The sequence below is a fragment of the Chenopodium quinoa genome, unplaced genomic scaffold (genome assembly GCF_001683475.1).
Source record: "Chenopodium quinoa cultivar QQ74 unplaced genomic scaffold, ASM168347v1, whole genome shotgun sequence".
In the NCBI taxonomy this organism is placed as follows: Eukaryota; Viridiplantae; Streptophyta; class Magnoliopsida; order Caryophyllales; family Amaranthaceae; genus Chenopodium; species Chenopodium quinoa.
In genome coordinates this window covers 2581216-2653304 of record NW_018745105.1, presented here as the reverse complement: position 1 = coordinate 2653304, position 72089 = coordinate 2581216, and the positions used below count along the sequence as shown (strand labels likewise).

Genomic DNA, 72089 nt, shown 5'->3' with positions numbered 1-72089 from the left:
CATGACGCAAGGTTCTCGATACACAGAGACTTACAATCTCATCATCAGTCGGCTTTCCTCAGGCTTGGAAAGCGTTATCCGGTGGATTTTTCTTCAAGAATAGAAAACCACCAAATCGGCTTTCCTCAAGCATGGAAGGCATTATCGGTGGAATTCTTCAAGCATAGAATGACACCATATTCATCAGTCGGCTTTCCTCGGGCTTGGAAAACGTTATCAGTGGATTTTTCTTCAAGTATAGAAAACCGCCAAGTCGGCTTTCCTCAGGCTTGGAAAGCGTTATCGGTGGATTTTTCTTCAAGTATAGAAAACCGCCAAGTCGGCTTTCCTCAGGCATGGAAAGCATCATTAGTGGATTTTTCTTCAAGTATAGAAAACCACAAAATTCCTTTGTCGGCTTTCCTCAAGCATGGAAGGCATTATCGGTGGAATTCTTCAAGCATAGAATGACACCATATTCATCAGTCGGCTTTCCTCAGGCTTGGAAAGCGTTATCGGTGGATTTTTCTTCAAGTATAGAAAACCGCCAAGTCGGCTTTCCTCAGGCATGGAAAGCATCATCAGTGGATTTTTCTTCACAAAATTCCTTTGTCGGCTTTCCTCAAGTATGGAAGGCATTATCGGTGGAATTCTTCAAGCATAGAATGACACCATATTCATCAGTCGGCTTTCCTCACGCATGGAAGGTATTATCCGGTAGCTTTCTTCAGGCTTAGAAAACTACAAAACTCTTCAGTCGACTTTCCTCAAGCATGGAAAGTGTTTCAACAAATGTCACTCCGTGGATTCCTTCAAGCTTAGGAAGCTGCCAAATTCATTTGTCACTGATACACTGGTGCCAAATATGTATTCTATCCCTTTACTCTTTTATCTGTGGAATTAACATTTTTCTGCAGGTATCGACGTAAACAGAATGATTTAGGATCGCAGAACGTCTTAAATCATTCTCCGTCCCTATCGACGTCTTTGACTATCGTTTTTGAAACTAACGTTTCTACAAACTCAGTCAAAGTGGGGGCTTCTGTAGACACCTAAAAATGTCTCCCCAAAACCAAACCCGATGATAAATAACCTTTCACCGCCTCTATTGGTCGGGTTTAATATTTAATCCCGAGAGTGCTTAAAAAATCGTATTTTATTAAATTCATACCTTTGAAAGGTCCATGGATTAGTCTTGATGTTTGGTAAAAGCATAGTTTTAATTTTAGCCCAAGCATATTAATTAATTTTAAGCCCAAACCTTTTTATTTTATTATTTTTATTATTTATTTTTAGCCCAAACATTTTATTTATTTTTATTTTATTATTTTCTTATTTTAGCCCGAATAATAAAAGTCAGAAAAAAGCCCGAAATTATCAATCGGCACTTAAAAAGCCGAAAGAAATTAGGGTTAGAAATGAATTTAGACGGAAAAATGGACTGGAGGTGACCGTGTCACGGTACAGTTTGACCGTGTCACGGAACCACTCCCGTCTGACGGTGGGACTTCCCGTGACACGGGAGGTCTGCCGTGACGCGGGATGTTCCGTGTCCTTTCCGCGTAAACCCTTAACGCGTTTTTCATTCCATTTTCTGAAAATTTCCCGCGTCACTCCAAAACTGTACCGTGTCACGAGAAAGTGTATCGTCTGACGGTACAGTCTGACCGTGTCACGGGATACTTTTTTAGGGTTTTTATCATTTTAGGGTTCCGTGTGCTCCTTCAGCACATTTCCCTATAAATACCCCCTCATTTCTGATGTACGGGGCAATCAGAATTTTATTGTTCTTATTTTCTCTCTTCTATGCTATTAACTTAAACACTAGCCTACCCTTTTCACTTCAAAATTCCCTCTTCAAGCACTCAAAGGAGTCCATATTTTACTCGAGGTTCTGTCCTTAAACCAAGGCGTAAAAGGTAGAATTGTTTGAGGGTTTGGCCCCAAAACTAACCTTATTTTATTTAATTTGATTTAGTTATTGTTTTATTATTTCCTTCAAGTTACTAACTCGTTTATTATTTTGTAGTTGCAAGCAAACAGATTCAAAGTAAGGATCATGCTCTTTTTATTATTATTATTATTTTTTCTAACGATTTTTATGTTGTTGGAATTATGATTAAATTGGTTTTAATGTTAATGTTATTCTATTATTTTTATGATCACCATATTGCATGTTTAAAGGGAATATGTAATTGAAAATCACGACTAATAAGATAATTTGGACAACCGGTTTAGGTTCCTTTTTAATCATGTTAATTAATTCAAGTGATCACAAATATTTTAGAATTATGTGTTGCATTAATATTAAACCAATTTAGCATAATAATAGTTTGGAGCAAATTGAATTTTTGTTTGTATGCCTTTGAGATCGCAGGAGTCACTTTTCACTATAAGAATCAAGTAGAGGCCAATACGGGCGAATGTGACTCCATGACTCACTTCGTACCATCATCCCCGATCCTCCTTTCGTGGTTCCGAACCATATGGAGTTAGTAATCTCATGGATTATGAATGGGGTGTAACCTTCACGGGTCAATCGTTGTTGCCTATCGTTTTCCCTTATTCGTGGTTGCCTTTTATGATCCGTGAACGGTTTACAAGTTCCTTAAAAACTTGTTGGCGGCTCCCTACTTTATTTGTCCCTAGTCGTAATGTCAATTCCCACTTCCTATGAGTGCCAAGCATATTCACACATGCTTTTAACGTAGGCGCACTTCGAGTGACGCCTACAGTTATATACAGGTTTATCACAGGTTTTTAAGAGAGAATTATTGGGGTGTTACAGAAAGTCTTATCTTAGATAATATTAGGGGAGACTCGTCAAGTCTAAAAGAGGACGTCCGAAAAATGCAAGATGTCGTTGCCATGCTCTTGAACGTGGTAGAAGGACTAGCAAATCGGGGGATGGTCATCGAACAAAATTCTCTCCAAGGGTTTAATGAAGAACTCAATGCTCCTAAGCCACGGGCAAAACGGACCATTGAAGAATACACACCAATAGGAAAGACTTACAATGAAGCTTTTGACTGTCTTCATGATCAAGGTCTTATTCACTCCATTGGTCCCAGTCAAGACTCTCCACCTGAAAAACATTTTCCCAATTGGGATCCAAATTCCTATTGTCGATACCATAGAGGTCGCGGTCACACTACCAAAAAGTGTCTCACTCTCAAGGATCGTGTTCGAGACTTCATTGATTCAAATCTCCTTCATGTTCCTCCGCGCGACAAGAAGGCCAAGATTAGTAACGATAGTAACAGTGGCTGTAAAGGGAAGAAGAACGACTATCCTTCTTCTTCCGAAAACACCTACTCTAGTAACAGTGTTGGTACTTTCAACCTTAATGAGAGCTTAGCCATGGATAATCGAGGATTTCAAAAGCAACAAAAAAAGGATTTTACCCCTATTGGAATTAGCTACGATGATGCTTTCAATCGACTCCATGCCAAGGGACTCATTAATTCTATTGGACCTCTTCAAGATCCCCCGCTTGAGAAGAGGTTGCCTAGTTGGAATCCAAATGTGCGCTGCAAGTACCATCAAGGTAGGGGGTCATGCTACTGAGAGCTATTGGAAGCTAAAGGAGGTTATCCAACATTTGATTGATAATAACAAGCTTCCCATACCTCCAGTTAACAATAAGAGCGAGTAATGATAAAGCAAACAACACAAGACAAGAGGCGAGCTTCAACGACGAGATTTCATGACATCTTTTTTCTTTTTCTTTATTTACCCTTTCCCCAATAAGTCTAGCATAGGCACCTTTCTTTTTCCATAGATTAATTTTGTAGATTCTTTCTTTTCACCTTTTTAATAAAATGAGCATTTATTTCCTTACATATGATTATTGCATTTAAAAAAAAAAGCCGAACTAAGCACGAGGTATACCAATGATTTGAGGCACCCCTTGTAGCCACATCATATTACCTTCACCTTTCTAATTTACAATCCTTTCTTCATAAAGCACTTTGAGCCTCGTCTAACGATAGACCTTTCATTTTTCAACCTACATCTACCTAACTTTGGGATGGGATAGTGTGAAACTTATGCAATTTTCAATATCATAAAAAGCTTGAGTGACTTCAAAAGATTAAAATAGAAAAAAAAAAAAAAAAAAAAAAAGTGTACAAAAGGGCAAGTGTTCCAATGTTTTTGACATGAAAATGTCTTTGATAAGAACACGTCTAAGATTGTGTCTCTTATCGAGTGCTCGGTACCGTGCCTGAGAAACGTGAATGCCAAGTGAGTGATAGACCGCATGATCGGGATTTCCCACACTCATAAAAATAAAAATAAATGCTAAAGCAAAAAAAAAAAAAAAAAAAAAAAAAGAGAGAAAAGAGAAGCAAGCCTCAAGCATAAAAATATAAAGATTCAAAAGCAAGGTTGCACACCTTGGGGGCTTATCGAGGGTCTTGAGCCTTTATCCCCTTCTTCTATAACCATTAGCCTAACCACGTTACAACCCTTAAAAATACCTTTTTGAGGTATACACACACTTGTGTGAGGTTCGGCTAGAGCTACGTTCGGCCTGATTCCTAACGGATACGTAGGCAACCTCACATCGAGGTGCGGCCGTAATAAACATGCCTTTATATTCACATTCACTCACTTACACCGTGATCATATCAAGGGATTCCCTGTGTTCATCACTATTCATTTAGAACTAGACTTGGAGACTTGATCCCTACATCATTAGCTTACCTAGCCTAAGAGTCACCACCATTTGACTCTTTTAACAAATAATATCTTTCCACACACTTAGCCCTTACGGCCTAACTTTAGTGTCACTTTCACACACCGCACAGATACATGACCAAATATACTTCCCTTAGGAACCCTTTGTCATGGAATCTTAACATAATGTGGAAGCATGCCTTGTCATATCAACATCACTCATCAATCATAATTGTCATTGCATCACAAAGTATGAAGTACTTAGCCTCCGTGCCTAAGTTACCCAAATACTTTCATCATTGAGTCAAACATTGAGATAGCCTAGGATGGATTAATCCTTGTACCTTGAGAGATAGTATCAAATGACATTTGACTAAGCTCATTCAACATGCACCTTTAAAAACTTCGCTTCTTTCTTTTTCGTGTCTTTCTTTTTCGGGAGAAAGTCGGTACCCTCCACAAAAATGACGGAAAATTTTTTCTTTTTTGCATTTTTGAGTCACATTGAATCAACACTATGCACACACGGGTCATGAGTCACACGTGTCATTTCACTTCGAGTCGAGTCAACCTCGAGTCAATCACAGCAAGTCAAGTTTATGCCTTGAGTCGTGTCGTGTCAATGAGTCAAGCGACACTAAGCCTTAGGTCAACCCTAAGATAATTAAAGAAATTAGCAAAGTTCTATAGCCAAAAATATATACAGGTGCAGCAGAATAGGGAAGACCCTACTCCAGCTCCAAACGGAAACATCTAGCGTCTGGCAATAGCTTTTAGCGCCTGGCGCTAGATCACAACGTCTGGCAACAGAGTCAATTCTTGGCGCCAGAGATATTTCAGTAGCGATAGAGCTCGAAGCCTCTCAGAAAGGTGATTTCGACCTCATGCAGCAATTTCAGGTTCCTTGGTACGCCAGTTAGCCCCTATAAGCAATTTGACATGATTAAGTAGTCGGTTTGATTACAGTCGTAATAAGTGATCGACCTGACGAAAGATCGTCTCACTTAGCTTAAAGAGCCTAAGAATTGGCTCATCACGGACATAATGGTTCACAAGCAGCAAACCGCCGACGTACTGGCATAGCGAAAGCAAAGTTCAAGCGAGCTTTAGAGATTGTCAAGCGTTGGTCTTCGAAAATTTTTCTTCGGAATATTATTGTAACAAACATTCAAGCATCGAAGCTCTTTTGTTCAGAGACGTGTGGACATTTCATTCAAGCTCTTTTGCTTAGAGACGCGTGGGCATATCATCAAAGCTCTTTTGTTCAGAGATGCATGAACATTTCATTCAAAGCTCTTTTGTTCAGAGACGCGTGGGCATCCTATTTTCAAGCTCTTTTGCTCAGAGACGCGTGGGCATCCTATTATCAAGCTCTTTGTTCAGAGACGCATGGACACATCATTCAGAAGTTCATATTAAAAAAAATAAGCTCTATTGTTTAGAGACGCGTGGACATATTAAAAAAAAGAAGCTCTTTGTTCAGAGGCGTGTGAACATATCCAAAAGAAGCTCTTTGTTCAGAGACGAGTGAACATCAAAACAACAGGATGGCGTTCCCTAGATTGTGGAGAGTTGTCACAAACAACTGCAGGTGATTTTAAGCGAAGTTATCTTCGATCATGTTCCCTTAGACGTGGAAGATGGTCATAAAAGCGGAAGAGGATCGTTTCAAGCGAAGCAATCTTCAATATTAAAAGCAGTTACAAGCGTAGCGGTTTTCAAGCGGGATGGCATTCTCTTGGCAGAAGGTCATCAAAACAACAGTAAAGCAGCAGCAAATCGGTTACTCTTTAGAAACGTGTACTCGACGGTGCAAGATACACATTTCTTAACTCTCTTATATGTTTAGCTAACGTTAGTTTTGCAGGTATCGGCGTTACAAGAGTGATTTAGGATCGCAAAACGTTCAGAATCATTCTCCTCCCTATCGATACTTTGACTTTTGTTTTCGAAACTTGCGTTTCTCCAAACTCAATCAAAGTGGGGGCTTCTGTAGACACCCATTTGTGTCTCCCAAAACCAAACCCAGTGATGAGTACCTTTCACGTCGAATCATAATCGAATGAAGTGAAAGTGTGGAAAGTTTAGTGTTGCGGAAAGTTTTAATTTCTTTTCTCCTCTCTGTTTTTGAAAACCTATTTTAAGAAAACAGAAAATCCAGTTTGTTTGGTCCATGATGTGCGTCCAATAATAGTGTAGTTGGATAGGGCTTGAAAAGAGCTTTCCAACGATATATTATAAGCCCAATTCCGATGAATATTGAGGAAGTTATGGCCAAAATACCAAATTGGGCCCGGTTTGAGCCTTATATGCGGCCCAATGATCTAGAGGAGGGCCTAATATGGATTTATCAATCCTAATGCAATTAGGAATGGTTTTAGTCTTCTAGATTCTTCTAGAAGGTTCTTTTCATTCCTAATTCAATTAACATTGATAAATTGACTTTTGTTGACTTTTTAGAGTTTTATTCAGAATCAAAGAATGTTTTTGAGGAAAATACGATTTTATCCTCCTATACGGTTAAATTATATCTGATTTTAGAAAACGCGTTAAAAATGGGATTAGCGCCTAACGCCAACATTAGTGCCTGGCGCTAGCGTTAGCGCCTGGCACTAATGTTAGCGTCTGGCGCCAATTGTCGGCGTCGGCGCTAATCAAATTTTATCTGCGTCAGAACTCTGTTTTGATGTTTTATTTTTTTTGGTTGATTTTCTTTATAAATAGCGTTCTAAAAACTCCGTTTTCAATCATCGGTTTTTCACCAATATTAGCCAACTCTTATCAAGATTTTCTTGATATCTCTCTCTCTCTCTTTTCTAAACTAGCCTTTTCTCAAATACAAAATTCCGCATTCATTAGATTTAGAAACACCTAGCCAAGTTCGAAGTTGCCTTCGCCCTAGACGTGAAAGGTTTAATTTCTGAGGATTTAGTCCCAAATCTATCTTTCAATTATTTAATTTAATTGTTTTAATTATTATTTTCCTTGAAGTTACTAACGTGTGTATTTTGTTATTAGAAAGAGGTACGAGGCATCCAAGTAAGTACTTTAATGGTTTAATTGATGTTATGATATAGAGTTCATGCTTAGGTTGTTATTATGATATTCCTAGTATCATGTCTAGGGTAACTTTAATACCAAGTATGATTAAAAGTATGATGCCTTTTATGTTCTTCCTAATATTTGTGATTGTTAGTATCATGTTAAGGCTAAATATATGATTTTTATTGTTTAGTGACATGCTAGTGTTTGTTATTAATCTTGTTAGTATCATGCCTAGGATATTGCTTATGCTTTATTATTAATATGTTTATGATAATTATTGTTATAATTATGATTATTATTATGTTGCTTGATGATATTTATTGTTGTTGCTTGATCACACCTTTTATGCATGTTTAAAGGGAATTTGTACTTGTAATCACGCTTAATAAGATAATTAATAATCTTGTTTAGGGTTAATTTGATTATAATTCAAGTGATCGCCAATAATAGATTTATTTGTGCATTAATATTAAACCAACATAGATAAACAGGTTTAGGGTTAATCCTATTGATTGCATGTTAGTCAGAAAGCGCACATGAATACTATCAGAATAAAGTAGAGGCCTATTATTATGGCATGTTCAATCTCTTTTAGGTTGGATTTGTACCTTCATCCCCGAACCCTATTTGGTTCAAGACCTTATGGAGTTGACGATCTCTTGGATCGTTAAGGGGTGTAACCTTCACCTCGTGAAGGTTTACAAGTTCCTAAAACTTGTTGGCGACTCTTTTGCTCTATCTTCTTTCCCTTTGGACGCCACCATACTTTAGTGTACGATCACAGTGGGGTTTAAGCTAAGGGTTAACGCTTGAAATAATTCCCTACACTAACGTGTGTATTTTGTTATTAGAAAGAGATACGAGGCATCGAAGTAAGTAATTTAATTGTTTTATTGATCTTTTGATATAGAAATCATGCTTAGATCGTTACTTTGATTCCTAGTATCATGTTAGGATGTTTATTGCTTCCTATTATCACGTTTAGGGTAATAATTAATATTTCTAATATCATGTATGATTATGAAGATGCTTCCTATTTCTTTCCTAATATCATGTTAGTATCATGTTAGGGCTAATTAATCTTTAATGTTTAGTGACATGCTAGGGTTTGTTATTAATCTTGTTAGTATCATGTCTAGGATCTTGCTATTATTATTATTCTTTATTTTTAACATGATTATGATTATGATGATGATTATTATGTTGCTTGATATGATATATTATTTTTATTTCTTAATCACGCCTTTCATGCATGCTTAAGGGAATTTATACTTGTAATCACGCTTAATAAGATATTTAATAATCTTGTTTAGGTTAATATGATTATAATTCAAGTGATCGCCAATAATAGTTTTGTTTGTGCATTAATATTCAACCGACATAGATAAACAGGTTTAGGGTTAATCTATTGATTGTATGTTAGTCAGAAAGCGCACATGAATACGAGAAGAATAAAGTAAAGACTTATTTTTAAGGCAAGTTCAATCTCTTGTAGGTTGGATTTGTACCTTCATCCCCAAACTTCCAGTCATGGTTCCGGACCTATTAGAGTTAACGATCTCCTGGATCGTTAAGAGGTGTAACCTTCACCCTGTGAACGGTTTACAAGTTCCTAAAACTTGTTGGCGACTCTTTTGCTCTAGCTTCCTTCCCTTTGGACGCCACCATGCTTAAGTGTATGATCACATTGAGGCTCAAGTGTGGGATGGATTTAAATATTCCATACACCCACGAAGAAAGTTAATGCCTTTCAATCCTATAGGCAAAATAACCCCTACTCCGACACATATAATCCTGGCCTCCGGAACTATCCATATCTTTCTTATCGAAGCACCAATAATGTGCAAAATCCTCCATAACAAGCACCACTACCACAGCAGAAATATTATCACCCCAACTCTGGCCAAAAACCCCAACCACAAACTGCTCCTCCATTCACCGACCTTGCCTTGTCAGATTTTAGAACGATGCTAGCAAATATGAAAAAGCACATGGAGAGTAGAGATGCACAAATTGATTCAATCTTAGCACATAAAAAAATCATGGATTATAATACTGCGCAACTTTCCTCTACTCTACAAACTCGCCAGCAGGAAGTCCTACCATCGCAACTAGTACAATTCATGGATCATGCTAATGCAATTACTTTAAGGAGTGGTTCACACTATGATGGCCTTCTATGCCTAAAGATGATGAACATGTTACAACATCAATTGCTAATCTTGATTCCCTTGTACCAAGTGCTATTGTTACTAACCCTACAGGGCCCTAGACAGAAACTAACTGTTCTAATATTTCTTTGCAGGGTAAAACTCTGGAGAAGGGTGGAAATGTACACAAGCTTACTATTCAAATTCCACTCCCTAATAGACGCCTAAAAAATAAGTTGGATAAGTAATTTGATAAGTTTCTAGAGGTCGTCAAGAATCTGCAGGTAATGGTTCCTTTCACTGATTTCAATCACTTAAGTTCCTTCATATGCTAAATTCATGAAGGAAATTTTGACTAGTAAGATATCCTTTAATGAGGTTGAGACTGTAGCTTTCATTGAAGAATGTATTGCTTTACTAAAAAATAAATCTCCACCAAAATTTAAGGATCTCGGTAGTTTTTCTATACCTTGTCATATAGGTAATGTTTTTATTGATAAAGCATTATGTAATTTAGGTACTAGTGTCAGTGTAATTTCATCATCTGTGTGTTCAAAGCTTAATATGGGTGATTTCAAGGATACTTTACTCTACAAATGGCAGATCGTTTTGTTAAATACTCTTTAGGTATTTAAGAGGATGTTCCTATTAGAGTTGATAAATGTTTTATCCTATTGATTTTGTTGTTTTAGACATGGATAAGGATACACATATTCCTATTATTTTAGGAAAGACCTTTTCTTCATACTACAAGTAAGGGCCATAATTAATGTGAAAAAATGGGAAATTAACTCTCTCTGTTGGGGATGATAATATTACATTTAATCTAGGGAGAGTTATGAAAGGACCTATGCTAGAGGAGAAATGTTATAGTATTGATGTAATTGATTTTATATGCCATAATATCTTACCTCGGGTTCTCTCCCGAGATCCTTTGGAGGAAGTACTATGTTGTGAACTTAATACAGGAAACGTTGACGTACATATGGAGCAAAGAGGTGGATGAGATTGAGCATGCTCTATCAAATGAGAAACTTAGCCCTGATGAGAATGCTAAGGTGGAAAATTTATTTCAGGAATCATACTCTGCGGAGGTAAAGAAACCTGAACTTTAACCTCTTCCTTCACATTTAAAATATGTATTTTTAGATGAGAAGGAACTACACTCTGTGATCATTAGTACTGCACTCGATGACCCACAAACTTCCCAACTTCTAGAGCTTCTTCGAACCCATAAGAGGGGAATTGGGTACGGTATTGATGATCTAAAGAGTATTAGCTCTGATATTTGCATGCATAGGATACACCTAGAGGATGATCACAGACCAGTTATTATACAACCTCAGAGAAGGTTGAATCCTAACATGCAAGATGTTGTTAAAAAGGAAGTTATGAAAAACTACTTGATGTAGGTATTATCTACCCTATCTCTGATTCAAAGTAGGTAAGCCCTGTGCAGGTAGTTCCAAAGAAGAGTGGGATGACAGTAATAAAAAATTAAGTGAATTAATTCCTACTAGAAATGTAACAGGATGACGGATGTGTATTGGTTATCGCAGATTAAATACCGCCACTAAAAAGGATCACTTTCCGATCCCCTTCCCTTTACAGATCAAATGTTGGAAAGATTGGCTAACCATAAATTTTTCTGTTATTTGGATGATTACTCAAGATTCTTTCAAATCCCAATTCACTCTAATTATCGAGAGAAAACAATATTTACATGTCCCTATGGTACTTTTGTTTATCGTAGGTGTCCTTTGGATTACGTAATGCACCTTCCACTTTTCAACGTTGTATGATAAGCATCTATGCTGAATTCATAAAGTCTATTATGGAAGTCTTTATATATGATTTTAGTGTGTATGGATCTTCATTTTATAATTCTTTATCTAACCTCGCTAAAGTTTAATTTTGAAATAGTGTGAAGAATGCAATTTAGTCTTAAATTGGGAGAAGTGTCACTTTATGGTGACACAAGGTGTAGTATTGGGTCACATTGTTTCTGATCAAGGTATATAGGTCAACAAAGTAAAGGAAGAATTGATTGAGCAATTACCCCCACCAGTGAAGGTTAAAGGGGTAAGGAGTTTCCTTGGTCACGTGGGTTTTATCACCGTTTTATCAAAGATTTTTCAAAAATTGCTAAACCACAAACCCAACTTCTACTTAAAGATGCTCCTTTTGATTTTACTGAAGAGTGTCTTGAGTCATTTAACAGGATCAAGAAAGTCTTGTTTTCGGCTTCCATCATATATGCTCCTGATTGGAATCTTCCATTCGAGATCATGTGTAACGCTAGTGACTATGCATTAGGTGTCGTGCTAGGCCAAAGGAAGAATAAAGTTTTGCATGTTATTTACTATGCAAGTAAAACTTTAGATGAGACTCAAGTTAACTATGCCACTACAAAGGAGTTTCTTGCTGTTATTTATGCCTTGGAGAAATTTAGATCATACTTGGTTGGTTCTAAAATTATTGATTTTACTGATCATGCAGCGTTGAAATATCTCATTGCCAAGGCAGAGACCAAGCCCAGACTCTTTCGTTGGATGCTCATGCTCCAAGACTTTGATATTGAAATTAGAGACAAAAAGGGAGCGGAGAATGTAGTTGTAGATCACTTGTCTAGGATTAGGTATGATGGAGGTGAAGACTCTACACCTATTGATGATTCTCTGCCTGACAATAATCTCCTTGCAGTTATGTAACAAGGACCTTGGTATGCCGACTATGCCAATATTAGCTAGGTGGTATACTACCTCCGGATATGTCCTACCAACAAAAGAAAAGGTTTCTCCATGATGTTTAAATATTATTTTTGGGATGATCCTTTCTTGTTTCGTGAGTGTGCAGATGGACTATTTCGCAGGTGTATCCCCGATTGGGAAGTGAATGGCATCTTACAACGCTGCCACAACTCTCCATACGGTGGGCAGCATACCCCTTCTAGAACCGTAGCCAATCTTAATAAGTCAGGCTTCTTTTTGCATACTATGTTCAAGGATGCGTGAATATTTATCAAGTCTTGTGATTTTTTCCAGAGGACCGGGAATATTTCGAGGAGGCATGAGATGCCTAAAACTGGGATTCTTGAAGTTGAAATATTTGATGTTTGGGGGTATTGATTATATGGGACCATTTTCATCTTCCAAGGGGAATTGCTACATACTCGTGGCCGTTGATTATGTGTCCAAATGGGTCAAGGCCATTAATTCACCAACAAATGATGCCAAGGTGGTAATGAAGCTCTTCAAGAAGACTATATTTCCACGGTTTGGTGTCCCACGAGCTATCATTAGTGATGGGGGAACTCATTTCCATGAAAAACAATTGGACAACCTTCTAAATAAGTATGAAGTATATCATAGGAGCGGACTTAGCTATCATTCTCAAAATAGTTGTCAAGTTGAGGTCTCCAACCGAGAAATCAAGTCGATTCTAGAAAAAGTGGTAGTTAAGTTGTAGGCGTCGTTTGAAGTGCGCCTACGTTAAGCATGTGGTGAATATGCTTGGAACTCATTGGAAGTGGGAATGGAAAAAATACAATTAGGGACAAGGAAAGTAGGGAGCCGCCAACAAGTTTTTAAGGAACTTGTAAACCATTCACGGATCATAAAAGGCAACCACGATAAAGGGACAACGATAGGCAACAACGATTGACCCGTGAAGGTTACACCCCATTCATAATTCATGAGATTACTAACTTTATATGGTTCAGAACCACGAAAGGAGGAACGGGGATATGATGATGGTACGATATGAGTCATAGAGTCACATTCGCTCGTATTGGCCTCTACTCGATTCTTATATTGAAAAGTGATTCCTGCGATCTCAAAGGCATGCAAACAAAGATTCAATTCACTCCAAACTAATATTAGGATAAATTGGTTGAATATCAATGCAACATATAATTCTAAAATACCGTGATCACTTCGATTAATAAAAAGATTAAAAAGGATCCTAAACCGGTTGTCAAAATTATCTTATTAGGCGTGATTTTCAATTACATATTCCCTTTAAACATGTAATATGGTGATCAATAAATATAGTAAAATAAACATTAATATTGGAAGCAATTTAACAATAAATTATTAGTCAAATAAAATATAAATAAACCTAATCATGATACTAGCAATATTAAAATAAAATAAGTAATTAAATTAATTACTCACATTCCGTGTGCTCCATTAAATTGCTACATCATGAATAAATTATTAGTAACTTCAATAAAAATATAAATTAAATTGAAATTAAATTAAATGTAGAGTTGATTTGGTCCAAACCCTCAGTTAATTTTACCTTTCACGCCTTGGTTTAAGGACAGAACCTCGGGTCTCGGGTCAAGTATGACTCCTTAGAGTGCTTAGGGGAAGTATTATGGAAGAATAGGGAGGCTAGAGTTTAGGCTAAATAGGGAGAAGAGAATGATTTTGTGATCAAGCTTGTTGATGATTGAAAAAGGGGTGATATGACCTCTATTTATAAATAAAAAAAAAAGAAGGGTCGAAGAATCAAGAAAAGATTGAATTCGAATCGGAATAAAACTCTTGCGATCGACAACAGTTTTTGCGGTTTTTGTTTTTATCATATCTTTTGATCCAGAAATCGGAATAATATGTCGTTGAAAATCTCTTGAAGTCTACTTTCTAACCCAATTGGAATCAGATTAAAATATTTGTAGAATAAAAGATATGGCTGAAATAGTGGGACTGTGTCAGTTTTAGATAGAGTTTTGTATTTCAATCATATATTTTCCGTTATAGCTTGGAATAATATTATAATATATCATTGGAAATTTAATTTAAAGGGCTATCCAACCATTTAATATTTAGATAAAAATAATATATGTGGAACAAAAATAATATCTGACTATCTTTGAACATCTTTCAATTCGAATAGAATTAGGACTTTCAAAAAGAAAAGTTTTATTCAATTTTAAACTCTTTAATCTTATCTTTTCATAAAAGATAATTAAAATCTTTTAGAAACTTATAGAAGTTTCTAATTAATCCTAATTGTTTTAGGAATGGGATTAAATCCTTTGGACCCTCCACATGATCATTGGGTCGTAGGTAAGGTGGGCTTATGTTCGATTTAGACAGTAAAAAAAAAGTTCTTCGAAGCTGTGCTAATGGTGGTCAAGGATAAGGTACTACCTTCAGTGGGAGACATTGAGTCTGCATGAAAAATCTGGGAGACTCAACTATAGATGTTGTTCATATGCTTTCTTTTGTTGTTCGTCTATAACAACATCGCTTGATTGAAGAAGCCATTAGCGCTAGATCTGCGGGTTTCTCTTTTCTCAAAACCCAACCTCAGAAAAACAGTGGGCTACCCTTCTTTGTGTCCTTTGATTGAGTCCTTTTAAAAGACCCAACTGATCCTCCGCGTGTCTAACTACTTCATATATAGCATCCACAAACAAGGCACTGAATTAGCCTAGAAATGAATGCACCTTTTTTCTATATTTATCTTTCTTTAGGTTCTGAAAGAAAAGAGATTTGAACAACAGTCTGAAAAGACTAATGCTGCGCAAAAGAATATGTCATTTCGTGTCCTTTTTATAGAAAAAGTTTATTTTGGTCCATAATCTAGGTTCAATTATTAAATAGTTGGATGGGGTTTGAAAAGATCTTTCCAATGATATATTATAAGCCCAAATCCGAGTTATAATGAATAAGTTATGGTTTGGGGAAATGGGTTAGGAATTGGGGAGACATTTTTAGGTTTCTACATAAGTCAAGGAAGGATAAGCATGAAACTATATGATACACTTTGGGCATATTGAACCGCATTCAAGACACTAATTGGTACCTCTCCTTACAGACTAGCATACGGTAAGGCATGTCAATTTCCCGTGGAATTGGAGTACAAAGTTTTTTGGGCAATCAAGGAACTTAATATGAATTCTAAGGTTGCGGGGGAGAATAGTTTTCTCCAACTCAATAAGTTGGATGAGTTTAGATTGTCGGCGTATGATAGTGCACAAATTTACAAGAAGAAAACCAAGAAGTGGCACGACAAGAAAATCCTACCAAGAGAGTTCGCACTGGGTGATAAGGTTCTACTCTTTAATTCTAGATTAAAGATTTTTCCAGGAAAACTAAAGTTTAGGTGGTTGGGTCCCTTTATTGTCACTAAGGTGAATAAATTTGGTTCAGTTGAGCTAGTGAATGAAAAGGGTGAAGAATTCAAAGTCAATGGTCAACAATTAAAGGTGTAAAATGAAGGAGCTACTATTGGAGTGGTGGTCAGGTCAATTTATTGTCATGTGGGACTTTTTTAAACCAACGCTTTGCGGGAGGCAACCCGTATTTCTTTCTTTCTAGACTAGTTTTTTTCTTTTTTTTAGAAAGGTGAGGAGAATGCAAATTTTACACATTTGAAGTGAGTTGTGCAGGTTTATAGCTACCAAGTCGGGACACTTAAAGAGAAAAAGTGAATGATGATTTGTTTCCGAGCTGGGCAGTCGCTCGATTGGGCGCGAGAGTAAACGTCAAAAAACAATTTTTGTTTGCCCGATCAGGCAAGGAGGCCCGACCGGGTGCGCAAGTGAAGTAATTGTGAGTTGTTATTTTGCCTGATTGGGCGCGCAAGCAAATGAAAGATTTGAGGCAAAATCGCCCGATCGAGCGCAAAAATGAAGAAATCGAGTGATCTCAAAAAGAAATCTCGGGCGACGCTCGCCCAATCGAGCGAGTGATCGAGAGAGAAATCATGGGAATTTCGCGCCCGATCAGGCGAGCTCAGAACTGCATATGATCGGGCGTGCCTATTTACTCTGGGCTACATTACTTATTTTCTCCTCTTTTCTTTTCACTTTCTTCTTTATTCTTTATTTTATCTTTTTCATCTACACTTTCTCTGTCTAACCTCCATTTTTACACCTTCAAACTCAACTTCCAATCAAGATCTCCAATTTTCTCATTAAAACTCAAAAATTTTACCATATTCTTAATACTCTCACATATCTCTACATCCTCCACCCAATTTCTCCTTGTTTTCTCACACTTTTAGGAAACCCTAAACAGAGAAAATCTCAAGTTCTTCAAGAAAAATCATACCAATGGCTTCTAAGAGATCAAGGAACCAAATAGGAGAACAATCTTGGCAACAATCAACACCAATGGTCAACTTGGAGCTTCAAATTTTCGGGTGGAGCAAGGTGGTGGTCACGAGCCAAGAACAACGGACTAGGACGCTCAACCTCATCTCTAGGCAGGTAATTGCTACATGTTTTATTCATCATCCTACTTTGATTAGATTGGGTATTGATAAAGAAGTAGAGAAATTATTCAAAGGAATTGACATGTCTAACTTGTTTAACTTTCATTGTGATACTTATGATCATTTAGCGGTAAAATTCATCTCTACATTAATTTAATTAAGTAAAGTTCAATTGTGTATCATGTTCAATTTCGTTTGCTTAATAATGATGTGAGACTATCTTTGAAGGATTTTGGTAAAAAAATTTACTTGAAATCCGATAAACCAATTGAGCCACCTCAGGATTTTTGTGTCGAGGTTTATTTGGCCCTCACAGGAAAGGTTTTAGAAAACCTCCAACATGCTAAGAGGACCATTATTCACCATCCCATGCCAAAATTTTGGCAAAGATTTGTTGGCCTCACCATCTTTGGGAGAAATGAACCGGCTAATGTTAGGAGGGATGAGTTAGAGTTATTAGCCTCCTATTTGATTCCCAAGTGTGGGAAATTAAACATTCCCTTTAGGATGGCCTAAAATTTCCAACGTAGTGTAGCCGAGACCTTGAGCGTTATGACCCCTATCTAACCCACATTGCGGTTAAATTAATGGATTTTACGCCTAATGACCATAAGAGAGTGGACAACCCTACCTTAATGGACCTTAGCTACTTAGGAGGCCATCTTTCTACCCATGTTGTTGCTTGTGCTCTTTTATTGTTTATTAACCACATTAAAAGTCTATTTTAGCCCTGTTGGTTACTAGTCCCAAGCTTGGCTTGGGGGAGATTTTAGTAAGTGAGGTGAGGGAGTTGTAGTGTTCACATAATTTTCAAAATGTGGGAAAATAAGAAAAGTAATTTGTTCTTTTGATATTGTGATTAAAAAAAATGAGAATTTGTTGTTCAAAGTTGAAAGTTCTAATGTGAGATAAAAAGGGAAAAAAAGAGCAAAAGGAAAAATATTGTTTCAAAGTTCAAGTGTTCTAATTGAAGGTTGCTCAAAACAAAAGAAAAGAAAAACAAAAAGAAGAATTTAAAATGAAAAAAAAATCAAGTTCTAAGTTTGTTTATTCATTCAAGTTCTATAATATCATATCTTTATGAGTGAAGTTGTAAGTGATGGAGAATTTGTGAAAAATTGTTTTGGTTGTTTGGTGAATTTTTGTAGAGTTGAGTTCACTAGTAGAAACAATTAAATGGGCAGCCCCAAATGGCAAGCGGTTATTGAATTCCGCTTCCAAAAACACCAAAAAATAAATAAAACAAGCAAATGGCAAGCGGTTTTGGGTGAACCGCTTGCAAAATTAAGAATGGCAAGCTGTTTGGACATTGAACCTCTTGCCATTCTTTAAATTTGCAAGCGGTTCACCCAAAACCGCTTGCCATTCTTTGAAAAAAAACCCTATAATTTTTACGGGCTTTCACTCCTTCTCATTTACTTTCTCTCGCCTCCACCCCAGTCTCATTCTCCCTTCACATTTCACGCATTCCCTTTCTCTCTCCTCCTCTCCTTCTCACGCATCACCTCTTCTTTCTCACTCCTCCTCTCCATTCTCATCTCTTTCTTCTCACCGACAGCAAACCACCAAGTAACCCCAACCAAAACCTACCAAATTAGACTCATCGAGCAACCCCCACCAAAACCGAATCACCAAGAAACCCCCACCACAGCAAACCACCGTGCAACTGCGATTCACCGTGCAACAACACTTTAAATTTTTTGGGTTCGATTTTTAGGTTTTGATTTTGTGGGTTTTGATTTTTGGGTTCAGATATTTGGGGTCTTGATGGGTTTTAATTTTTGGGATTTAGAAGGATTTCGATTTTGTGGGTTTGATTTTTGGGTTCAGATTTTTGGGGTTTTGATACAGTTTTTTGAAGGAGTTCGATTTTGTGGGTTAAGATTTTGGGGTTTTGAGGCAGATTTTTGGAGTTCGATTTCGTGGGTTTGGGTTCAGATTTCATGAGGTTTTGGTTTTTGGAGCACCACCAACACCGACAACAACACAACAACATTTTTAATTATATTGAAATGTATTATTGTAATTTAGATCTAGTGTTTGTTTATTTTATTATCAAATATAATTGTAATTTTTAATTATATTGAGATGTATAATTTTTTGTTGTTAGATTTTTGTGCTTTTGATGTAGTTACAGATTTTTTTTTAATTATTATTAATTTTTTTTATGAAAATGTAATATTATAACAATTGATTAATGAAAATATTTATGTTATTATGAATGTTAAGTATTTATATTTCAATTTAAGAAAAACAAATATTTTTTATAGCCATAATGGGCAGCGGTTTGGCGCCAAAACCGCTTCCCTTTCACTACAAATGGCAAGCGATTCTAAACCACTTGCCATTTAAAAGGATTATGGCAAGTCCCCCAAGCTTATGCGGTTCAAAACCGCTTCCCATTAGGGGGTTTGAACCGCTTTCCATTTAGTATTTTCTACTAGTGGTTGTGTTAGAGATGTTTAGGTCATTATTTATTTTGGACCTTGCTGGTTTTATTAGGATTCGGCTCCATTAAGCATAGCTTTTCTCTCACATTTTCCCAAATATTTTCTAACCTTTACCCTAGTCTTATATTACAAGCTTTATAGACCTTCCGACCTTAGTGCATAGAGTTGTGTTAATGTGAAAGTAGTTGTTTATCAACCCGAAGGATGAATTGATATATTCCGAGTCGACTATCTAGGTTGAGAGCTTATCTCTTTAAATAGACGAGTGTTGTGAGTTTGGAAGGGCATCGTTCACATCAAAGGGTTGGTTGAAGAGCGATCGATTACATCTTTTACTCGCCACATAAATGGGAGTCGAGTGTGTGAGCACTAGTCTTGAATTCTACATGCTCTTGTGGTTTGCTCTACTTGACAATTGTTTGGGAAGATAGGTAATTGGATGTATTTGATTGATTGATTATGATGCATGTTTGTTGGATTGGATTTGAGTTGCATTCAAATATGATTCGGGATGAAGTTATGATTTGTTTTGTTCATTGCCTTGCTTAGGGACATGCAAGGGTTTGGCTTGGGAGAGTTTGATATATGTGTTTTATATGCTATTTTATTCCCCGTCCCATGGTCAATTATATGCATATTTGAGCTCTTCGGAGCTACTTTTAGTACTAATGTGTGGTTTCGAGTGTTTTATAGAGTTGGCATTTGTTTTGTAAGAAATTCTCGGGTTTGTCGGTAATTTCTATGGTTTTTCAGCCACTATGAGAAATCAAACCTTGTAGCACATTCATGACCATTGATTGTAGCCCAAGATCGATCATATCAGTGATTAAGGGCTTGGTTCTTGGAATTGGTCCGAGCAATGGAGCGAGATGAAGTTGGTCCTTTGATAGTTGAAGCCCAAAGAAAATAAAGGAGAAAAACAAAGAAAGTCAGCCAATAGAGACTAGGCTCGATCGGGAAGCTTATGCTCGATCAGGCAATTGCCCAGAAACAACGGAGAAGAAAAAAGGCGCGCTCGATCGAGCGATTGCCCAGAAACAACGGAGAAGAAAAACGGCGTGCTCGATCGGGCACGTATAAGTTTAGGCGGCTTAGGATTTTCAATTTAGCTAATTTTCGAGCTTGGTATCAAAACTCTTCTTTTAATCTTCTTTAGCTACGTTTTTCATTATTCTCTTTTCATACTTAAATTTTAGAGAGATTTTTAGTTGTGGATTATTGCTAAACTCAAGTTTTCCCCTTTAGTGAAATTTCATATTTTCCTTCTTTCGGTATTCCTTCTTCTCTCCTTTATTACTTATTTTCTTTGCTTTAACTTAATTGCTTTATTAATTTGTGCTTTGATCTTGATCATGTCCTTTTCATATGCTTTGATTATTAGTTTAGATTTAATTATGTGTGAGTATTTTAATTCTAGGGTTCTTGAGGGATCCATAATTAATGTTAAGGGATAATTATTATTATTGATTATTGATACTGCATGATAATTTCTTATTGGATTATTTTAATTCTTTACAATTGGATTATGAATCGAGCAGATGTGATTTAATTGTAAAAAGTATAGCAATATTGAATTGACGAATCGAGTGGATGTTAATTTGATATTAAAGGCTATTTTCTATAGGAACTTAGATCTAGTAAATTGCGAGAACCTGTTAGATCTATGTTGATTAATAAATTGCGAGAGCCTGTTTATCATGTTATATGTGCAATGTTAATTATTAATTATTATGTTTTGTCCCGAAATATTAATTATTGGTGAACTTGTGACCTAGGCTTTTTATTATTGATTATCTCTATTTATTCTTTTTAGTTTAATTCCCCTACAATAATTTGGTTACTTGATAGAATGATAGTTTAGATTATTTTAATTAATTAGGAATAGAAAGACTTGTTTCCCTATAGATTTTACCCTACTTCCTTATCTACTTTATTTAGAGGACTTAGGTAATACTTTTGGTTAGGTGATACGACTTTAGCCTGTCATTCATACACATTGATGTTTACATGAGTTAGAAAAGCACCTTTGTCTGTCAGACATGAATGTCCAACCACCACCTTCACACACATTACCAGCACCAAGTGTCTTTATTCTCCACTTCTACTGTAGCCCAAGCCAATGGATAAATATTATTGTTTCCATCTTTGCCCACTGCCACTAATATTTTTCCTTGATAGGCTCCCTTCATATAACAGCCATCAACACCTATCAGAAGTCTGCAACCTTTAATAAAACCACTTCTTAATGGTTGAAGACAAATGTATATCCTCATCACTTTCTACCACTATGCACACCCCAGACCTAGGACTGTACTTAATTACAGCTTTGCCATAATCTTATACTCTAGCATATTGCTATGCAACTGACCCATAAATCTTCAGCTTAGCCCTAGCTCTAGCAAAGCCACCCTTTGGAATAATTTATGCTAATGCCTAAATCACTCAAAACCCTAGCCTTTAAACTTTTTATTTTCCAACTAGGATTGTGCCTCCATTCCTCAACATACTTCTCAACAATATACTCGGCATGCACCTTGGAGTTCATCTTACTCCTCATACACTGGCATATTGACCCATATGCTAGTGTATGAGGAGTAAGATTTATGCTGTTGACCCATAAATCTTCTGCTTAGCCTTAGCTCTAGAAAGCCACCCTTTGGAATAAGTTATGCTAATGCCTAAATCACTCAAAACCCTAGCTTTAAACTTTTTATTTTCCAACTAGGATTATGCCTCCATTCCTCAACATACTTCTCAGCAATATACTCAGCATTCACCTTGGAGTTCATCTTAAGCCTCAAATCTTTGATTTGCCAAGCACTATTGTTGTACAATCTTCTAGCAACCACCTTAAAGTTACACTTTTTAACCTTCTCATTACACTTGAAGCTCCATGACATATTGCATCATTTGAAACTCCACTGACAATTACACATTTTCTTACAGAATATTTTTATCCTCTCACCTCATTGTGCAGGTAGTAATACTTATATCTGTTTTCTATTGCATGTATCCTCATGGCTTTCCTTATAATGGTGTTGTTACTTAACTACAGCTCATTCACCAGCACAATTAGTTTTTTTTAAATCAGTATTGTAGGGAATATTTGAAGCATCCCACACTTGAGCCCCACTGTGATCATATACTTAAGCATGGTGGCGTCCAAAGGGAAGGAAGCTAGAGTAAAAGAGTGGCCAACAAGCTTTAGGAACTTGTAAACCGTTCACAAGGGGAAGGTTACACCCCTTAACGATCCAGGAGATCGTTAACTCCAATAGGTCTGGAACCATGACTGGAAGTTTGGAGATGAAGGTACAAATCCAACCTAAAAGAGATTGAACTGCCCTAAAATAGGCCTCTACTTTATTCTTCTCACATTCATGTGCGTTTTCTGACTAACATGCAATCAATAGATTAACTCTAAATCTATTTATCTATGTTGGTTGAATATTAATGCACAAGTACAAACAAAACTATTATTGGCGATCACTTGAATTATAATCAAATTAGCCTAAACAAGATTATTAATTATCTTATTAAGCGTGATTACAAGTACAAATTCCCTTTAAACATGCATAAAAGGCGTGATAAAGAAATAACAATAATAATAAATGTAATATCAAGAAACATAATAATAATCATCATCATAATAATAATCATGATCATGTTAATAAAGCATAATAATAGCAAGATTTTAAGCATGATACTAACAAGATTAATAACAAACTCTAGCATGTCACTAAACATTAAAGATTAATTAGCCCTAACATGACACTAACATGATATTAGAAAAGAAATAGGAAGCATCATAATAATATACGTGATATTAGAAATTTTAGTTAGGAAAAATTGCTCCCATTAATCTGAACTTTGCCTCATCCGCCCAAATTAATATGAACTTTTGATTATTATCTATCACTCCCAACTTTAGGGGGTATTATTTTCTAATGCACCCAACATGTCACCCAACCTGATGTAGCAGGTTACCTAGACACGTCTCAGCATATGATTCGCTTAAAAAATAAAAATTAAAATAAATAAATAAATTTAAAATAATTAAATTAAATAAAAAAAAACACCTTCTCTCTCTTCCCTTCTCCCCCTTCCCTCTCTGCTTCCTCCCCCCATCCCTTCCCTCACGGCCACCAGCAATCAGACGGCGGCAGCACTACCTCCCCTTCCCCCACCTCCGTATCGCCGCCTCCCAGCCCACCTCCCCGCTTCCCCTTCCCCTTGCGCACTTTAGACACGTATTCCACCAACCTCCTTGCTTCCCTTTCCCTGCAACTCCACCAACTTCCCGTTACAACCACGACCACCAGCAACAACCTGCTTCTACCACGACGAGCGTTGATGCTGGTGCTTCCCCGATCACCTCCCCTTTCCTCTTCGATCACCTTACAAACCACCCAAAATCCCCCAAATCTTAACCATTAACCTTAACATTCGAAACACTACAAAAGCGGTGACAAAATCAGCCACCAACGGCCGAAATCGGCTGATAAAGGGTAGAAATCAACCATCATCCCCATTATCGACTGATTTCGGCCATTTGTGGCCAATTTTGGTGGTCGATTTTGGGGAGGGGGGTTGTTTTATGGTAGGAAAATAGTCGTGTAGTGGGTGTGGTGGCTGGCCATTTTCGGCCATTGTGGTGGTCGATTTGGTGAGAGGGTTGTGATGGGTTTTCGATTGTGGTGGGCGAAGGGAGTGCGTGTGGTGGCTGGTGGCGAAGGGAGTGCATGTGGTGACTGGTGGCGAAGGGAGTGCGTGTGGTGGCTGGCTGCTGGGCTGCGTGAGGGGAGAGTGTGCGCTGGTGGTGGTGGTGCGGTGGTGGAGGTGGGGCAAGTGCTGGATTAGTTTTAGGAAATTAAATTTTTTTTTATTTCTTTTTTCTTTTTTTTAATTTTTATTTTTTTCCAACCAATTACATATTGACACGTGTGCAAAAAAATTTAATTCACAAATGTTAACCTGATTAACCGGTTTTAGGTAAATTGGGTACAATAGAAATTAATACCCCCCTAAAGTTGGGAGTAATAGATAATAATCCAAAGTTCGGATTAATTTCGGCGGACGAGGCAAAATTCAGATTAATGGGAGCAATTTTTCCTTTTAGTTATTACCCTAAACATGATACTAGGAAGATCAAAACACCCTAACATGATACTAGGAATCAACAAAATAATTTAAGCATGATTTCTATATCAAAAGATCAATAAAATAATTAAAGTACTTACTTCGATGCCTCGTACCTCTTTCTAATAACAAAATACACGCGTTAGTAACTTCAAGGAAAATATAAAAAAAACAATTAAATTAAATAATTGAAATAGAGATTTGGGACCAAACCCTCATAAATATCAAACCTTTCCCGTCTAGGGCGAAGGCAACCTCGAACTTGGCTAGGTGTGTCTAGATCTAATGAGTGAGGAATTTTGAGAGAGGCAAGGTTTAGAAAAAGAATAGAAAAAGAGAAAGCTTCTAGCTTTTAGAGAGAGAGAGATGATGGTCGTGAATGATGATTGTGAATGACGATTGTGAATGATTGAAAACAGGGAAATACGACCCCTATTTATAAGAGAAATAGCATGGGATCAAAGAAATTCATATTCGGAATAAAATACTTCATGTCGCCAACGACAGGAGTCAACACCAGACGACAAGAGCAGCGCCAGGCGACAGCTCTGTCGCCTCGCGCTGATTCAAAAGTACAACGCGCTTTCGTACGCAAAATCAACTTTTAAACTGGTTAACAGATAATTCCACATCTAACCAGATTTAAAATCATGTTTGTGACAAATAATATATTTTATTCAAAATAAAACATCTTTTAAAAATATAATTATCAATCCTAATCTTATTAGAATTAAAAAGAACCTTCTAGAAATTCCTAAAAGCTCTAGAAGATTGAAATCAATCCTAATTACTTTAGGAATAATTATTAATAGGCTCTCCTCTAGATCATTGGGCCACATTTAAAATCATTGGGCCTAATTTAATTTAATACATAACTTCCTCATAATTCATCGGAATTGGGCTAATAATATATCATTGGAAAGCTCTTTTCGAGCCCAATCCAACTACACTATTATTGGACCTTACCATGGTCCAAACCAAATTGGAGTGGCTATTTTTCATAAATAGAGTAAGAAAATAAATATTTTAGAAAAAAGAAAGAGAAATATTTTAATAAAAACATCCTCATCACTAGACTTTTCACACTTTCACTTTGTTCAATAACCAAATGACGTGAAAGGCCGGTATTCATCACTGGGTTTGGTTTTGCGGAGATACATTTGGGTGTCTACAAGTATCTTCATGAAACCAGGGACTATCTTCTTCATCCTCCTCTGATCCATGTAAACTTCTAAGCTCATCTAATTCAGAGCCCTCATCTTTTAAATCAGGTTCCTTACAACCAATGTCCTTAACCAATTGTTTCAATTTCTCCTCCCTCTGCACAACTAACTCCTGTGAAGTTTCACAATCTCCAAACTCCTATCTACTTCACCTAAAATGCCTTGTGAAGTTTGCATATGCCATTCATTATCATCACTGTATCCCAGTCAATCTCTAGATCAGATGAATCAGAGCTGGATGACCCAGACTCTTATTCATCCTCTTCATCCAACTGTAGAGCCCTCCTTGCTTTACTTTTCCTACTTCCCTTCCCAGTTCCTTTCCCTTTACCCCTAGCAAGCCTCACACCAGCATTCCCATCTTCTTCGGTCACCTTATCCTTCCCCTTATCAATAGTTGTAGAAAACCTAGGGCTTCTCTTCACCTTGTTCTCATTACAGTTCTCTTTTGTTTTAGGCATTTTACATAGTCTTAGGCTCCTTCTCACTACAAGTTCTATAGTTGTTTGTGATTTTTTCTAGGTTTGTGGTGGGCTAGAAGTCACATTTGAGCAATTTGTCTCTTTGGAGGTTTTGTTTGGGTTGGATGTAGTTTCAGTATGGCCAGAAACATGTGGAGTTGAGTGGGAAGTACTTTCATTAAAGTTGGATTGTAGCTGGTTTGAGGTGGGGTTATTATCTTCAACTAAAGTGCTCTAGATCGAGCGTTCTTTTCATAGACAAAAGAAACTATACAGGCAAATACTGGCGGTGATATTCCCCAAATGTCAATAGTAACATAAATCTTTAACTGGTAGTAATTTTTAACAAAACAGCATTTGTATGGTAGTAAAATAAAATAAATTTTTTCCCAGTTAGCAAAAGTGAAATACATGTGTTTTAGAGGTAGCAAAAGTAAAAAATCTCTTAAAATAATAATAAATTAACATCAAAATAACACAAACTAGATGAAGCCCGTGCGATGCACGGGTTGTTTGAATTTCTAAAAATAATTTATTTATATATATATATATATATATATATATTTGTGCTAAAATTTGTTGTATATTTAGATAAAATTCCTGATATAAAAAGATAATATTTATATTTAATTAATTTAAACTGCGAAATATCATTCGTCAATTTTGCTTACGTGTCATTTAAATTATTTAATTCTAAAATATGTGTCATTTAAATTATCTAATTCTAAAATAAATAAACAATCTCGTATTTGATTAGCTACCACTAAAATTTATTATCCTACATGGCGCGCTGAAAAAATTAAATCCTACGTGGCTTTCTATAGACTCGGGAAAAAACTCCCCTTTATATATATATACAAGTTTTGTGCCCTGTGCGATGCCCGAGTTGTTTATTGAAAATAAATTTTAATCTGTATGTCGAATTTTAAAATATATCATTGATACAAAATTAGTTAGGAATTGATGTGCTTTTGTGACGATTTGTTATTTTTTTCGAAATTTTTTAAACAAAATTATAATTCAATTTGAACCTCTGAAATATTGGAATTTCATTGTAAATAAAACTCTAAACTAACAATTTTATCCTAAAATTCTATCAAAATAGAATTATAAACTAACTTATTTATCTTATAAAGTTTATTAAATTTATCCAACGTGGCGTGACATTTGGCGAAAATTTAGAACGCCTAGTGTCGCTGTCTCGTTGCCTGACTAAAAGTTTAGCTTTATATATTAGTTATTATATGATATATTAGATTTTATAAACCTGGAGTATCATGCACCTGGGATTAACATAGAAATTGTGGATTAATCCTGAATCATGTAGAAAAAAAAAGGATGAATAAAACAAGGTCTAACTTTTCAAAAAAAAAAAAAAAACTTATCAAACACGAGATTTAGATATTTAACATATGAATTGTTTTCAATCTCAATTCCAATCTCTATTTTCTTAGAGTTCGGCAGTTTTTGCTCATTCGAATATTCTGAAATGAGCAAAATGAATACCAAATCAGCAGTAAATTACTTTTAGGATGTTTTGTTTGCATAAAGAAAATTCACTATTTCTACTCTCTAACTCTCAATCCCACATACTAAACGCTTCTCAATCCCACATACTAAACGCTTCATTAGCTAAACTCAACTAATGTACATCCAAAAGAAAAGAAAAAACAAAATAAAGAAAGAAAATACCAACAGATTAGCAACTACTGCTTTTATTAAATCCTCATACTACTGAACTGCTAAACGTCGCTCCCATTTTACATACTAACGCTCCCTTTTTGACATGAAAGGACGATATTGCCCTTTGTGTAAATTGTAGTGCATAATGGTATAATATCATTCCCGACCCCTCCACTTACTACCACGTGGTAAAAAAAAATCCCAAACTACCACATCCGACCTCGGCCCACCACATTCGATCTACCACCAAAATCCAAGTTTATTTTTTTAAAAAAAAATTATTAAGCATTAGCAACAAGTTTAGGACGATGGAAGTCGACAATATTCGGACACCGAAAGCTTCGTCGGAGGATTCCGTAAGTCGTCTTACTTTTTAAAAAAAATTGAAATAAAACATCCGCCTAAAATTTTAGGATTCACGTAAAGGGATCCACTTAAAATTTCCGGATCCTCCTTGGTGGATCCGAAAATTTTAAGTGGATCCACCTAGGTAGATCCACTTAAAAAATTAGGATCCACCAAGGTGGATCCTAATGTTTTGGGCGGATGTATGTAGTGTTTTTTTTTTCTTTTTTTTTTCTTTTTTTTCTTAAATTGATTAATTAATCAAATTTACTATTGTAATCTTTTTATTATTATTATTATTATTATTATTATTATTATTATTATTATTATTATTATTTTATTATGATTAGTATTAATTTTGTGATTATAGTAATTAGTATTATTATTTTATGAAATTTATTATTGTAATCAAATTTTTTGTTTTCCTGATTTTACTTAATTTTTTTTAGAGAATAAAATGAGAGTATGAGAGTGAAGTACGAGAGTTGTGAGTACCGTGAAGTGAGTCGTGGCTATTTATTTGATAGGAGTAAAAATGGAAAATCTTAAAAAAAATGCGAGCGATGCCTAGTAAAAGGGGAGCGACGTTTAACAACCCCTTTATTGGTGTTAGACAGCCTGCTTGAACAGGACATTACAGTTCATCATGACAGTTGCTCTTCATGTCCCTCACCAAAGTAATTGATTACAAGCTGAGTATCCAAATTGACGAAATAATAACTAAATGTATACAAAGTCATAATTTAAAACAATATTTTCCAACCTTACACAAAAGAAATCTATGTATAATCAGAAGAATGTATGGTGATCAGATTATGCAAAACCGAGGGGTGCTGTTATCGTCACTCCCCCCTTCAGATCACCAAAAATGAATGGAGGAAAAGAATCTTGTCTTATCTATCTTTTAACAGCGCTGCCAGAAATTCGCCGGAACTAAATGGCACGGAGTCCTGATAATTCCCGGAGTTTCTCACAAAGTACAAATGTGATTGTTGTCTGTGGACCCAACCGTGCAAAAATTGTAAAGCCCCTGGTGTAGAAAAGAAACAAAATTTTCATTCAGCCAGCTGCTATCATTACTCAGACAGCTACATTTATAACTGTAGAGTACGAGATAAAATGGACAGGACAAGTATCGGTAGAGATATAGATGTGAAATCTCACCCTTTGTAAAGAGCAAGAGGACCCTCAGTGCGCATGACCTGCAACAAGTGAAATGATATGACGAAACTGAATACCAATTACTATATTAGGTAAATTTACCAGTTCAAAGCTGATAATGTAACAATTTTGTACAAAAAACATGCAAGTACAAATTGTGGTAGAAATGCAAAGTCATTAAGTTATGACAGCAAGAGTTAAAAATAAGCCTTCTTTGAAAATTTCATATTTATAATACTTCTGTCTCAAATTTAACTTCAAATTTGCATATGGCAGCATCCAAGGTGATTAAAGAAAGTTTGTAAAATATAAATTAAAAAAGATAAAAGTGAATACAAAGAGAGAATTTTGAGGCACCCTATAATCGAATGGAATGGCGGGAGCACTACTAATTTACAGATTGTGACAGCTGATAGCAATGAGATGCAAAAAATTAACACAATCTCTCTCAAAATGAGCATCCTAGTCAGAAGTACAAGAATAAAACTCATGTTATCAAAAGCAAATAGTGCCAAGATGAGAAGACAGGACCAATTTAAGTGTAGGACCAATAAGGCAATAAGTACGAGTGACACCTAAACCTAAAAAACAAGTCAGTCAGTTTAGCATGGGTGATAAGTTTGCTAGGAAATACGGAGGAAGAAAATAGCATTCAACTCCCTGTTAATGCATGAAACAACAGAATCCAAGCTTCAATTATATCTTGGATTCTTAATTAAGATTCACATACAAGTTTCAGTCTTGAACACTTATATTAAGGCATAATGTTCAAGCCTTAATGGTATAAGCAGTCACTGAAATCAATAGGAATATAAAACATATGAGCAAGTTGAAATATAGTATGAAGACTATCTCAGTACCTGGTAGGCACAGTGTAGTCCATTCTTATAATTCCTGCCACTTGATTCCTTTTGTGACATTAGACGGGTTTTGATCATATCCATGGGTGCCGTGACCAGAGTGCTGGCAACCCCAGCTATAGTACTTGACCTATTGTAAATAAACAAAGAGTCAGTCCCAGAAAACCTGTAGAGTGTAGACAACTCACAAACTCTAATAAAAGAGCTACTCTCTTGGCCCACTATTTTAATCCACAATATCAAACCCTTGCCTATAATTTATTTAAAGGGGGCATGACATCTAATGCAATTTCACAACACTCTTTGACTATTAAGTCTGAAATTTAGTTAGCAAATGAAGGTGAAATGAAAAAATTCACATGGGATGTCAAAGATTTACATTAATGAGGTGTAGCTAACCTGTAAGCTACATCGTATTGGTCTTCATGGTCCTGCGTTAGTTCATTAGTTGTATTAAAAATAATTTATATGTGCATATCATGGATAATTTATATTTAAGCACAAACTATACTCTGCATTACATTAACCGTAACCTTGTAAGCAAGAGAAATAATTTATATGTGCATATCATGGATAATGCAGAATATTAGCCACGTGCTGAAGTCATAAACCAAGAGGACTACTTCCAGATATCATTCATCACATTTTGGGCTTTAAAAAGAGACAAACCATAAAAGCTGAAAATAATGCACCAGGTAAGTTAGTAAAGCAAGAAATACTGCTGCATACATGAGGTGCAAAGAAAATCCTTCTTCAACAGAGGCCCATCTTGTCAAAGCCTGCAATGCAAGAAAATAGTAATTCAATGACTTCAAATATCATAAAGCAAGAATGTTTGGAGCTGAACAACAATCATCAGATGTTTTATAATATTGATGTCTACTTATGACAATCTAAAAGGTTTAAACAGTTGAGAAAATAGCATGCTTACTCGCTTAGATTCATCATATGTTGCTAGCTGTGATGCAGTCAAGGAAGCAGCTCTTGCCATAGCAGGACCAACACCCTTCCACAGAGCAGTTATACCCTCTTCTGAAGCAATTTTGCGCATTAGGCTAATAGCACCAACTTTCGTTCCTGAGTTCATTTGCAAGCGAACCTGATTCAAAGAGTTGCTTCATTACAAAAGGCATTTTCGCACAGAGAGATACACAGAGAGAGAGTACAAGGTGAGCACCTTCAGAACTTCAGTAGGATTAGTCATTGCAGTTGCAAAAGAACCAGCAAAGCCTCCAGCAACTATTTTTACAAACAAATTTGTTGATTCAAACGCCACTTCACACACATACTTTGAAGGTTCATACAGACCTAGACGTAATCCTCCATATAGAACTGACCTTGTCAATGCAGGTGTCAATCCAAGGTACAATGCACTAAATCCTTCTTTGTTCAATATCTGGGTGAAGATGTGTCCCTGCAGAGGTTGAAAATGGCTAAAAAATTCAACTGGTCTTCAATGTCACAAAATTAAAGTTTAGGAGGTACATAAAACTTCAAAAACCTAGATGTTTACCAATCCAGTTAAAGGTCCTCGCTGACCAACAAGTTGCATTTGAAGCCTTACTTTGAGAACATCTGCAAGAATTGAATCAAGGTATTCAGACTTCAGAGTGCTGGCAGATTGAATCTTGGTCTCACACTTCCATATTGTATATGAACAGAGCGAATGGTCACATAACTACTTCAAAGTACAACTAAAATCCCATTCCAATGATAACCCAGCCCATCAATCAGAGCCATTAAGAACTATTATAAGTCCTTAAAACAAGATAAACAACCGTTTCCCCTGACTGAACCCAACGACTCTCGAGTGGTTGAAAAGGGCGAGACTGGTATTGCAGCAAGACAGGGAAATTCTTTTTTTGAGAATGTGGAATCTGTGCTTTAGCAGTGAGCTTTTGGGCAGCTAACTTTCTAAGCTAAGAAAGCCCAGTTTTCTGGGCACTAGGGTAGAACGTGGATCGACCATGATGAGAATGGACTTTTCCATACGGTCCTAATGTTGCAGCTTACCACTCCCAAATCCATCCATGTGGATAATCTTTTAGCGAATACAAATATGACTACTTGCTTACAGAATAACAATATCCCCCTGAGAAATTTCATAGGGGAATAATATCCAAGACTAAGAATTGAGTAACTTTAGCAGAATTCCATTCCTTAAAGTTATTCCAATCTAAAAACTTTATAGATTCCAACACAAATGAAATATTGGACTCTCTCGATAAATATATGGGAAAAATATACTCTTATGGAATTTTGTTTGAATTGTCTTGATATTTAGTATCAAACTTTTAAAGATTTTAATGATATTGATACCCAAAACATTTATTGATAAAAATAGGTAAATGGGAACGTCTTTTAGGAAAGGAGGTAGTAATTTGCCATACACTACAGAGGCTATTTCCCTTTCGGACTGTCCAATGTGGCCACCAGACACTTCCAATTATCTCTCACACAATAATTTCAAAATACAACATCAAAGAGTTTGAAATCTTCATCATTTTCTATACACGTGAAGATTTTTATACAAACTCAATATGAATTTAAAAATATTAAACAGTATATTTCAATAGAATAGTGCTCCATAAGAGTTATTTGGATAGGAAACAGACATGTATTTTACATTGCAAGATAATTACATTTCATTGGAATTAGCTTTAAAGCGTTGGATATGAAACTTAATCACTTAGTTGCCTTTTAGCAATCCAAAGTTTCCTATGTGTTTTGGAGGCACGCCGGGAAAGGTCTTGTGAAACTCAGCATCTTTATATTTGTTTGATATAGATTATTTAAATGAAAAAGACAGTTTACCAAGATTATATTTACAATCAAACTAAACAAAGAGGTAGTTAATTTTTATATCTTCACTCTGGATGTATGCTTTAAGAACTATTCCTTGAATATTTCTCTCTCTCTCTCTAAATTGATTTTCTTTTTTGCTAATATACCATGTAATTCTAATCATCAGCTATGCATATAACCAATCGACTAACACATGTCAACAATTAACATTTTAATCATGTTAAATCCTCATATTAGGGAGGTACAGGGTTACCTAAGACCCTCTCCAATGGTGAGACTCAAGTGAGTATTTTTAGGAGAGAGAGAGTATCTTTTGCAATGTATACCAATAAGTTGGTATCTAACCTTAGCAACTCCAAAAGAAAGTTGTTAAGTTTAGATACTCAACTTTGAGTCTCATTTGACAAAAGTGTAGGTCCCTTGTCAATATTGTAATATATTTTGTAATTTATTTAAGTTTTACCCTTTTTTTTAATCTTACAATATTTGATATTAAAAAAGAAATGAATTTGGTGAGCCATAAATTGAAAGTGACATTTGTATATTTTAGTGAGTCTCACCATTGGGAAATTAGGCTTCACATGAGTTGCTAAATTAAGAAGTGAGTATGGTATCACCATTGAAAGTAAAAAAAAACAACTCATTTTGTATTTCAATACTCAAATTTGAGTCTCACCATTGGAGATGGTCTAATACTCCCCCTACCCCTGAATTCCATATTAATACTTTCGTTCTAATACACAATACTTTTGCATATAAACACTCCCAAATTAGCGTATTCACCCTATTGTGATATCCCAATGCAAAGAGATAGGATTTAACAAGGAGGGGTGGTGGAGAGTAAAAATAGATCAATTAGAGTGGGTTTGTTTATTTGTCTCTATTACTCTAACCAAACACCATAGAGACTTAAAGAGGGTTCCTTCTTTTGATTTCCTGTTTCACTATGTTTCTTTTGCAGGGTTACCTAATACTCCCCTCCTCTCCATGAACTCCAGATGTAAGTCTTTCATACCAATTCTCCCTACAATTTGTATTTAAAAAAATATATATATTTATTAGGGTGTATTGTTCATATCGTACCACCTAGCGCATTGTGAATTTTGCAATCGTTTCACGTATTCGAGTGTTCTACGTATTAGGTAAGCCAACTCTTGTAATCAATCCAGCTCAAGCCTTCAATTTACCGATACCTAAACCACACATTTGTAATTCAAAGAAAGCTAAGAACTAAACCCCATAAACATTACACAATAAAATATTTCTTTCGTCCCACTAAGATTGCACTATATCCCATATTTCACTTTCTACGAGCTAAGTCAAAGCATGTGGGAGGATTTTTTTTTTTTTTTTTTGGTGTGAAGCACTTTAATTGTTGAGTAGGGAAAATATACTATTAAGGAAATAGGGAAGACTCAATGGGACATCCCAAATAGGAATATGGGACAATATTAGAAGGATGGAGGGTTTAGCTAAGAGGACCATACACCCATTGTAGTTACCCACTACATAACAATTCAAAACCATGTCTTACCCCAAACATGAACATCATATATAGGCATGTAGAAGTAACATCAAGCAATTACGAAGTAGTATATTTGAAAACCATAGGCAAAGCATCTCCAATGGCCATGAAAATAGGATATTCCTGTCATCACCCTAAGTCCATAAACAAAACCTATTTAAACCACCTCTATTTTGTAGTTGCAACACTTTGATTTGCCAATGCACAACATCAACCATATATCTTCTATAATCTATTTAGAAAATCTAAACAGAGTAAAAAGATGATATTTTTAAACCATAATCTAACATCATTTTACAAATTAATATTTTACAAATCGATTCCAAATCTTAACTACCAATGAGAATCCACAACAATGTATTTAAAAATTAAAACCTAAATGAGACTCCCATCACCAAAATTAAATTTCATTAATGAATAAACCAAGCAACCAAACAAATTAAAGCATTTCAAAAAGAATATTGTATAAATTAATGATATAAGAGAGAGATTCGAAACCTAAAGGATGAGTAACAGTTGTAGCAATGGCAACAGAAACCCCACTTGTACCGAAGTGATAAACAATGGTTGATAATGGTGGCAAACCCCATTTGTGTTTCTTCTTATCATCAACGTCCATTACAGAATCTGCAATTATGTTGCATTTAATTCAAGATAAAATTCCCAATTTTTAAAACACATATCTCAAAAAAAAATAAATGATTTTAAGATGGTTTTTTTTTTTTTAACAAGAAATTCCAAGATGGGTGTTTAAAATCAGTAGATGACGCAAATGTAAAAGGGAAAAGAAAAAACCTGAGGAGTTAGAAATGGACATTGTTAATTAATTTGGTCATCCATTGAGAATCTGTACAAGAATGAACAATAGAGGTCCAATCAAGGTACCGGAGAATAAATCAGAAATACTTGGTAGTGAAAAAGTATGAGTTGCGAGTTGCGATTCCCTTCTCTCTCTTTTCAATGTATCACTCCTTTTTCCGTATCACAATAATTGGTTTTTTTTTTTTTATCAATAAAATCATTTTTTTTTTTTCAACTCCCTCCGTTTTAAATACTTTTTATTTCTCAATGCATAGAGTTTTAGAAGAAATTGAAGAAATTAATAATATATAAAGATAGTGGGGTAGGTGGAAAAATAAAAGATTATAAAATGCAAAAGTAGTGGAGATAATTAGAGGAGCGAGAACATGAAATTAATAAAATATGATTAGTGGTGGGTCCACTAGGTAAGAGAAATTAATTAAATATTGTAAAATTTTTCCAAATAAAGAAATGGATCAAGTATTTAAAAACGGTCGAAAAAGGAAAGTGGAGCAAGTATTTTAAAACGGAGGGAGCATAAAGAACTTCATCTGTTTTTTAGTTGACACCTTTTATTATCACGCTAGTCAACGCATATTTTAAAACTTAATAACTTCAATTATCAACATTGTAAAATTATATAAAGTGGATATTAGTAAAATATACATATATACATATGGACGATTCAGACAAGAACACACATGATTATATTTTATCGTACATATAAGTCACAAAAGCGAGTCAAAGTGTAGTCCGTGAATAGTGTAAAAGTCAAACGGTGTCAACTGAAAAAACGGAGGAATGTAGTATTTAAACTAAATCTATACCAAAAATAAATGCAATTAAAAAAATAAAATAAAATAGAATAAAGAAAAATTTGTCAAAAATAACATCACCTTTGAGCAGTCTTCCAATAATAGCACCACCTTTTGATTATTTCAGAATAACACCACCTTTCACATGTATTTGCCAAAAATGAAACAAAACTGGTTGGTAACCTATGTTGCACGGATACGGACACGGACACGATACGGACACGGGAAAACGGCAATCCTGAAATAGGGGACACGGGTACGGCATATAACAAGGCATATAATATATCAAAAAAACGAGAATTTGACAACCTATTCAATAAAACACTAAATAATTAGCCTCAAAACACACAATTTTGTTAAAACAAGTAAATAAACAAAGTGTACGAACGTAGTCTCATACATATCAAGAAACCATCAAACCAAATACATGTCTTAATAATAGTTTTACAAATCATAAATAAAATAAACAAAAGTACTAATAGTTTCATTCTTCACCATCACCAAGTACATCATCAAAAATCATATTCTCCATCTCGGGTTCATCAAGTGAGAGCTCGGCCATCTCTAGAATACCAACCTCTCCTAGGTTGTCATGCTCATCTCCACCCACATCCCACAACTTAGATCTCCCCTTAGTGTATTCTTCACTTCTCCTAGAAAGTAATCGAAGGTTGTTATGAATGTATACCAAGTCTTGAGCACGTTTAGGAGTAAGTTACATTTCCAATTATAATTTCCTCCACCACCCGATATTTTATCACCCTTAACAACAAACTTCCACAAAGGGTAGGGGTCCTTCTTAGACTCAGATGAATTACTACTACCACTAACATTGCACGAAGCAGAGGCACTAGAACCACTAGAAGACATTCCTGACAATTTCAACAAGACAACAACACATTTTCAGCAAATCAAACATTTATAGTTTAGCTCAAACAACACAATCAAATTACACAATGCACATGTGTTATATGTATAAGTTTATAGTGTAAATGTTAGAAATATAGAGTACTGTTTCATTTATATATACAGTATCCACATGCATATTATTTCTCCAAAACAATGGGCACTAACATACACAACATATATATCAATGCACTAATGCAGCAGTTGAAGGGCAAGCATAAAGTTTAGACTAAATGATCACAAAAATCACAAAAATGCACAAAAGTTTAGACTAACTGAAAGCAAGTTTTTAAACCCAAAAATGGTCAAAACTCAAAAGGGGTAAACAAATAACAAAAACGAAAACCATAAAGTTATCCAAAAAGATAAAACACTACATATCCCTTAATCTAGAACATAATATTGAAGTAATTGAACCACAAAACCATGATACAAATTACTGAAATTAGCCAATTTAAGCAAATCGTGAAGGAATGAAATCAAATTAAAAATTTAAAACGAGAATGAGAGATTGAGAGGAATACCTGAGAAAGTGAGAAGGCTGAGAGCACCGACGAGAGTGACGCCTGGACGGCGGCGACGAGCGACGAGTGACGGGCTGACGGCGAGTCGACAAAGGATTGAAGGAATAGAGTATTAAAGTGGCCAGGTTTCGTGATGACTGAGGACTTGCGACGAGCGACGAGCCGACGACTGACGCTGTGACGGTGGACGGTGGGCGACGGTCAGGCGACTTCAGTCGGCGGCGATTTGGGTTTGAGAAGGTTGAGGTAGAATGAACTCGTGAAGAGGAAGATTGAAAGCAGTAGGGTTTGAGAAAAAAGAAACTGAGGGAGTTGGGCTGGAATAACAAAAGGGCGTGTCCAAAATAAAACGGGCCGTGTCATAGGGAGACACGGTCTGTGTCCATGACGTATTTTTTTTTAAAAAAAAGGGACACGGATTTTGAAGTGTCGGACACGTATCGCACCGTGTCCCACCCGTGTCGGTGTCGGACACGCGTGTCGACACGGACACCTCAGCTAGGTGGCGTGTCCGTGCTTCACAGTTGGTAACCTGATTTACAGGTTACATGTGACACGTGTCACAATCTCATTGGTCAATTTTTTTAAAAAAACATAAGTAATAAAAAAAAGTTAAAATTAAAATTAAAAAAAAAAAAAAAAAAAAAAAAACACCACCTAGCCCCCCTTCCCAGCCCCCACCCTCACTGCCACCCCTCCCCCTCCCCACCCTCGCCGCCGATCGACCTCCCCTGCCTTCCCCTTCCCCTGAACGACACCCCTCCACCCATTCCCTTGCCTTAAACAACCCAACACTGCTTGTGAACAACCCTCTTCCCCTTCCCCCTCTTGGATACGACCCCCTTCAGCCACCGCAAATCGGGGCCCCCTCCTTAAACCTATAGCTATACAACATGAAAACCAAACCCGACCCTAAATCTGACCCTAAACCACCTTCCCGAAACCCTAGCCTACAGAAATTAGGGAGGGAAAGCCGAAATTGAAAAGGGAAGGAGGGAGGGGCCGAAATCAGAAAGAGGAAGAGGAGGAAGGGCCGGAAATGGGTCGGTAAAGAGGAGGGGTGCTGGAAATGGGGTCGGGAAGTGGAGGGGCCAAGGAGAGGGTGGTTTCAAGTGGATGGTCTTGGCGGGGGTGGTGGATGCCGATGCAAGGGGGTGGGCAGAGGAGGGTTTCAGGTGGATGGTCTTGGTGGGGGTGGTGGACGCCGATGAAAGGGGCTGGAAGGGGGGGGGGGTTTAATTTTTTTTATTTAATTTTTTTGTTTTTTTTAAAAGTATTTTAAAGTTTTTTTAAAAGTATTTTAAAGTTTTTTTAAAATCAAAATTAAAAATAAATAAATTGACCAATCAAATTAGAACACGTGTCACAAGGTTACCTATAAAACAGGTTACCGGTTTTTTGTTTCATTTTTGGCAAATGCATGTGAAAGGTGGTGTTATTTTGGAATAATCAAAAGGTGGTGCTATTATTGGAAGACCGCCCAAAGGTGATGTTATTTTTGACAAATTTTCCTAAAATAAAACCCTATCATAATTCATAAATACCCATTTTATTTTTTACTAAAAACTACCATCACTACACCAAAAACTAGATTATAGAAACAAAATATAGAACGGTTACTGTTTGGGGGTTTTCTGTGTCCTTCGGGAGAGTTACAATTTCCTAGCAGACTTCCTTCTTACGCCTGTACCTGCACCTAGCCGACTTCCTTCTTGCACCTGTACCTGCACAAGTAACAGAGACTCCGGATGGGGGGTGGGAGTTCCGCCTCCGAAGATTAAGTTAGTATCTTTTCGAAGTGGAATAAGAACTGTAAAAGCTTCTCGGTTCGAGAGCGTTTCAGTAGGTTTTGGCTTTGTTTGGTTTGTTGTGGTTGCAATTAATGTCCGTCCCTCATAAATGAGGTCTACCCTTACTATTTATAGTAAGGGAGAACTGTACCTCAATAAGGGTATAAGAGACACGTGTCTGCAAAGGAAATGGGCCTTTGCAGACTGCTGAAAGATTGACACGTGTCAAGCATTTATTGGGCCACGTGTCTTAGGTATTTTCACCCTAAACAGTTACCAAAGATAGGCGTTCTCCAAAAGAATATAGAACGTATTTATATAAGAGGCGTTCTGTACGTAAATACATATGGAACGGTTAGCATAGTTAACCGTTCTCTATTTTTTTACTTTAAAATAATTTTTAAAAATAATTAATTATTATACATAATATAGAACGGTCATCTTGACAACCGTTTTGTACTGTATTAATTAATTGTTTTTATTTTTAATTATTAGGAGGAAAAAATATACATAGTAATAATTTACCCAAATTAATTAATTAAAGGCGGCTTAAAGGAATTGAAAGCGCACTCCTTAATATCACTTTCACGTTCTTTTGTCACTTTCACTTTACTAAACCTTTAAAAAAAATAAAATTCAAAGTACTGCTTGTTTATTGCTTCAATTCGTGAAACCTCCACCGCTGTAATAACCTTCAGCCGCTGACTCACCGCTCTACCGCCGCACCACCGCTCCACCGCCGCACCACCGATCGCCGCACAACTTCTGAGCACTGCACCACTCCGGCACTCCGCTGAGGTAGGTTTGATTCTTGTTATAGAGTAATTGAATTTTGCTTATTTGTCAATTGAACTGCATGAATCATTCGAAATGTGAAGGAAACATAATTAAATTCATAGTTTTCATCTATTAAATTAATTTGCAATTTGAATTTTAGGTGATTGAAAAAAAAACTTCAAAGTTCTAGTTTTAGGGTTAAATTCAATCGACTGTTTGTATGCAAATATTTCAGTTGAATTACAGTGAGTTCAATCAAATTACCCTTAATTTTGTCGAATTTACATTAATTTCAATAGTAATAAAAATAATTTTAGCTAAATTCATCTTACCTATGGTTTTGAGTGCGTTGGATACAATGTGTTGTTTTAGCAGTCTATATAATTAGGTGATGATCTACTGGTGTCTTATACTGGGGTAGGAGAGGTGATGTTGCTTCGGAATTCGGAATTGTATATCCTAATTAATTGAAATTTGGTAAAATTTTAATTTGATGTTATGATTGCTGAGAAGGTTGAATGTCATTTTTGCGATAATTATGCCATTATTTTGCTATTGATTAGTTGCTGATTAGTGAATATGATTTATTTAGAGTGAAGTAATTAGCTTAGTAGGGATGAAATTTATACTCTGTGTCCTAGTATGTTGATTTCGATGAAGTGCTGCCTGTTTAGTTTGATCCTTGATGTAATTTACATTTTATGCTGATAACCCCCAAGCCTAATTATACTTGTGGTAGAGCTTTGGAATTGAGACTTGTCATATTGCAAATTGCAATGAGAAAGAAATTGCATAAAACTCGAAGACTTTAATAATATCGGTAGACAAATAAAGCAAGTGATTAAAGATAATCTATTAGAAGATGTTCCTTATTTTAGCTCATTAGTTGCCTACTGCCCAAGCTCCAATTCATTAGGATTTAGATGCCTTGGTAGTCCAAACTCTAAGAGTTTGCACCAAAAACCAAAGCACAAAAATGTTTGTTATTGAAACACTGAAAGAAGTTTAGTGTAAGAGTATATAGTTCCTCTCTCTTTTCAAGATCTTAAATGGGTTCATATTTCTAGATTCTGGCTTTACTTCTTCTCTCTTTACCATGTATATACTCCCAAGTAACAGGTATGTTATAGTAGTACTATTATTAACTCAGATTCATAATGACTTTAAATTTTAACATGTATTCAACCTTCAAAGCTAATTTATTCATAATTTCTCATATGATTATATGCAGTATAGATTGTGGAGGAGATGGTAATTACAGTGACAAAAAAACTGGGTTAGCATGGATTTCAGACAATGGAATTATGAATCAGGGAAAAACAGTAGATATTCAGAGCTCAAATGATGAATGGGAACCCTACAAAAAGAGAAGGGATTTCCCAACAGATGACAAGAAATACTGTTATACATTAGACACAAAGGAAAGGAGAAGGTACCTTGTAAGGGAAACATTCCTATATGGAAGCACTGCAACTGCTGACACATACCCCAGCTTTCTGTTATACTTGGATGCAACTAAGTGGGCAACTGTAACGGTGTTCGACGGATCGAGAACGTATGTTAAAGAGATGATCATCAGAGCACCTTCAAGCTCCATTGATGTCTGTCTTTGCTGTGCAACTACAGGGTCTCCCTTTATCTCTACTCTGGAGCTTCGACCATTGAATCTCTCAATGTACGCCACGGATTATGAGGACAACTTTTACATGAAGGTTGCTGATAGGGTGAACTTTGGAGCTCCTACGAAAGATCCCATAAGGTATGAACCAATTTCTTGGAAAATACTGAGTAACTGTAATGTATGACAAATATACTTTGCATTGAATGGTTGTGATTTCTTTTATTGTAATGACCACAAATTGCTTATTATACGTGTAACATTTATGCAAAAATCTCTTGACAGTCCACTATGTTTTGTTGCAAAACCATGAGTATCAAATACAGATTTTTTTTCATTTAAGGTACCTGGATGATCCATTTGATAGAGTATGGGAATCAGAGCTACATAAATAATGTCCTTACAGGTTACAACTGTAGTTTTCTGATCATATCTGCTTAAATCACAACTCAGCAATCTGATCAAATAATAGTCCTAATTATATCTGATATCTTTTATTTGAATTGTGCAGAGAGGATTTATAGTGCCGGAAGAACGTAGAAATTACGTATTAGGGAGAGCTTCAATCCGGTGGAGAGCTTTCAAGGCCAGATTAATAAAGGATTGGATGTACGACACCAAGGGAGTAAATCCAAATGTGATTATAAAGAAACCACCTTTGACAATCCTGCTGATTTTGAAATACTCAAACAATTGTGAGTTTGTTTCTACTTTTGAATCAAATAAATTATTTGGCTATAATAGATTACACTGCCTTAATTAGGTTGCTTATTATTGATTTCAGAAAGCACCGGAGGCTCAACAAATCCAAGGAGAAATTGATTGAGACAATTGAATCTAGGCAAATGATCATCCCCGACAAGGTACGACATTTAGTTTTAATGTATTTTGAGTAGCTGATGCACACATCTGACTATACTCTCTAAAATTTTGTAGTTTTTGCACAATTAAGCTTTAATACATTTTGCTGTGCTAATGTTCAAAATCTTTTGAATCCGTTAGTACTTATTTCTGACTTGTTGTATAGTATAAGCTATAGCAACTAGTAATTATATGATCTTCTGTATTCTCAGACAGATAAGACGGTGAGCGATGGATCTTAGGTTATTCTAAGGTGCAGTCATGATAACATGCTATTTATGCACATGGTACTGAAAATACAATCACAGAGTAGATGCTTGTGTCCAAGAACAGTCATAATAGATCAAACATCTATCGTCTGCTCAAATTCCAAACTTATAGAGTTTCCCTTTTGTTTGGAGCCTTCCTGTTTATGATAGGTCCAAGTCTTGTGAGAACCACAAGAAATTTCTGATAAGCGTTTTTTTCATTGAATATTTTCAGTTATCAGGCCAATTATTCATATGAATCACATCTTTGAACACATTCTTGATCATGCATACACATTTTCTTGCCCAGCTGGGATTTTCTGCTGGAGGCTCATACCCCCACCCAACTTGGTCCTTGCTGTAGACACGAAGGACACAACTAACCTGAAGTGAATCCTGTTTCCCAGCTACATCCAAATCTTTCATACTACAGCTTCATTCCTCCATTCATGCCTGAAACTTAGCCCTTTATCTTTTTTGGGGTAGCAGAGGGTCTCCTAAATGAAATAACCTGCTCCAAAAATGTCAACACTGCCATGCCAAAGACAAGCTTTGCTTATAGCGCTAATTTTCTTAATAATGCCCTTTAGTAGTAACTTGAGGACTGCTGCTATTTATAAGACCATCTATTTTGGTTATTTGAATTTTTAATGTGTTTTGCAGTATTGGTTGTGATTCATTTTGCATTGATAGTTTAGTGAGCTATTAGATAAGTGCGTCAATCTCTCTGTGGCTTTGTGCCTTAATATAGGCCATACACCAGGGTTTCTTTCTATATTCTCAAGACCATGCTATTTATATTTAATTAGATGAATTTATTGTATATTATTACCTAATATGTATGTATTTTACATTGTTTTGTAGTATTTTAAACAAGTTCCTCATACATATTCTCAACAAATGATTGACGAGCTTAGGGAAAGGTAGATTTCATATGGTAACCGTATACCATCAACCAAATGACGACGACGATGATTTATGTGAATTGTAGATCAATATGGTATTGGTATATTTTTGGGGCATCAATTTTTTTTTAAATCAACATTAACTAGAAAGGTTTTTGATATAGAACAAATTTTGTATGAATGATTCAATTTAATTGTGATGGGATGTTTTAAATTATATATATGAAGTATATTTTGATGGCTTTTGTCGTATTTGGAAATATTTTTGTTAATTTTATTATACAGAAAGTTATATTGCACGTACAATACAGGATTTTGGATTTATTTTACAAAGGAAATGTGAAGATTTTCTTACAGGATATACTCCGTATAAATTTACAAGATATAAAACAGGAATACAGGTCTAAAATGAAATACAAAAATAATTCAAATTATTAAAATACAGGAATAATACGGTATAAAATACGTAGAGGGGTAATTCGAATAATTAAATATGTATGTCCAGATTTTTTTTTTTAAAAAAAAAAAAATTAGAGAACTGTTATCTGACTTAACCGTTCTCTATTGTAATGCAAATATAGAACGGTTAAGTGGACTAAACCGTTCTTTATTCCTTCCTTAGTGTACGAATTTATGAAGGGAAAAGAGAACGGTTGTGACTAACAAGCGTTCTCTATTTGTTATTATATAAAACGCCTAAACAACCCGTTCTCTATACTTTATACATCGCTTAGCAGAAGAACGCCCCTAAGGCGATCTATAAAGCCTATTCTAACAGTTCTCTAAGGCCTTTTTTGTAGTAGTGCATCCTTAAGGCGTGATCGGCGCTAGCTTTTGAGTAGCTTTTAGGTAGCTTTTAGTGCTTTGACTTGGTCAAACCACTACTCAACAAAAAATGTGAGTGTTTGGCAAAGTAATGGTTCAAGTAGCTTTTAGTGGTGGAGGTAGCTTTTATTAAAAGTTAGGATTATTAGCTTTTGAAGTTAGAGGTAGCTTTTGAGGTGGCTTTTGAAAATTTAATGTATAGTTTTAAAAATAAAATATTGATTCTTAAATGTAACAGCTAATCAACCATTACTTTACAGAACAATCATACCTAAATTATCTTTTTTCACAGCTAACAGCTTATTGACAGCTAACAGCTACATACACAGCTCACAGCTATCTCCACAGCTACAACTACGTTCACAGCTATATTTTGCCGAACATGCCCTTAGTCTTCAAAAAAAAAAAAAAAAAAAAACTACCGTCCTTAAAAATAAAATAATAAAACAAAAAGGACACCATTAAAAAATCCATCTGAAAAAAAAAACAGATGATTGATCTTGATAGATTATTTATATGCACACGCATGAATTTTCGTGCATCTCTTAACTTGTACTAATAAAATAAAATGAATTTATTTTAAGAATAATACACTTTAATAATCCTGACTACCGATTTAATCTAATAATTCCAACTAAAGTTTATTGTTTTTTTTAATAATCCTAACTATGCCTTGAGTTTTCCTTCATGGTCCAAAAAACCGGCTACCTACTGAAAGAGTTTTTTTTTTTAAATGCCACATGTCAACACATGATTGGCCTGAATATTTCAAAATTTTAAAAACAAAAAAAGAAAAACAAAAAAAAAATTAGAAACCAATCCAGTCAACCCAACCCACACAACCAACCGTGAAAACCCGGGCAACCCACATAGCAAACTGGCCACTGGTCGGCCAACTCCCTAACCCTTCGAAAATGGTCGACCGATCCTCCCAACCCAAAAAAAAGACATAGCCGATCCACCTCAACCCCCTACATCACTCTCTGTGTTCCCTTCGCGCCCCCTTCGCTGAAAAACAAACCAAAAAATAATCAGTGCCGTAACTCCTTCCTTCCTACACCTTCGAAATCGCCTAGGGAGCCGAATTCGAGGGTTGGGGAAGGGAAGAGGGTCGCATTCGGCGGTGGGAAGCTTATTTTCGACGGTCGAATTTGGTGGTAGAAGTTTTCAATGGTAGAATTCGGTGGTTTAAGGTGGGAATGGGTCGGCTTGGGTGGTTTTTTGGGTTGGGAGAGGCCAGCTAACCATTTTTCATAGGTGAGGGGAGATGATCGGTCGTTTTTCGACGGGCTGGGGGTTGGCCCTTGTGTTTTGCGGTGGTTTAAGGGGGGAGTGGTCGCCGTTAGGGTTTTTAGTTTGTATTTTTATTTTTTTAATTTAGACCAATCACGTGCTGACACGTATATTGGTTACCAATTACAGCAAGTCATTGACTTGGTGTTGACCGGTTGGGACTATTAGAGGAAAACCCAAGGAATAGTTAGAATTATTAAAAAAAAAATGACTTGGTGTTGACCGGTTGGGACTATTAGAGGAAAACCCAAGGAATAGATAAAAAAAAAAAAAAAAACAAAAAAAAAAACCCTTAGTTGGGATTATTGAAGTGTATTTTTTTCCTTTATGATATTGGTCATTTTTATAAATTTAACACTTACAATTATAATAGAAATCCTTTTTTTTTTTCAAATTACTCTATGAGTTTTGAGAGATTGTTATATACAACCAGGTGTATCATAGAGGGCGTATACCCATGAGTATTTTGTTCTCGTTTTGATGATTATTTTACATTTAATCATCAAATTAGAGCAAAACTAATCTTACGTATACGGTGCACCCGGGTGTTTATATAAACAAATTCTACTGAGTTTTGAATATTTGAGATTAACTTTTATAACAACTTTGACCAATTTTGACCATCTTTTTTGTTATTTTACAGAATAAATGTACCCTCTCCATTCATTTTCTACGGTTACATTTCCATTTTAACCTTCCCTTTCGTTAATTACATTTCTACTTTAAGTAATATATACTAGATAGCTCGAAGAAAGAAATATGTAAGACGTTATTAGATTTACCTTGATGTGTGTATGTGTATTATTTAAACTCAATGGGAAGACATGAGTCCGCCACGTGTCATGATGAGTAGGCAGATGATGTGGTGTTATGTCATTTCTTGAATAGTTCTAAGAGCATCTCCAATGATAAGCTACAATGCTTTGTAGCTTGGTTTGTCACATCAATTTTTAAGGTACAACAATTTCTAGCTACAAAGTGTTCCAATAGTGAGCTAAAATATCTTGTAGTTTGCAAACAATAAAATATAAAAATTAAATAATTATATACATGTTACAATATGAGTGGAGTTTGTTGGTCTCTTTTTCAATCAAGCATGTAGCTAGGTTGGGCTACAATAGCTAGCATGTTGCTCAATTTTTTGTTTTCCAATAGTAAGCATGTAGCTAAGTATTTTATTTATATTGCAAGCAAGTCCTTATAACTCAACCATTGGAGATAGGGGTGAGCATGGGACGGGTACCTGTACTGTTAGTACTAACGGTTCGGGTACCCGATAACCAAAATCACTAAAAGTGATACCCATAGGAACCGATAAGTTCGGGTACCCGAATTTTCGGATCGGTTATCGGATACCCAATAAGATATCCAGTAATGATAATTAAACTTAATTATGTAGTTATTATCATATAATTTACAACTAATTAAAAACAATACCATATGATCTTGACCAAATTATTAATAATATTACTAATCATTGATATTATAAAGTGAATATGAAGTAAAATAAAAGTTTAGATTTATATTAATAGATTTAAGTAGGGAAAAAAAGCAAAAAAAAATGCTTATAATATCGAATCGGGTAACCGTTAATTTTAAAATGATACTCATAACCACACCCGATAACAAATTATCAGAACGGGTATCCGAACCATTATGGTTATCAGATCGGGTACCCTAATTTTCGGAACATTACGGATCGGTTTTTCGGGTAGTTTTGCTCGGCCTTAATTAGAGATGCTCTAAGAATTACTCAAGAAATGACCCCAATTTAAGAGGATGTTTAAAGTGATTAATCACCACCATAATTCTCTTGATAAATAAACTCTCATAACTTCCAATTTAAGAGGATGTTTAGGGTGATTATTCACCTCTTTTGATGTTTGGGATTCTTCTTCTATGTTCTTTCATGTTTCTTTATAAATAAAAGCCTTTTTCTGATTTTTACACTGAAAAATACATCAAGCACAATAGTCTAAACACATGCATTCTCTATCGGCACAAGTTACTCGACTCAATCTTTCCACCCAAAAGTGTCTTTTGTGTGGAAATGGTGTGTTAACCTTAGGGTTCATGTCGACGAATACAATCAAGCACCTTAGTTAAATCGAAAATTCGTTTTCAAGTCAGTGATTTGCATCACGACGCAATGATATTGTTCCATTGTTTGTGAGATTATCTTTTTATCTTACTTAAATATTTTTATACGGTTTGTACTAAACTACTTTATTTACAACAAATGTTTTCACCTTTTTCTTTTTAGGGAAAAAAAAAGAACTACCATCCTTTAAAAAAAATAAAAATTAAAAAAAATCATCTAGATAAAAAAAAATAATGGCCATCTTTTCCTTTTTAGTTTTCTTTTAGGAAAGTCAAATTGTATATTTAGCCTACATAACATCATCATCATGATCATATGTTTTTTTTTTAATAATATATATATATATATATATATATATATATATATATATATATATATATTGAAAGCTTTTTAATAGCAAAATTTTTTTTATTATATTTTACCAACAATTTTTAAATCCACTAATATTTTTTTAATTAAAATTAAGGAGATAATATTGTAAAGGAAAAAAAAATCGAGGTTGATAGGTTACTTATATTGCACATACACACACATTGTATGATTTGTGTGCGTCTCTTAACTTGTGTAACCAATTTAATCTATATTTGTATTTTATCACATAATTTTTATCATAAAACCTCATTTAAAATATACGTATAATGACACAAGCCAAAAACTAGTTGATATATCAAATTACAATATTTACCCCCACACCTTTTTTTATTCTCTTTTTCTTATAACATTTACTTTAAAATCAAATTTCCCATTTTTATCCCAAAAGTTTTCATCAATACCTCCTACTTGCAATATTTTATTCATCGAATTTCGATCACCGTTTGTTGCCTTTAAGGCTCATTTTTCACAAAGCCATGTATCAATACAGAGCCTTTTTGGTGTAGTTGCCCATACGGTGTGGTTGAGGCCTTCTGCCAACTCAGCAAAAATAACGAAGTTTGACACGCATAACGGAGCCTGACATTCATGTGCAATTTCAAATAACTCCTAATTTCAAGTAATCTATGTTATTAGTAACCCTTAATTTCAAGTAACCCATAATTTCAATAGTAACCCATAATTTCAAGTAGTAACCTCTAATAACCCATATTATAAGTAACTCCTAATTTCAAAGAGCTCATAATTCCAAGTAACTCCTAAATTCAATTAACCGTTTTAAAACATATCAAAAACAGAAGACAAAAACAAGTAATTCAGATTATAAACCCCTAATTTCATGTAACCCCAACTCCAAGTCTCCAACCCCACCAATGGCACCAAACCAACCTAGAAATCCAGCAAAATGAGAAAGAAATGCGATTCATCTTCTTCTTCTTCAATAGGCATTTGCTATAACTAGAGGAGTGGGGACCCCAAATTGTATCTCGGCTTCCCACTAATTTTTTATAAGAATAACAATAATAACAATAACAATAATAACAATAAAACAAGAACAATAATAACAATAACAATAATTATAATGTGTTTGGATGGGGACGTGAAAGAAGAATGATATTATATTAAAATGTAATTATTTGGATAGTATTTAAAGAATTCATGAAAATAGGGCTCTAATTTGAGAAGTGAGTCTTTTGACAACATTATTTTGGAAAAAGACTCCTTACTTTGCCACATTTTTTTTTATACTCCGTAAAAGATTTTTTGAAAGAAATGTAACTTTCTAACATTTTTTTTGTAAAAGATTTTAATTTAACCCATAACCCATAAAAATAAAGCCATATGCCAAAAAAAAAGAAGACCATACTTATACGAAAGGGGGATAAACACAAATACTCCGTAGTTGAATACAACATTTTCATGCTTACTAATTATATCTTGAATAAAATCAGCATTTACATTGGATTAATGACCTGCACAAATGAAAGGTTTATGCCAGTTGTGGCTCTTGAGAAGATATTCTGCATTCCTACACCTTAAACAGACAGTTATATCTTCTCTTCACTCGGCTATCAGGCTAATTCATTGATGAAAACAAACCAAATAAACAATATAACAAAGGTAACAATGAAGGCATAAAGTTGTTTTGTTAGGGCTAGGAAAGGCATTCTTAAGATTTGATGCTTCGTCATGACATCACCTACTCTAAATTCTAGAGATGTGTATGAACATTAACTGGTAACTATCATTCAAAATGCACATTCCTATGATGTGTCCACCTGATTTCAAGTAACCTTTCAAGTATCAGAGATCAAGGTAAGGTATAAATGACATCGATTTAAACAAGTACATCACCAGATCACTGAATTCAGCAGAACTAATCTTCCATTTGGCTCTTCAATATTTGTCATAAACAAGAAACAAAGCCTAAGAAGCCATGCCGTGCAATAGAAGCTTTGATTTATCTATAGGAATAGGATCCCCCTGCAAATGAGTATCGAGATGAAACAGATGCAGGTGCAAGCTCAGATTGAGCACCAACATGACTTCTCTGGTTGTATGCAGATAGATCACGAGAGGCATAAGATAAATAGAGCCCTTCATCAGCAACCCTTCTTGGTAAATGGTAATCAACAGCATTATTTGCAAGCCCCAAGTCACTACGATAAGCCTCAGTCACTGTTGACTGCGAGTATACCCCATAAGTATCAGGCCCTGCTCTTGTTAAACTTGTGAATGGATCAGAAGGGGTCACTGTCGCCTGCGAGTATGCCCCATAAGTATCAGCCCCTGCCCTTGTTAAACTTGTCAATGGATCAGAAGGGGTCACTGTCGCCTGTGAGTATGCCCCATAAGTATCAGCCCCTGCCCTTGTTAAACTTGTGAATGGATCAGAAGGGGTCACTGACGCCTGCGAGTATGCCCCATAAGTATCAGCCCCTGCCCTTGTTAAACTTGTGAATGGATGATGAGAGTGGTATTGATTGTCTTGGTAACCATCCAACTCATTATTTGGCCTTGTTGTGGCTGATACCAATGGTTTATGCTCACTTTGACCTCGCAAACCATACATTCGATACTCATTTTCACTCAAATAAAATGGCTCATGATGAGAAACTGCCGGTTCTTGCAACGAGGAAAAAGACCCATAAACTGGGGCAGGCTTTGCTAACATCTCCTGTGTATGGGATACATCCCTGTACAGCGGGGCAGGAATCCTACAGAGTTGCTCCTGCGCAGATGGTGTATCCTTGTATAGTGTAGCAGAGCTCCTGAAAAGTTGCTCCCTCTCATGATTAGTCCCATAAGAATCTGGAACAGGAGCATAGGAAATTGTATCTTGCCCCATATTACGTAATTCTGGTCGGAGGCCATATCTGCGGTACTCCATCTCAGAGACAAAAAGTCGATCAGAAGATGATGCAGGCTGCAGAACGACAGGATGATCCTTCAAATGAAGCTGGAGAACAGGACGGAACAGGGATCTAAGTTTCTTCACCTGCAAATGAACGGATGGTGAAGATGTGATCCAAGTTATTGTATGTAATTATGTACTTCCTCTCTTTTTTTAAGTCGCAACGTTTAGAATTTTACATTATTCACACACACACTCCTTTAATCATATTTTGTAATTTATACGTTGAAAAAAAATGTTCATGTGTGATATGTCAGATTTGTCCCAATATATACTTTCATAATATCAACTTTTTATTGGCAAGCGTGAAATCCCAAACGTTGCGATTTTAAAAAACGGAAGCAATATCATGCAATCTGCTCCAAACAAAATATTTAGGCCCAATAAGTTCAGTGGTGACAGAAAACAAATCATGTTCGCTTTCAAGACACTTTTCCCTTGATGCTATGTTACACACGGACTCTTCATTTCACCTCCAGTACCCATGTCGAACCCTCGACACTCGAACATGGGTATGACACTCGAACACTTCATTTTCAGTTCAAAATCATGAACTTTTTCACAAAATAGCCGAATCAGACATTTGAACTTGTACCCGGAGGGTACCCAAGTCCATGTAACATAGCTTGTATGCTTATACCCTATGTTGAATAAACATAAAACATGGGTAAGAGTATTGGATGCAAGTGCGGATACAAGTTTATGCTATGGAAAATTTTAAAATTAAGATACGTGGACACCAACCTAAATTCAGATATAGGTACATAGGTACACAGGTACAGGGATCCGGCAAGTGTGAAACTTTTTTTTGAAAGTTTCCATAAATCATTTAATAATTTTTTTAAGAAATTCTACATGGTGGCATCGTAGAATTGAAAATTTTAACTTGATGGCTTTTTTATTATTAAACGGAATTCATATGATTAAGCATATTTCATTACATGCTCCTATTGCTCTTTTAATTGGAGCCCATTAAATGATTAATTTACGAACCAATTCTTTAGGCAAGTAGTTAATTACAAGCTTACTATCACGTTCACTTTGGTCAACCAAAAACGTCAACTATCCCACATATCCATGCGAGACCTACGGGAGACTGTGAGACCGCACGCGCGGGTGGGGCATCGAGTCAAGGAGACCAAACTATTGTGGGATATAGGGTAATCACACTTGTATGTAAGGCTTCGGATGTCATTGATAATGATCTCATACGCTTAGTGGCTTAGCATCCTAGGCCTAGGCCTTGTCACAGGAGCAAGCGCGTGCACATAAGGATTTAAGTGGGTAAAACTCCATTCTAACCTATGATAAATTGGGAGCCTAAATGGACTCCCATTAAATCATAGATGACCTTACGGTCAAATTTAGGTCAAGGAATGTCAAATCACATTGACCGTTGCAAAATAATGCTTTTTAGGGATTAATTGTGACGACCGACCATGAATGGCTTCATGGCCATGAGCCACGGGCATAGTCATTGACGTAAAGAGACCAAAAGGGGCTATAACACATGAGGGATAATTAAGGTTGACATTGACTACAACCAACCTACTTGATGGCTCAAAACAAGGCAAACTAATTCAAGGGAGTTAAAGTAGTGAGCAGTTCCTATATTATGGGTGTAGTGGGTGGATATGCATGTTTGAGCATGCATTGGCCTTATGAGGATTCCCTAGTAAGCTCTTTACTTCTTTAGTGTTGTACTAGCCACGATTAATGAAAGTGGCTTGTATTTTGAACGCTTTTTTTCTATTGTTGTGTGTCTATACACCATTACAGGCCTCAAGCCTACGAAACCAAATGTTAAGTCTCATATGATTCATGTGACACCCACCAACATTGGGTGAGACCTACCGACAAGAACCAAAGTTTGCTTCTTCAAGTGACAAACATTGTACCAGTCAGCTCAATGAGATGAACGTATGGCCTAAACCATCTACCAATCTTTATTTATGAAATTTTTTTAACTGCAGACCATATACTTTCTCACTCCTCTTGATTAAGAACAACCCGGAACAACAAATACTTCAAACAAACAACTTAAATAGGATAGTCACCACACCAAGGGGAAATGGCGGCGGGTGGCGGTCAAATTTGGTTAAGATGGGTGTAAACTAGGGATAATTTGGAAATTAAGGTTAAAAACCAATCATTAAATTGTTTAATTAGCCATAAAATTAGCAAATTAGGGCACTTACGAAATAAGCAATACCACATGTTCACTTGAGAAAGTATAAATTAAAAAAAAAATTATTAAATGTTCCAAAGAATCTTTAATAGTTTGATTCCCAATATAATTTTCACATTTGTGAAATGAAGTATGGCATGAGGGTCCCTTTTAAAAGAAGTAAGACATTAGAGATTAATATTATTAGATGTAGCAACACCAAGCAGAACCAAATATGATTTACTTAAACTCATTTCTAAGATTATAAGCCTGCTCCCTAATCTTAACTTTACAAGAAAAAGCTTACCCTAAATACCAAAAGTGTGCCAAACTCTTTGCTCTACAACTAGCCTTGGATGTGGGTCATTCATGTATAATTCGAGTAATATAAATACTTCAATACTTCATGGAGTCAAGGCTACCATGTGGCCGCTTATAAGAATTTAAGAAAAGCACTAATTTTTATCATATATTGATTCTAAGCTGATGTCTTACAAACACGCCACTGTCCAAGGTATATTACATCAAGCCTCAATCCATGATCATCATAAAATTTGATAAGTTCCTAACAATATATTCCTTATGTCCCAAATTAGTTGCACCATTTTCCTTATAAAGGCATCTTTGACAATAGATCCACTTATTTTTTCTTACTACCTATGTTTGTTATTATGTGCAATAAAGGAATATTTTATGTCTCACAAATAATACCCCTTTGTTGCACATAATAAAAAAAAAAAAAAAGAAGTAGCGTATTAAGACTTAAAGTCCTACTATAAATAAAATTAATTCAAAATTGGATGATAAATATTTGTTGAAAGTTCATTCCATACATAAAAGATAACTAATATACTTTTTTTGTAAGATATACAATATAGTTTTTTTTTATTTTTGCCTAATGCACATTACTCTTTAATATGATAGGAATATAACCTTTATTTTCTCAATAAAATAAATAGAAATTTTCTTTTCCTAAAAAAATGATAGATTGTTTTTCTCTAAAAACTAGGCGAATTTTGCCCATTCATACAGGTAACAATGCTTGCTAAAACACAATCTCTGTTTATTACTTGAAAACTACAAAGTTTCCTAGTTTTGGTAGTATTAGGATTTTAAGTGTTTATTTTCTACTCCCTACATTTCATAAACGGTTTCACCTGAACTTTTCACAATTAAGGAGAGATGATGGGAAAGTAAGAGAGAGGTATGGATTAGTCGAATGTCGTAAGAAAAGAATAACTCATAATAGTTTAGAGTTGAGTTGTTTAAGAAAAGAACAACAGCCAAAAAAAAAAAAAAAAAATTAAAAAGGTGGAATGCCAAGAAGAAGAAGAATTATAAAATTATAGGTTTAGTGGAGGTGTTGTACTCTGTTTGTAAAGAGGGAAAAGCAGAGCGGGGAAATGGATTAAATAAGGTGGGTAGTAGACCCAAAATTGGAATGCAGTAAAGTGCAACCATTAATATGAAACACCCATTTTTTAAAGCTTAACCATTATGATGATACGAGGATGTCTTTAATAGCTACTCTGCATAAATTTAGAATAAAATCATGTCTTTCCTAATAATAATCAACAACAATATCGACACCACTTCAAGCCAAAGAGAAGAATGTTAAGAGGATAAAATTCTTACTTGTTCAGAAGTTAGTTCAGTCTTGAATTTGTGGGTTCTCTCATCATAATTTTCCTTTATTGCATTCTTGAAAACACTTTCAGGGAGAGGTAAACAGTCTTCATTAATTCTGAAGCGCACCTGAAAAAGTGGCATCGATATCAATAATAAATAAAGGTAAATGACTAAGAAAAACAAAACCTTTTTTTTTTTTTTTGAGATGATCCACCTGAGCAGGGAAAGCTCCACCAAAAGCATCTGGCTCAAGTTTCATACCCCCAGCAGAAGATGCTTCATAGATTCCATACATGAGCCTAAGATCAAAATCGTAAAGGAAAAGCTTAAAACCAGGCTTTATACCAAGCACAACCTCCTTTTTGCTGGAAGGCAGGGCCATGACATTGTAACGAAAACAATCAGGTTTTGTTTTTGCATTACACATGAAGATCAATCCACCAACTTTATTCTCAGAACTTGGAGCCCCGACCCTTTTTTGCTCAGACTTACTGTTTCTATTGTTTTTCTTTTTGTCTTCCTTGAAAGAACCGTTATATTTCCTATTATCACTTGAATTCTTATTGCTTTCTTTTTCTACTCTTGCTGCTGTCTTGTTCTTATCCTTATTATCACTTTTTGGCTCACGCTTAGTGTTTCTAAATTTCTTATTTTTAATCCCCTTGGAAGTACCATTCTCTTTGCCATTATCACTCGTATTCAGATTGCTTTCTTTATCCACTGTTGCTGCTGTCCTGTTCTTATCCTCATTTGTGACTTGACTCTGTGAGGCAACTTCTTTTCTTTTTTCTCTTCGCAACCTCTGTTTCTTTGATCTCTTCAGCTGCTTAGCAGTGAGCTTCAAAGATTCCGGAGTCTTCTTCTCAGTTGATGCTTGAGAGGAGCGATTAGCAAACTCGGCTTTTTTCAGACTCTTCTTCCGCACCATTCTGTTTTCCTTTCCAAATAAACATCCCGAATGGTGAAACTTTGCAGTAAAAGTAGGTTAATTTCACTAATTCAGTACATAGAAAAACCTTGTTTAATTCAAAGAAAAGATATGCTAGGGGAAAAAATTAAGAGCAAATTGTAGTAATCTGCAGTTAAAAATATGTATATGAATCACAGTTAACACTCCTTTGTGAGCACAGCTGATAAGATCATTCATATGATTCCGTACTCAGCTTTTTTTTTTTTTTGCCACAGATAGATTTGTGACTATACTGGTAGTCATATGACTCATAATGAGTAAAAGTCCCGCCAAATCTTCCCGATTGCTAAGGTGAGCACAAGCTAATATTATTTCAAAGATTGCCTAACAAAAGACTAAAAAAAACCATGGACTGACTTGTAAACTAGACCAAAAGGATAACTCAAAGGCTAACAATCTTGACAGATTTGATTACGGGAGAAAAATTTATGACAGTTTCTATATCGAAAGACTCGAGTAAGCCACGAAACCAAAAAGCTCCATACATCAAAATCTTTGCAACATTTCAACCTAGCAATACCTACCCGGCTACCCCTCCGCCCCGCACCTGAACAAGGGCAGGAGGGAAAAAAGTTTTAGTTTCACAGAAGGTTCTGCATTAATGCAACACATTTGCAACCAAATTTATTCAATTTTCAAATAAGGCTCATAAATTTACGGAGAAAAAGTACAATTTCATAGTTCCATCCTATCACTAAAGGGTTCTGAAACACATTTGCAACCAAATTTGATTCAATTTTCAAATAAAGCTCATAAATTTAGGTGAAAAGGTACAATTTCATAGTTCGATTCTATCACTAAAAGGGTTCTGCAACACAGTAGCAACTTATTCAATCACCAAATAAGGCTAATTAATTTGGGGAGAAAAAGTCCCAATTTATAATTACATCCAAACATTAAAGGTAAATTAGATTCAAATATCAAATTAATCGAAGAACCCTAAATGGAGTAAACTAAGTATTAAATTAACGATAAACCTTCGATTGTGAAATTAAAATTCGATGATTACAAAAAAAAAAACATCTTACCTCAGAAGCTGCTTCAATGGAAGATAGAAATATCAAAAGTCTCTATAATGGAGAACGTTGAGTGCGCTTCAATGGGAAATTGAGAGAATGAGAAGAGAGCAATGTTATCGACCAGTACAGTGTTTTTTTTTTTAACAAATAAATAAATGGAAAATTTATCTAGAACTAGTGCTAATCGGGCGAGCCGAGCCTGAACTATGGTCAGCTCGGCTCGTGATCGTTTAAATTTGTTCGAACTCGAGCTGAATTCGAACCTTTATGAGTCGAGTTTCGACCGAGCAGAGCTTTGACTAAACGTTGGCCTAGCCGAACGCGAACTATTCACGACCAACCTTGATTTATTCTTAGTCGTAATTTACTTGTCTTCTTTATTGTTCATTATTAAATTTTTTACTTTATAACGAGTTTGTTGTTTTAATAATGAAAATACTAACTTATTGTTATGTAATATCTATTGATAAAAAAATTTATATTTATATACATGATTTTTTTATATGGAAAAAATAAACGAGCTTGTTCACAAACTTTTCGAGCCGAGCTTGGCATAACTCAGCTTGGCTCGTTAAAGTCTCGAGCCGAACTCAGACCCGAGCCGAGCCACCACGAATCGAGCTTTGACCGAGATTTGACCGAATCGAGCTCGAATAGTTCATGAATAGCTCAGTCTCATTATCACCCCTAAGAACTACCGCTACCCATTTATTTTTTAATTTGTTTAAAATTATCCGTAAGTTTGAAAACTTTTGGGTAACACTACCCAGTAATATTTTATGTCCAATTAAAACAATACTTTGGCCAATTTTTCACTTTTGTTAATTACAATGACCAATTAATGCTAAAATAAGCAAAAACCCGAATTCAATTAAACCCTCAAACCTTAGAAATCAAAATCCCTAAATAATACTAAACTCATGAACCCTAAAATAAATCCTAATTAAAACCTTAATTAGATTAATTAGGGTAAATTAAAACCTTTAAACAAATTGGTGGAGTTAATTGAGTGACAAAAGTGAAAAAATGGGCTCTAATAAAGTCTTAATTGGACGGAAAATGTTGGTGGTAGTGCTACCCAAACGTTTTCAAACTTATGGGTAGTTCTAAACAAATAAAAAAAATCGGGTAGTTAATTACAAATGACTCTATCTTTAGGTAGTTTTACACAAAATTTCCTAAATAAATGTGTTATTCAAATATAGAGAATTTGCAAATTGCATCCACTTAAAACTTGTATTACAACCCAAAAATATTATAAATTGTAAATTGCATCCTAATTCAATATTTTCACCGATTTGCGTGTCGAAAAAAGTTTGTTTAGGTTTGGCAAAAAATAACGTAAGTGTCCTGTTTTGTGTAACAAATATGTATCAATTTGTGGGCAATTATTTTTTTCCCTGTAAAACGAGGCACTAACGTTAATTATTGGCCAATTTCGAGCTCAATTTGAGTTCTTAAGGGCTAAAATGACCACTAAAATCTTTACCGGATATTTTTAAACACGCAAACCGATGAAAAAATTGAATGGATTGTAATTTACAATTTATAAAAACTTTTGGCTGCAATTTATAAAATACAAGCTTGTTCAAATATTTGTCCATGTGTTCTAATATGGAGAATAATGTTGAGAAAATTATGCCCCTTAAAATGTGTATTGTATTTACTTATTTGTTATGTTGAATTTTTTTTTTTAACTCTTAAGTCTTAACAATTAACAATAGTTTATTTCCAGTCAAAAAAGAAAAAAAAATAGTATACAAACATTTATGACAAGAAGAAAAATGATTTCATTAATGAAAGATAGTCAAATGACAATTACAAACAATTCCTATATCGTAAAAATATTCGTTTACGTTTTTTTCCTTATTTATGCTGCCAACCACTAAAGTTGTGACATAAATTCAACCCAAAAGAGTAACTCGAATATGACTAGTTATGGCGTACGTGTTTGTCATAGTAGTAACAAGTTTGTCATTCAATAAATAATACTCCTTCCGTCACTAAATAATTACATGTTATATATTTTTTCACTATTGATATGAAAACTTTTTATTAAAAAGGTTTCCCCCCAAAAAATTGTAATTAAAAAGGTATTAACATAAATTTTTACAGCTTATTTTGTGTGCGGCTGTGTGGTTAGTCACATCATGTGGTCAGCCACACATGTGGTCAATTGTAAAAGAACATTTATGACACTTACCGAGTATCCCATGTAACACTGATGGAGTAACCTTGATATCACTGATGAAGCAAATCCTGTAACAATGATTGAGTAGCTCTTGTAATACTAGCTAAAAATAACCTCATTAAGGCTAGCCACTCGGTGTGACAAGCCATACATACGAATTTGTGAATTTGTATTAGTAACTGCGTTAACTATTGTAGGATAGAGTACATTTACTTGTACAGTATGAGTATTTTCTCATTGACCCCTTTATCTTATTTGACAAATTGGCAAGTTGCAACAACTAGCATCTTTTTTTGTTTAGTGTCATTATCTGTAGAGGTTCAGGAACTCTGTTTATTTAACACTTTCTGACATATGCTCGTATATAAATTCCATAGTAGTCCATCAGATTTCCAGCAATTACCAAACACATTATTTTTTTTCCTCTTGTGCATTTCCTGCTGAATATATTCAGAAAAACTAAAGACCAAAATGTTCATGCTCAAATTAAGGTTAGTTTTTCTCTCTTTTCAATCCTATAAATTACTAACTTGTTTAACATACATTTAAGTTACTTTTTTTTTTTTTTTTTTTTTGGTCCTGATTTGTAGCAGTTTTGCAGAATAATTTAATACCAAATAATCATGTTATAAACTTTGGATCATATGTCATTGAATCATTGATGGCCAAAAATTCCTTTTTTCCATTTCCTTTTTGTGTGCAATGGCTGGGAATTTAGATATGCCCATTGGAATTTTCTTTTTTACTTTTTTTTTTGGGGTGTATAGTACGCTTTTAGAAGTATGATGTAGACGAGAATCAATCTCAGGTCAAGGGTACAACCCCGAGAGTTTAAATTTATCAGCTAAGGTTGTTGACATCTACAAGTCAGGACAATGAGTCTAGTTATAGTTGTTACATGACAGAGTAGTAGTCTGGCTTTTATTAAAGTGGTTGACATAAATCTTCTAATGAAATTTGATTAAAGGTTTCTAATGAAATTGTGATCAATGTATTGCTAACAGAAAACTGAGTTTTATCTCAAGAGCTCTAGCTTCAGCAAGCTTCACCAGGGAATTCTCTAATCATGGTGGAAGGTATGCAAATCATAAATTTGCTTTGGTTATTGTAGTGGTATGTGTATGTATGACTGTATAATCCAAATTTCCGGCGTATGTATGTAACTGTCATGTTCTCGGGTTTTCGAGGATAAACTCAAGGAAACTTTTAGAGTCATAAAAGGGAAACTTTTACGGTTTGTTTGGATTGCAAAGAAGGAAAGAAAAGAAGGGGAGGGAGAATGGAGGAAGGGAAGGGAAAAGAAAGGGAGGGGGAGGTGAGCTCCATTTTCCCTCCAAATCTCTCCAATTTTGGAGAGATTATGGTTATTATAGAGAGAGGGAAAATAGATCCCTCCCTCTCCTTCCCCTTCCTTCCCCAAATCTTTTACCCAAACAAGAGATTTTGTCCCCCTCCATCTCTCTTCTCTTCTTTTCCTTCCATTTCTTCCTATCCAAACAAAGTGTTAGTTTTGGATTACCATCAAACTATTCTCATTATAGACATTTGAATCACAAAATGACCATTTATTTGAAGTAATAAACCAACTTCAGATTTGTAAGAATAATTGATTAATGATTAAGATAGATCTTGCTTTTTAATATATCCAAACTGTATGAAAATAACAGTTCTCAACCACAAAATCCGACGTTTCATTTTGTGTAATGTAGAACGGAATATAATGAAAGGTCTATTATTTGAATGAGTAATGTTTCGTGCTGTCAATCAGACAACCAGTACATGCTATAGTTCAAATAAAATTATACTTTTGTCGGGCTGTATTAAGATTTTGATGCAAAAAAACAATATTGAAGTTCCTTTTTTTATGAAGGGTAGACTTTCAAGTAAGGACCATCTACATTTTGTAGTGTAGCACAAGGTAAGAATGCAAATGAATCTAAAAATTCTAATTCCCGGATAAGAAAAAAATGCATATGATCTGAACACATTTTAGTTAAAATTAAAATGCTTCATGTCGGCATGGTTTCAACAATATTACATTAAGCAATATTCTACCTAGCTGTTGGCCTAATGCACAGCCGTGTTAACTCTAACATCGCCACGTTGCTACTGAGTTTAATAGTTTCTCAGCTGAATTGCATCAAGAAATACCTTACCCGACCTATATACTTTATACCAAGAAATCTTTGAATAATATGTGCTGTAGATTATGCTAGTTTGTGGCTTTGGTTTCAAGATTGTATACCTTTTGTTGTTAAGCGAAAAGCTATTGCTTTTGATGGTTGCTATAAGATTTGTATGTGTCTATTGATGGAAATAATCTATGTAAATGTTTGTCACACTTTCTTGGTAAATGAATTAATTAGTTCTCATGTATCTTTCAACAATATTCATGTCTGTTGTTGAAAGGGAAGACGAGTTTTAATACTGTTTTTTTAAAGTTAGTTCCTAATATACATGATGCCTTCAAGAGCCCCGAAAAAAGCATCTTTCAGGTCTTGTTGCTTCGGTGAATCATTTGAGCTCTGGATTCTATTCTCGATTCATCTAATAGTGAGCTTGTACCATTTACCATACTATTATTAAGAGCTTGATATATATATATATAAATATATATATATATATATATATATATATATATATATATATATATATATATATGTAGTTTAGTAGACCTAAAATAAAGGTCAAGGTGTTACAATTTTTGAGTCTCGAAGATTAAAGCCTAGCTATTAGAGAATTGTCCATTAATCGTGTTAGTTTTTTGACATGTGTGAAGTATAACATCTCGATAAATGCTTGTGTTTCCTTGCTTACCAGTCAAACAACAATATTACCTACTTTGAGTCAATTGGACTACATCTGAGCATGTACTTACACCTAGAGTCTGTTTAATTGTTTATACTCTCAAGTCTATAAGCATAAATATTGTAATATGGTTGGTCAAATTTTGGATTAGAAAACTATTTTAAGATTGGATTTAAAAATTGATTGGATCTTACAGAGATACGCGTTTATCCTTTGTGTTCTCAATCCACAAGCATATTTTATTCCTGCATCCCATTAAGTTGTATGTTGAGAGATCACTAAAGTAGTTTGATGACTCGACTTGTATTAACCAATACTTGAGTTCCGCGTTCATGGGTAGAGATGGGAACCTTGATTTGGCTTTCTTTCTTAATTATGCATTAGCAAGCCGACAATCTCTTTTACTGTTGTAATCTACCTATATTAGTCAGTGGGAACATATAATTTACGTTATGCAAAAAGGTAGCATTCGAGTGCCTTTTTGCCTTTTACATAAAAATTGTTCTATCCAATGAATCTACATGTAAACTATCCTGTTTTTCACGTTTATTTGCTTCAAGTCAAGTAGTATACATGTGAAAAATCATCAGAAAAACTGTTTCCTGCTAGTATTTCAGAATCAGCTTCTCTACTTGTTACAATTTAGAAGTACTTTCATGTATATTTTGACTTCCCTATACCGGCCATATGTATCGCTCTGTATCCATTTGACATGTTATAATAAAATATATAGACTGGAAGGAAAAGTCGCACTGATCACTGGAGCGGCTAGTGGGATAGGCAAGGCAACAGCAATAAAATTTGCTGAAAATGGGGCCAAGGTTGTCATTGCTGATATTCAACATGAACAAGGCCAAGAACTGGTAAAGGAGTTAGGTTCAAGTGCTTCATTTGTTTCGTGTGATGTCACGAAAGAATCTGATGTCTCTGGTGCCGTTGATTTCTCTGTTTCCAGATATGGTCAACTTGATATCATGTATAATAATGCAGGTGGGTTTTTGGACTGACTTAATTGATCAAATTCGTTTTACGTTACTACAGAAGATGAATGCCGCCTTTATGTGTACATGTATGTACTACAGTTATATACTGATAGTGAACATGCAAAAAAATCACAATCCAAAGTAGTCGAATTGATGCAATACTAATTTAGACCAACGCACTTTTGTATTACCAGAATGTTTTAGTTTAGACAGAGAAAAGAAAGATGTCCCATATAGTTCATATATTTTTAATACAAATCTGTATGTTAGGTAACTTTGCATGTGATAGGTAATGTTACAAACTCACTGATTTTCATTCAATAGCAATTTAACCATATTTTGTTGCCCAAATGTAGGGATTGCTTGCAGATCGCCGCCTTCCATTACAGACCTTGACCTTGGTGTCTTTGACCGTGTAATGTCAATCAATGTGAGAGGTTCATTAGCAGGAATAAAGCATGCATCACGAGTGATGATTCCTCGTCAAAAGGGTTGCATTTTGTGCACTGCAAGTGTTACTGGGATGATGGGAGGGATGGCTCAACCATCCTATTCTATTTCAAAATCTGCAGTAATAGGCATGGTTAAGTCTGTGTCAGCAGAGCTGAGCAAGCATGGGATTCGGATAAACTGCATATCGCCGTATGCAATTCCTACACCTTTTGTTATGGATGAGTTGAGGATGCGGTTTCCTGGGGTTAAAGACGAATTGATAGTGAAAATGGTGCACGGTGCTGGTGAACTAAAGGGAGCAAACTGTGAAGAAATTGATGTTGCCAATGCAGCTTTGTACTTGGCATCAGATGAGGCCAAGTACGTAAACGCCCATAATTTAGTCGTCGATGGAGGTTGCATTTCCATTAAAAACTTGCATATTCCAACACAGGATCAAGTGTCAAAAGTTCAATAACAAAATCAAGGCCTTTTCCCCACTACCCCAAAAAATATGAATAGTAATGAAAAAAAAGGGGCATTCCGAGAATCGAACTCGGGACCTCTCGCACCCAAAGCGAGAATCATACCACTAGACCAAATGCCCAGTTGTGACAAAATTGCTTTTAGTATTTAATATATTTATGTTTGTTTGTTGCTTGCTAACGTATTAATCGGTATCTATTTTATGGAAGAGTAGCTTATTTCGGTTTTATGTGTTGCTTTTTTTTCGAAGAAGGTTTTGTATGTTGTTATCTTCACATCTAATGATGTCAGTAAGTTGACATTCATGAACAATTTCAATGAAAAATTAACATACAAACTTGTTTGTAATTTTTTCTTTCTCTCATTTAATAAACAAGCCTAGCTCAAACTATTCGTTTTACTTGTTCATAGTTGGGTGTATTTAAGTTCAGTTAAAACTCGTTCAATACTTGTTCAAGCTCATATTGACATTATTAGTTAATGTAACAAATTTTATACATGTTGATTAAGTACAAAATAGCCTATAACATCTTCTCTGCTCCTCATGTGAATAGATCTATGATAGATTGATAGGTATAGCTGTGTAAGAGAATCATAAATCCATCTTCGTGAAACAGATTTATTACATACTATAGTTCCTGTTTACCTATGGATAGGTTTAACAGATATAAGTTCAAGAAGCATCGATTAGTTACGCCTGTGACACACATCTTTACAAATTATCAGTATATGAACAATTAATTACTATTCTTAAGAGCCTTTTACACTGCAGCAATCTCTTTCCACTATTTCCCTTTCCTTCAATTCCCACACAAGGAGAAGACAAGGCTGGAGATGGACAGGAAGCAATAAAGATGTAATAAGGAAGACATGAAGCTAAACATTCTCTATCCTCTCAGCAATTAGATTAACAGCAGCATTGGCAGAAGAGAAAGCTCCATGAAAGCTTTCCTGGTAGGAAATAGTTTCTAGTTCTCGGACCATCTTCAACAAAATTTCACCCACATCAGTAGTCTTCTGCAGTAATGACTGGTAATAAGAATTAGCAGCCACTCTACTAATGTCAACATTAGTTGGTTCAGGACAATATTCATCATCTAACCACTTGTGGAGTGACACTCTAAGCCATTCAGATTCCTGAAAGAATATGACAGCAACCCTCAGGATTAAAACAAAGGTGAACACAACACACAACACGTAATATTTGAAAGGAGGAAAAAACACCAGTAAATTAAAGAACGCAATGAATCAGCAGATTGTTGGAGGTTATAAGGTCAAGAGAACTGAAAAAAATCAAAGAGACAGAAATAAAATTAAGTTACAGTGTTCAGCTAAAATTACAGCGTATGGAGCCAAGTTTAATTAAGAACAGACGATAGGAAATGAACTACAAACACAGGCAAAGCATTAGCAACAATCAGTAACAATTTCACCTTACTGCAATTTTAATCCTAGTAAACAGGAATGCAAGAGAAATTTTAAATTGGAATGAGCTCTGGATGCAATTCATCGAGGTCATGGCAACGAGTTTGTGTGTGGTGTTGTACATAATTACGTACATCCCACGGATCTTCACAAAGATGCATTTGAAGTCCATATTATGAGTATTTCCACCTTTTCTTCTTCGGTTATATCACCACTCGTTATCCCCTGAGGGAAATCATTGTAAAAGGTACAAGCAAAAATCGTTACCATTACTTCTATGTATAAACCTAGTGCCAAGCTGTTTAGGGCAAAATAGAAACTGGAAAGACCAAAACCCCATAAATACTTTATCTGTAGACAATTTACTAGTTGATGCAAATATCCTTTTTCTCCTATATTCCTGTGTCTTTCCTCCAGCTACCAAGTGAGAAATTGGGTCAAAAACAATTCTTTTGTCTCTCTCTCACCCCTTAACATAAAACACAATCCCTTCCCTCCACAGAAAGAATAGAGGTCTTTCTAGAGCCCTTTAGACAACCCCCTTTCTGAATTTTCTGGACCGTTTTTCATCCACAAAGACCACCTTTTCACAAAATGCATAGGTGTGAAAAGTGAAAACCCAAATCACTTCTTATAGACATAAGAAAGCCTCTCAAGTAAGGCTAACAATCTCGGGGAAAAGTCCTGACTTCTTACGAGTTCAGGAACCCAGACCATTCGAAAAATACTGCTAGCCTGTCGATCAGTCAATGCCTAAACTACAAGTCTACAAAATAAAAAACACAATACACCTTAAAACCAGATATACAGGATCTGGATCCTTTGTCACATCTAGTTTTCTATCATGCATCCAATCTCTTCTCACCTTGACTGATCACCACTATAAAATTAATTATTTATGATTAATCACATCTTTGTTGGGGATGCGGTGATTGAATGGCAATTAAAGGAAATGTTTAGGGCACGCATAAGGGAGACACTGAATGCAATAGAGTATCTCTATTACCTAATACTATACGACATCATAAAAGTCGAAAATGGTACATATTAACAATAAACCAAAGGATGTTATCAACTGTTTAGAAACAAAATGAACCTCACTCAGTCCCATTCTTATACGGAAAGGATACATTCTAACTCGTGACTTCTACATTAAGAACGACGTAAGGTACTTCACCTTTATATCAAGCACAAACGCACAACTAATTGAATAACCAGAATTTATATTCATCAATGACAATTAAAACCCAGCTAAAGTAAAGCAAGAAATTTTGATCCAAAGTTACCAATAAGAATAAAAAATAACTCAAAAATGCGCAATACATAATTACTCATTTTGCATCTTAAATCATTACAATCAACAATTCAGGAACGCAAAGTTTCGTTCCGAAAAATTCTATCAACAATTAATTAAAATGGGTTCAACATTAATTTTCAAGAAATTAAACCAGGGCCATAATATACAGTCTTATACACAGGATTAAAACGTGATAATTAAAATAATATACACAAATAATTAGAATTTGAGGTGATAAGGATTACCTGAATAGCTCTGGAAGGTTCCAACCAATGATCAGGAACCCTAAGAACCTCAACTGAGCCAAGTGGGTCTGCTCCATTGATGGAAGAATTTGGAGAAAATCGAGAATTTTTCACCCAAAACCCTAATTGAAATTGGGGTTGTGAAGGGTAATTTAATGAACAATTAAGCGGGAATTTTGGGGGATTTGAAAAGGGATTAGAGGTTGATTTGTTTATTGTTGAAAATGGGATTATAGAAAGAGAAATTGAAGTCATTTGGCTGGAATTTGGAATTCAGCTTCAGCAATGGCGGGAAGGATGGTTATCTGGTGATGAAACAGGTGCTACACTGGTCTACTCGTATGGTCGGAAATTGTTGTGGGAGTATTACGGATTGTTAAATCTAACAAAATCTAACTTTTTATAATTTTACTTAGGAAAAATTAGAAATAATAATCCCAACTTTCATCAAAATAATCTCAACTTTAGATTATAATGAAATAATCCGAACTTTAGGGGTATTCTTTTTCTTCAATCCCAAACGGGTCGACAAAGGTCAATGACCTGTTATAACAAGTTATGCGCCACGTGTCAAGTTATAATTGGTCCAAAAAAAATTAAAAAATATTTTTTAAAAAAAAAACCCAGACAACAGTAACCTCCACCATAACCCTCACTAGACCACCGTAACCCCTCACCACCACCACCACCTGCCGCCAGCCGTCGCGCAAACCACTCCCTTCCCCTGCCCAAATGCTGCGTCGCTTTCCCCCTACCCCCCTGTGCCAGTGTTGCGACCCACCTCCACCCCCAATCCCTCCTATTCCAATTCGATTTTCCGTCAACCACAACCAAGCCCTCCCAATTTCACCCCAAAAATTACCGTCGTACACCGCTAATTCCCCCTCCCCATGCGTCGCTAATACCCCCTCCCTATGCGCCGCTGATTCACGAATTGAAGATTGGAGTTGCGAAAATGGGTCGGGCTGGAGTTATGGATTTCGGAATGAGCGTGTCAGATGGTGGAGATGGTGTTTTCCGAGGAGGGGAGGGTCAGGGTCAGGTTTCAGGTCGGAGCGTGGGTTTTTTTCCGGTGAAAGAGGGAGAGGGCAGTCGTGGGGTTGGGGGCTCCGGTGATTGTTGGGGTTTTTTCCGGTGCGTGGGGTGGGGGATTGCTGGGTTTTTTTTGGGTGGTTTTTTTTTTTTTTTTTTTTGTTAATTTTGGATTTTTTTTGTAAATTTTTGTAAGCCAATTACTACGTAACACGTGTCACTTTAACCCAAAAAAAAAAAAAAAAAAAAAAAAAACCCATTCAACCGGTAACCGGTATTTGGGATTGAAGAAAAAGAAGACCCCCTAAAGTTCGAATTATTCCAGTATAATCTAAAGTTGAGATTATTCTACTAAAATTGATGAAAGTTGGGATTATTATTTCTAATTTTTCCTTTTACTTATCGATAATTAAAGATATAATGATTGATTTGTATATTGACAATTAGAGGTGGGCATGGGCCGTGTCGACCCGCGGGCGGCACGAGATTGGCCCATCACCAATTGGTCTTGGGTACACCCTTGTGCGGCCATCTTAGCTACAACAGACCCAAATACTCGCATCCAACAGTTGTTGAAGGCTGGTCTTGAGACCAGGTACATATTCATGGTCCCTCGTTTAAAAATGAACATTTACAAATTACAATAACAAAAATGACATTTTCTAACTGAACGTATTTTACAATAATTTTGTATATCTAAATTATGAAATGTTTATTTTCATGTAGTATGATGTTTATTCTGATAAAATAAATGTTCATTTTCATGTAATACAATGTTTATTCGTACAAAATAACCATTGATTTTGTTAAGAGAAGTATTGGCCCAGAAAGCTTCGTTGACACCAAGAATAGGGTCTTAAGGTGCCGAATCCACATGATCCCACCACGTCGACGACCTTCGAGCTCCGCCATCAATGGCAGAGTTCTAGAGGCGACTGCTCGTTTTATGGCAGAGGATGTGGTTCGTAGTGATACTGCCATTTTAGGATGAATTTGGAGGTTTGGACAAAGAAAATGGTGATGGATTTGGAGGAAGGCGATGACAAAAAAATTGTGAACACCTCTCACATCAATGGCGGAGTTCAAGAGGTGAATGCTTGTGATATAGCGGAGGATGTGGCTCGTAGTGGCCTGTTATTTTAGGGTGAATGTTTGGAGAGAGAAAATGGTGGTGGATTTGGAGGAAGACGATGACATAAAATTGTGAACATTAACATTATAAGAATGAACATTTGATGATGTGAAAGTGAATATTTAATTTTGTTAATTTTGTAAGAATAAAAAACCTATAGCAAGAAAATGTTCATTTTCAAAATGAGGGACCAACCTGAAATGGCTGGACTCGAGACCAGCTAAAAATTTGCTCGCATCCAACACTATAAACACAGCCCATAAATTTTCGCCCCCAATAAAACGCAGCCCATCCCACGAATTTTTCATGCTTCGCCTTGTTCAACTGGCATATTAATATTTTAAAAAATAAAAGTTCAAAAAAAAACAATCATTTTTACACTTCTGAAATGTTACTTCTACGCTTTTGATTCTCTCTCCTCTCTATCTTTGTCTCTCACTAATCTGGAAAATCACCATGAATGTTTAAGAAGAAGAATAATAAAATAAATTCTCCCAATTAAAAGTAAATTTATGTGAATATTAATTGTTAGATATTTTTGTTTGAATTGTTAGATACTCTATTAATTTATGTGAATATTAAGTGGCAATATTACTTTTGTTTGAATAGTTAGATACTCTATTAATTTTGAGTAACATGCACTATACTTTTATTGAAATTTCTTGAAATCGTAAATGAAATCTACAAAAAAAAGAGATTATATGACGCCCCCATTTCACTTTTTTTTTTTTTGAGAAATAAAAAAAAAAGTACTTCAATAACTAATGAAAATCAAAATTAATTTTTTAATTTATTGTTACATAATTGATCTACATTATTTTTGTTTTAACTTAAAAACCTAATTAACTTGAATAGCCCACTTAGTCAAATGTTCAAGATCTAATTAAAAAAAATGATGTGAAAAGTCTAATTGTAGAGGGAAAAAAAAAACTGAATGAGATAGCGAAGGAAGTTGGAGAACAACACAAGGAAAATCGGGAAAATAAATATGTTCATTATTTTAATTCTTATGTTCATTTTTACAAAACTTTCTATTCATAACCTTTGTTTTCTTTTATACATTCTTTGAGAAACTTTATATTCATAAAAAATATGTACTTAATGCTTATGTTTATTTTCCAAACCTTTATATTCATAAACAATATGTTCACTTTCTGAAATCTTTATATTCATAATCTTTAATATGTTTCCTTTTATTCATGGTTTAATTTAGATTTATTAAAAGCATATATGACTATATGCTCATTATTTTAATGCGTATGTTCACTTCCTGAAATCTTTATGTTCATTATTTTTTGCTAATTTATCATGCAGTATTATGGTATTCATTTTATTTATGCTTATGTTCATGATTTAAAGCTTATATATACACCTTTTTTTTTTTTTTGAATAAAAGCTTATATATATACACATTGTTCATACTTTTATATATACACCTTTTTTTTTTGAATAAAAGCTTATATATACACTTTGTTCATACTTATCTTCATACTTCATATACTTTTTGTTCATAATCTCTTAATGCTCACTATTGGACAACATGTTACTCCAAAGATAAACAAGCTGCAAATATAAGCACTTTTGGACAACCACCGGTTGATCAAACACAAGCAAAAATTGAAGTCCAAAAAAGAATGTAAATTATAATTTGGTTAATGTTCATTTCAAAAATTGTTAGTGTTCATATTTTTTAAACATATATTAATTAATAAACACATGTGAATTTACAATTAATTGGTACTATTAGAAAATGCAATTCATATTACCAAATTAATTCATAAAGATAAAAAACAAACCATTGTTAATAATAATTACGGAGATTATTATTATGATAAAATACTCTTTCATTTTCTCTCTCCTCAATTCCTCATCCTCATTCCTCACCATATCCTCCCACTATTTTCTCTCTCCTCATCCTCACCTGTTAGGGCAGTCACCAAGTCACATGCCCTCCCACCATTTTCTCTGTCATTACCTCCTTCTCCACTTATTCTCTTGCCCAAGAATATTCAAGTTAAATACGAAGTGGTAAATGAACTTGAGGTAATAAGTAAAACTCACTTACTTTAAAAATAATAAAATAAATAAATAAAACTCACCCTCCTTTCCATTTATTCTCTTGTAAGTAAAACTCATCAAATCGTTGTTTAGATCACTAGCAAAATCGGATCAGAATTCGAGAGCTCAGTTTCATTATTTAGATCAAGAACCATTATATCATCTACTATTACAAATTAAACTAAGAATTTATTTTTTTAAAAAATTAATTTCGGCAATTTTTTTGGATCTAGATGATGTTTTTTTGAATTTCGTTTTTATATGTAATTATGTAAATTGGTTGCAAATCATGCAATTGAATTAGAAATTGTTTTAATTTGTGTTCTAGAGAAAGGAAAAGAGAGAAGAAAGATAAGGAGAAGGAGAATGGGAGCTTAGAAACATTGAGAATGTCTTGACAACATTAAACGTTGTCGTTTTAACCTAGGTACGCAGCTAGAAATAGTTGCAGTAAGGTGTATATAAGCAATTGCGTCCCGGCACAGCACGAGCCCAAAAACAGCACAACACGGCACGGTGACAGACGAGTGGGCCGTGGGCTGTGTCATGAACACGATTTCAAGAATCCGGCACGAGCATGACACGAACCCCAAGGCACAACCATAAAATAAAATAAATAAGAATAATAAAAAGAACAATAATAATATAATAATAAAAAAAACATAAACATAAACATAAATTAATAAAATTATTTAAATAGTATATCCATTTTAAAAGTTGGTTAAAAAA

General features: G+C 35.2%; 4 protein-coding genes, 1 long non-coding RNA gene and 1 other non-coding gene across 11 annotated transcripts; 2 read left to right on the top strand and 4 right to left on the bottom strand.

Annotated features, from left to right (window-relative positions):
• Window positions 1–28956: 28956 nt before the first annotated feature.
• LOC110709962 (mitochondrial substrate carrier family protein ucpB-like) lies at window positions 28957–38409 on the bottom strand. 3 transcript variants are annotated; one of them, XM_021888217.1, is made up of 10 exons: window positions 36434–38409; window positions 35532–35583; window positions 35235–35363; window positions 31920–31981; window positions 31584–31820; window positions 31338–31505; window positions 31136–31185; window positions 30407–30536; window positions 29550–29587; window positions 28957–29415 (listed from the first exon to the last, which is right to left on the bottom strand). In XM_021888217.1, exons 2-10 carry the CDS (start codon window positions 35551–35553, stop codon window positions 29319–29321), a joined length of 933 nt encoding a protein of 310 aa, XP_021743909.1. In that variant the 5' UTR covers window positions 35554–35583; window positions 36434–38409; the 3' UTR covers window positions 28957–29318. The 3 variants fall into 3 exon arrangements, with proteins under 3 accessions (XP_021743909.1, XP_021743910.1, XP_021743911.1); XM_021888218.1 differs by lacking the exons at window positions 28957–29415; window positions 29550–29587 and adding an exon at window positions 30806–30837 and having other exon boundaries at window positions 30405–30536; window positions 35532–38409; XM_021888219.1 differs by lacking the exons at window positions 28957–29415; window positions 29550–29587 and adding an exon at window positions 30786–30837 and having other exon boundaries at window positions 30447–30536; window positions 35532–38409.
• Window positions 38410–40083: 1674 nt separating this feature from the next.
• On the top strand, window positions 40084–44223 carry LOC110710005. 3 transcript variants are annotated; one of them, XR_002509088.1, is made up of 6 exons: window positions 40084–40370; window positions 41581–42108; window positions 42311–42373; window positions 42479–42662; window positions 42752–42830; window positions 43941–44223. It is a non-coding gene; the product is annotated as an uncharacterized LOC110710005 (long non-coding RNA). The 3 variants fall into 3 exon arrangements; XR_002509089.1 differs by lacking the exon at window positions 42311–42373 and having other exon boundaries at window positions 40086–40370; window positions 41586–42108; XR_002509087.1 differs by lacking the exon at window positions 42311–42373 and having other exon boundaries at window positions 40087–40370.
• Window positions 44224–49974: 5751 nt separating this feature from the next.
• LOC110709948 lies at window positions 49975–57435 on the bottom strand. 2 transcript variants are annotated; one of them, XM_021888198.1, is made up of 4 exons: window positions 57281–57435; window positions 55497–56219; window positions 55289–55408; window positions 49975–51570 (listed from the first exon to the last, which is right to left on the bottom strand). In XM_021888198.1, exons 2-4 carry the CDS (start codon window positions 56208–56210, stop codon window positions 50533–50535), a joined length of 1872 nt encoding a protein of 623 aa, XP_021743890.1. In that variant the 5' UTR covers window positions 56211–56219; window positions 57281–57435; the 3' UTR covers window positions 49975–50532. The 2 variants fall into 2 exon arrangements, with proteins under 2 accessions (XP_021743890.1, XP_021743891.1); XM_021888199.1 differs by having other exon boundaries at window positions 55497–56211; window positions 57281–57427.
• Window positions 57436–59772: 2337 nt separating this feature from the next.
• LOC110709976 (secoisolariciresinol dehydrogenase-like) lies at window positions 59773–64351 on the top strand. The gene is made up of 4 exons (XM_021888234.1): window positions 59773–59953; window positions 60467–60538; window positions 63004–63260; window positions 63610–64351. The coding sequence occupies exons 1-4, from the start codon at window positions 59934–59936 to the stop codon at window positions 64161–64163; spliced, it is 903 nt and encodes a 300-aa protein (XP_021743926.1). The 5' UTR covers window positions 59773–59933; the 3' UTR covers window positions 64164–64351.
• On the bottom strand, window positions 64221–64292 carry TRNAP-UGG. The gene has a single exon. It is a non-coding gene; the product is annotated as a tRNA-Pro (tRNA).
• A 356-nt stretch (window positions 64352–64707) lies between the features above and the next one.
• Window positions 64708–67567, bottom strand: LOC110709977. The gene is made up of 2 exons (XM_021888235.1): window positions 67139–67567; window positions 64708–65308 (listed from the first exon to the last, which is right to left on the bottom strand). Exons 1-2 carry the CDS (start codon window positions 67391–67393, stop codon window positions 65048–65050), a joined length of 516 nt encoding a protein of 171 aa, XP_021743927.1. The 5' UTR covers window positions 67394–67567; the 3' UTR covers window positions 64708–65047.
• Window positions 67568–72089: the final 4522 nt, after the last annotated feature.

Bases quoted from the DNA above. Each gene is read 5' to 3' on its own strand.
- LOC110709977 (XM_021888235.1), bottom strand. From the start codon at position 67,393: ATGACTTCAATTTCTCTTTCTATAATCCCATTTTCAACAATAAACAAA. The intron at 65,309-67,138 runs GTAATCCTTATC...ATATTCTTTCAG, and splicing joins AACCTTCCAGAGCTATTCAG to GAATCTGAATGGCTTAGAGT.
- LOC110709962 (XM_021888217.1), bottom strand. From the start codon at position 35,553: ATGTCCATTTCTAACTCCTCAG. The intron at 31,821-31,919 runs GTAAACATCTAG...CAACCTCTGCAG, and splicing joins GAGGACCTTTAACTGGATTG to GGACACATCTTCACCCAGAT. The intron at 30,537-31,135 runs GTATGCAGCAGT...TATTTACAATAG, and splicing joins GGATTTTCTTTGCACCTCAT to GTCAAGTACTATAGCTGGGG.
- LOC110709976 (XM_021888234.1), top strand. From the start codon at position 59,934: ATGTTCATGCTCAAATTAAG. The intron at 59,954-60,466 runs GTTAGTTTTTCT...TATTGCTAACAG, and splicing joins ATGTTCATGCTCAAATTAAG to AAAACTGAGTTTTATCTCAA. The intron at 60,539-63,003 runs GTATGCAAATCA...TAAAATATATAG, and splicing joins TTCTCTAATCATGGTGGAAG to ACTGGAAGGAAAAGTCGCAC.
- LOC110709948 (XM_021888198.1), bottom strand. From the start codon at position 56,210: ATGGTGCGGAAGAAGAGTCTGAAAAAAGCCGAGTTTGCTAATCGCTCC. The intron at 55,409-55,496 runs GTGGATCATCTC...CCACTTTTTCAG, and splicing joins GTGGAGCTTTCCCTGCTCAG to GTGCGCTTCAGAATTAATGA. The intron at 51,571-55,288 runs GTAAGAATTTTA...GTTCATTTGCAG, and splicing joins CTGAACTAACTTCTGAACAA to GTGAAGAAACTTAGATCCCT.